We start from the raw sequence: 55,470 nt of genomic DNA, 5'->3' as shown, positions 1-55,470 counted from the left end.
TGCTCCTCAATCCCCATGAGCTATATGCACAAAAGATAGGACTCCATTGCTAGTTCCTCTAAGCTGAGAACTCTCTCTCTCTCTCTCTCTCTCTCTCTCTCTCTCTCTCTCTCTCTCTCTCTCTCTCTCTCTCTCTCTCTCTCTCTCTCTCTCTCTCTCTCTCTCTCTCTCTCTCTCTCTCTCTCTCTCTCTCTCTCTCCATACACATGAATTATACAATAGAAGAAGGCAAAGATGAAGAAGCAAACAACCAAGAAGAGAAAAAGTTATCCCTCTTATCTCAATAAGCTTAGGAGACAAATGTCATCACTTCTCACATATTATAGAAGCATAGAGATACAAAAACAAGATAGGAGGGGAGAATTTGCAACCATTGGAATAGTTTCTTTGACTGATTTTCCACCTTAAATATAGATTGGATTTTTCTTTCCAAACATGTGGGCAAGGCCAATTACTCTTGGGTATCTCAACTATATAGACATTCTACTATATACAATCCTATGATAATTGGCATGTTTAACATGTCTAGATTTAATTAAATTGACATGCACATCATGGTGCCTTAACTTGGGAACAAATTTAATTTAGAACTTATGTAGGAGTGAGGTCCCACTCTAAAATGATATTACAATGAATGTCTGAGGGCCCATGATATTCAATTTAATCATATTGAATTAACTTGGAGCACCTAATGCCTTCATGCTATTTTTAGCCTGATGTGCTTTGAAGTGCCTTATCAATTTTGGCTTCAATTTTTATCACTTGGATGTAGTCAATGTATTTCCAAGCACCTCCTTATCACGTTTTGAGCTTTGCTTTTTTGTTGCTTTTTACTAGTGGTTGCTTTTTAGCCCTAATAGTTGCTTTTAGTTACTTTTTTACTGTCCCTAGGCACATTTGGACTTTGTTTGTATGCACCTTGCTTTTTCAACCTTTCAATTCTTTTCAAGTAACTCCAATATGCCAATTCGATCATGTATTGCCCCTCCTCAAAAAATTCTGCACTAAATGTCCCCCTCTTTCTCAAACTATGTTTACTTGACATTGAATGTAACATGAGTAGATCTCTTCCATGAAATGATTTAGTACACCCCACTAATTAAGGTTGACTAGATTAACACTTGAAAATTATGGGAGTATCTAGACTTGGCTCTCCAAGGTATGTTAGGGACTTGACCTCGTTTAGGCATGCTTGGGCATGCCTAAGTGGCCTTGGGCTACCAATCAATATTAGTACCTAGTAACATTTGGGTTAGCGACTACACTGAGAGTTCAACTGATGGACATGTTCATGTGGGGTGAGTGCTAAGGGGGTGTAGCCTTCCATGGTAGGGTTGCCCCTTTTGGAGTTTATGTGAGCTCAAATTTGCCCTGTGAAACAAGGTTTGACCTCCTTACCATTTGAGAGGAGACTAAAGAGTATTGTTTCATTCAAATTGTACCAAAGTCCCTAATCTATGTGCCCTGAGTTTTGTATGCTTACAGCCTTTGCCTCACCCACCTGGTCTTTTACCCTACTTGTGACTTGTGACTTCATCAATGTACAAGATTTGCACATAGCTAGGTAGAGAGAGAGAGAGAGAGAGAGAGAGAGAGAGAGAGAGAGAGAGAGAGAGAGAGAGAGAGAGAGAGAGAGAGAGAGAGAGAGAGAGAGAGAGAAGGTTTACCTTGTGCATGTGGCCATTACAAGAGCTCTTGTAGAAGGTGGAACAAGGCATCAAAGACAATGCTTAATTGGGTCTCCCTTCTTCACAGTGTAGCCATGGCCTTCTCACTCATGCAAACAACTTGTGGTACTATGAGAATTTCCTGGGATACATTTCTTGGAAAGCATGATCTACAAGGGATTCTTAACAGAAGACAATTGATGGAGCAAATTGCTCAAATGTGATATAGCTTGGCACAAGTTAAAATCGGAGTTGTTTTGTTGTGGATGGTCAATCTTGCAATAGCAACTTAAGCTCAATTGATGGATTTGGAAATTATCACCTTGAAATTGATGGTGTTGTTGGATCACAAATGGAGAACAAAAGTCTACTAAACTTGTACTTTTTGGATAGTGGAGATTATTCCACTATTCCTATCATAGGTGGATATGGTTGGATCAAGCACTCTATACAAGTGTGGTTCTCTCAAACATCAACAAGATTGGAGGTAGTACCAATTGTTTGTGACTATCCATGCATGCTTTTATGTGCTAGAGAGAGAGAGAGAGAGAGAGAGAGAGAGAGAGAGAGAGAGAGAGAGAGAGAGAGAGAGAGAGAGAGAGAGAGAGAGAGAGAGAGATATCATATACAGGTTGATGAAAAGATTGTTCACATGTTGCATATAAGAGTTCACTAGTACCTCAGAATAACTCAGCTCCAAGATTGGTATACCTCTGCATTCCACTCTGAGAATTCGGTTTGTTTGATGCATCCAACACGACTGGTGTCAAACAGGAGGGCATAAGCTCACCCTCTATCAAATATGGTTTCTTCACAACCATGGTGGAAGCTACAAATGACAAAGCTGCATTTGTTGGCCATGATCACATCAATGATTTCTATGGGGATTTGATGGGAGTGAAGTTGTGTTATGTAGGCGGTTTTGGGTACCATGCATATGGGTTACATATGGGTTGGAAGGCTGGCCAAGGTGAGCTAGAGTGGTGGTAGCATATTTGGAGAAGGATGGAAATGGAGGTTGGGTTGGTGTGAGCAAGATATGCATTTAGAAGTGGTTGGATGATAGCCTTATTTCATATATCTACACCTTAAAGTAAAGAGGGGTTTTGAAATACATGATTGGTAGATTTGTATATGAAATGTGGCTATCTTGGTGAAGCACACAAGATATTCGACCAACTATCATTTTGAGATGCAATTACATGGAATGCTCTTATTGCAAGACATGTTGAACAAAACCTGGATGATGACATGCATAACTATTTAAAGGAGATGCAGCTTGAAGGGGTGTCTGCAAATACTGTCACTTTTGTAGTCTACTTGAAAGCTTATAGCATGATAAGAGCATTGGAATTAGGCCACGTGATACATGCTGAGATCAAGAAATTTGGTTTGGAAAGAGATTGTTATGTGGGTAGCATTTTGGCAGTATGTATGGGAAGTGTGGCTCGATTGCTGAAGGATGCATAGTTTTTGACAACTTGTGTGTTCAAGAAGTGGTATCTTGGAATGAAATGATTAATGCATATGGGAAGAACCATGAGGTTAACATGGCTATGGAATGCTTTGAGAAGATGCAATAACAAGATGTGAAGCCAAATTCTATTACATTCACTTGCCTCCTTATTGCATGCAGTCATGCCAATTTGGTCTATTAGGGCCATGAGTATTTCAAGGCAATGACATAACAATATTGAATCAAACCAAATGCAAATGATGTTGCTTGCATGTTTGAAAGCTTGCACAATCAGAGAAGCTTTAGAAATAAGCAAAAGATTACATGTTTAGATCAGAGAACTAGGGTTAGAAATAGACCTTCATGTGGTCTATGTACTATTAGATGTATATTGTAAATGTGGTTTGGTTGCAGCAAGTGAGAAAGTGTTTAACATGCTTCTAGATTTGGTGCACAGATCGGACGTTGTATGCGCGCGTAGTGAGCACCGGAAGGTCCCCAAGAACAAAAGAACTCTACTTTTGCACAAAGAACAAGGAAGAAGGCTTGCACAACATGAAGCAAGAGACTAATTGGATACAATTTCCCCCCATGCCTTGTGTGAGCGCTCCACAAAGAATGTATTTTATATATTATTGATCTCCAAGCTCAAAAAATAGCCCAATTCACAATTAGCACTCTTTAGCTTTTGTGTTTGCTTTGTCCCACTAAAGAATTAAAGCTATTGGGTGCCCAAGGAGTCGGGTGGTACCCAAATACAATGTCCAATACAAATATTTAAATCTTGCATCCATACGCATACAAAAATAATAAATAAATATCAAGTGCTTCAATAAATAAGCACGTCAAAATATTGGTGCCATGCCTAAGATGCGCGCCCATCAAAATGATAATGGTTTGAATACACGCTATCCTCTAGTACTTCCCAATGCCACCGCTGCCTGCTCTACACATCAACTGAAGCATTTACAATTGTTAGAAAATAATAAAATTAAATCGACAAAAGTGAATACCTAGCAGTCTTCAACTACAAAATAAATAAATTGGTTAGAACTCAATCCTAACCTTAATTTATTACGAGTGCGCACTCTAAACTCATAAACGTCTATTAATTTGAATATGTATTTTACGGAATCACCTGCTACGGAATCACCCACTTGAACATTAAATTAACAAGATGCCCAAAAAGGACATGCGTCCCCATTGACTTTTTGCACAAGGAATCCACCTTGTGTATGAGCCCCAATAATAAAATTTTACGGAATCCACCGCAAAACCTCACGGAATCCACCGTGGAATATGCCTCTTGGCATCAAGATTGACATGTACATGTGTGAACACATTGCTTGCACATTATGCTAAATGTGGGCTTGTTAAGAAAACATAAATTTGTTTGCAACAAATGTAGTCTAAAGGTTTGACCCTAGATCAAGTCTCATATTCTTGCAATTTCAAAGTTTGTGGAAACTTAGAAACCTTGGGTATAGGAAGGACAATGCATCATCCAACAAGTGTTTGATAAGTTGCCAATCCAAAATGCCATATCTTAGACTACACTCCTTGCTTGCTATGCTCAACATGGAAGTGATGAAAATATACTCCAGTGCTTTAAAGAAATGCAACTAGAAGGTGTGCATATGGACGAGTTATATTTGTCACATGCTTGAAAGTCTATGGCAATATAGGGAATCTAGAAGTAGGTGTGAAAATAACTGCAGAAATAACCAAAATGGGACTCGAAAGAGAACAATATATAGGAATTGCACTGATGGATATGTTTTAAAAATGCTCTTCACTTGTAAAAGCTCTTTGCATATTTGATAAGCTGCCTACTAGAAAATCCAATCTCATGGATTACACTGATTTTAGGATATGCTCATCAAGATAAACATGGCCTTGATCAGAAAGTGCTCAACTGCTTTGAAAAGATGAGTTTTGAAGGTGTATCTGTAGATATTGTCACATTCATTCTCTGTTTAAAAGCTTGTGGAAACATTGGAGCATTAAAAAAAGGGTGTGAGTTACATACTTATGCTAAAAAATCAGGTTTAGAAAAAGACCCTTGTGTGGGGAACATGTTGATAGACATGGTAGATGTGGGTTTGTTGTGCTGAAGGATAGGAAGTCTTTGATGAGCTGGATGGACCAGACATTATAGCTTAGAACACAATGTGTTATAATCCATACAACCCAAAAAGGAAGACAAAGGAAGCCCAAGTTGGAAATGGACCCCAGGCGAGAAAAGTGAAGAAGAAGGCAAGCTCAAAAAAAATATAAGAAGTGCACAATAATGAGTGCACCAAATATTCTAACAAAGAAAGCATAGGGCACAATGTAATTCATTTTGTGAAAGAGTGCCAAGCTCCCTCGTGTGTAAATTGTAAATGTAGAAGGGCACGGGCAAAAGAATTGTGAGAAGAGGAAAGAAGACCTTGGCTAAAATGGTTGGTCATGTAAAAAAGGGTATGGGTGCTCGAAGGGATGAGAGCATGTATAAAAGTCAAAAATTGAATAGAGAATCTCATTCTTGGTTGTGGCTAAAGTGGCTCTTTTCTTATCTTATTCTCTTCTCCTTGCTTGTGTTTGTGCTTGTCTTTGAGAGAGGGAGTGTGAGAGTGTGAGGGAGTCAGTGTGTGAGTGTGTGAGGGTGAGGGACTATGGTGGAGAAGCTTTCCAACTTCTCCTCTCTTATTCTCTTCTCTTCTCTTCTCTTAACTCGCGTGTGCGGCTATGGAGGATGGAGCTTGGAGGTAGAGGATTGAGCTTGCATCTCAGATCGTGGAGCTACTGGAGTGCTTGAGTGAGGAAGCTACTCAATTGGGCATCAAGGTAAGCTCACTACACTCGTAGGATTGAGGGCATGTATGACTATGTGAGAGGTAGCCATAGCATTCGGCCTAAAGCGCTTGTTGAAGCAATAAGTGGTCTGTAGGTCTTGGTAGTTGAGCGAAAGCTCCCACATTTTGGTTTCATTGTGCTGGGACCAACGGAATCGCTTGGGTGCTTGCGTGCTTCAAATTGGATGACGAAATAGAAGTTCAACTCTCAAACGACGATTGGTTTTAGGTACAAAGTAAGGGAGTCGGAGATCGTTTGATCTCTTTTGTGAATTAGTTTAGGTAGAAAAAGAAATCTGTGAATTGGTTAGAATAGGAGTTGTGTGTTTTGTATCAATTTTGAGGCACAAAGGTTGAGAAATAAGGAAAAATAGGTAAAAGATAACTCTTTGGATAACCAGGGAACATGGAAATAGGGAAAGAAAGAAATCAGATTTTTGCATATCTAGGGAGAAAAATAGAGGTAAGGGGAGAAGGGGAAACCACAAAAGCAGGCACAAGAGAGACAGAGAGCTCATTTGCATTCAAAGAGTCTGAGAGAGAGAGAGAGAGAGAGAGAGAGAGAGAGAGAGAGAGAGAGCTTGTGAGACAGAGGCAGAGAGTTGTAGGTTGTCGGTTACATTGCCTACGATTCGTGGTTTGATGCATTTGGCCTTACAAGGTACATTCAGGATCCATATTGCAATCTACTGTAATGTTCTAAAATCATTGTAGCATTAACTAGCATGCATTGAACACAATAGAATCTTTTTTTGTACCATTTGGTGTTTTTCACGCGCTACTCAAACAACCTCGGACGATCGAGTCAGGCTTGGACATCCGAGTCACTAGGTGTCCACTTGGACAATTCGGCCTCAGATGCAACGGCCATATTCAAACAAGACAACTCAGCCTCGGATGGCCGAGTTGACCTCGGATGGCGAACTACTTGAACTCCGCCTCAGATGGCCACCCCTCGGACGCTCAGACGGGTACCCCTCGTCTGAGTCCGAGCCTAATGAATGCTCGGACATCTGAGTCTGGGACTCAGACCAGATAACCAGAACTTCCAGTCTTTTTGAGATTTTCAACCTTTCAAGGGGTTGGCTAGGGCCTGCTCCAACTAACTAGTGATCCAGTTAAGAACCTAGACCCGTAAATGAGCCCTTAGAAGTGTTTGCACCTAGGAAAAGGAAGGAACCATGGCCTACCAGTCCGTAGGGAACCAAAAGACCCGACCTTTGGACCTGTAGCTAAGCTGACTAAAGACCCAAGCTAAGTCTTAGAGTTGGACTCCCAACAAACCACCTATAGTAGCCCTTAAAGAACTCAAACTCAATCGGTTAGGAGAAGTATTCAAAACCCCTTCTTCTATAACTGACTCAAGAGCATGACAAATCGAAGCAATTGACTCCATCAAAAGTCACACTTGATAGAGTAGCCACATAAGCATGTATGGAAACTGGAAAACCTAATTTTGCACAACACACATCATGATGCATTGCTAGAAGAAGAGCGCCAAAGGAGGCAAGAGGAGGACGAGGAAAGGCTAAGGAAATAAGAAGAAGAGAAGATTGCTCTTGCTATTCGAAGATCCATGGAGCAACCCTCTCGATCTCAAGAATTGGCGGTGATGATGCCAGTGGGGGACCATTGTGCCAAGTACAAGCACAACAATAGCAGAGAAAGTGGGACTAAGATTGGTGGTGGAAGGCAAGGGAGAAAATCCCAATGCACCCCATCCAACCAGTCTTGGCCCATGTGCCATAACAAAGATCAAGATGAATTGTTGGAAAGTTTTCAGAACCAACTCCACAAAGCAATTGAGGACAAAAAGGCCACCATTGCTAAGCTAAAAAAAAAAGGCTGCATTTGTTGACTACAGGATGGAGCAAGCAAGGGCGATGACAATCATTAATAGGGAAATTATTTCATTAAAAGAGGCCCTGAAGGCAAGAGGAGAGGAGAGTCTCAAGGAGCTATACGAGGAAGAGAGGGAAAATCGCATCTCCTTGGAAAAAATGTGGACCTTCAACTCCCGCAAAAATAAGCGCCTACTAGTTCTAGAAATAAAGGAGTTGAAGAGGCAAAAAGAACAAGCTACAAAGGAGCTGCAGGATGTACGGAACCAACGGGATGAGGAGAACAAGAGGAAACTAGTCAAGCTGCACAACTAGCTGCATTCAATTCTTCATGAGCAAGGCATACTTAAAGAGCAAGTGACAAGAAAAACCCATGAGCTTTAGCAAATGAATACATTGTGGCAAGAGCAAGAGTAAGTCATTTCCACTCTGGCCCAAAATCAAAACTAAGGGTTAGAGAAAATGAAGAAAAGAGCAGAAGAATGGACATCAACAAATGAAGATCGAGTCAGAAACTTGGCCTACAAGCTTGCCCATGCTGAGAGTGAGCATCTCCTAGTAGCAGAAATCAAAGCCCGGCCATATATATATATATATATATATATATATATATAGAGAGAGAGAGAGAGAGATTGACAAACATAGTGTTGGGGGTAAAGGTGTCTGTGCCTAGCCACCCATGTATTAGTTAGACTAACTATACCCACATACTCATACACCTGTACACTATAGGTGCCAGGCGCCCATCACTATCACTTCATTCTTTATTCTTTTAGTGACATTTGAATAAAGGGAAGGGCGATCACACATTGTGACTGTTGGAGTTTCCACATCTCTCTCTCTCTCTCTCTCTCTCTCTCTCTCTCTCTCTCTCTCTCTCTCTCTCTCTCTCTCTCTCTCTTTCTCTCTCCTTCCACCATAGCTCTTGCTTCCACTTCAAGGCTCACTTCTTTCAATTGGTATTAGAGCCATTACATCAATATTGAGGAGCTCTTCCCCTTCAATTTACTTCAACCCAAGAAAAGCTTCAGCTTGAAGGTCCCATGGTAGTTGAGCCCTCTTCTTCCTGAGGTACGAATATTGCTTCTACTTCTCTCCGGGTTCCTCCCTCCACTTGAGGCTTGTTCTTTCTGAAGCTTCAAGACCATTACCTGAGCGCCATTAAGCACTCACTAGCAATCATTAGTACCAGCATGACCAACAACAACATCAGTGTGATTTGAGCCTATTTTTAGGTTGATTAGGACAATAGCACTTCTCCAACATCTCCCCCTCAAAAGCTACTCACTAAGCACTTGAAACTCCTCTCTTGGATGCTCAACATTGAGCCTTACTATTACTTCAATACTTGGAATTAAGATTGAGCTCATAACTCAGCTTCATTGATGACTGTGCATAATAGTCCACAGATTGCGAGAAACAGGGAAACCCCTATCTTCATGCTTTATGCTCATTGTGGATGGTCATGTGACGTCTATTCATTTCTATTTGATGTTGAATCATTTGGGGATGTTATACCATTATATTGGAATGCTATGGGACTGATTTGAGCACTCTTTTACTCAAATTTTTAGAGGTTTTTTACTACTCTAATAAGCAAGGCTACATGTTATTTTATCGATAAAGGCATATGCCTATTGGTCCTGGGTGATTACCAACTACTTGGGTTGATATACCAATGCTTATGGTTCATGTTACATGCTTGGTCATGCTTTCAGATTGCTTTTGAGCTAAGATTAGAGCTTTGAATCTTGACATTGAATGTATAAATGCCTTCCACATGATGTTTTGAACTTTATTTGCTCATTTAGCATTCGACTTTTGTTCCATGGGAGCCCCTACATAATACTTGGATGTTACATTGAGCATTTAGTTGTGCAGTTGAGCTTGAGGGTCTTACAGTGAGATCGTGGGACTTGGTGACATGAAAATGCTATTGTCATGCTTTATGTGTGCAATTGATGATTAGTGGGCTGATCTAGCATTACTTTTGGGCCTGCACCTACCATTGTCATACAACATTGTTAATGATGTATGCATCTTGGTTGGCTATGTATTGAGCTTTTGTTACATTGCTCACTCTATTATGTTGGTCTCTTTTGTTACCAGTTGTTAACCCTCAGACGAACAAGGTGGAAAACCTGGAAAATCTAAAGCAGAAGGCAAAGGCCAAGGCAAAAGTGAAACGAAAAACAAAGGCACGCCAAGAAAAATATGGAAACACAAGAAGTGCAGAAAAGTCCTAAATAAAGAAAAAAGGCGCACGAGAAAAAGTGCAAGTCAATGCCTTTGTAAAAAAGAGCGCAAGCGCATCATGATTTAATTTAAAGAGTGCCAGGCTCTCACCTGTGCAATTTGTAAAGGTAGATGGGCTGTGGGAAGGAAGCTAGGAAGATAGGAGGACAATGGGAAAAAGGGCCTAGGCTACGGCCGGCCATGTAAAAAAGTGGATAAGGGGATGACCGCCCAAAAGAGATTTAGGGGTTTGTATATAAAGTTGAAAAGTGAATGAGAAGCTCATTCTTGTGTGTGGCCAAAAGTGGTTCTCTTCTTCTTCTTGTTCTTTCTAGCTTGAGCTTGTGCTTGAGAGAGGGAGTGTGAGAGTGTGAGGGAGTGAGTGTGTGAGGGCGAGGGAGCGGGGAGGAGAAGCTCTCCATATTCTCCTCTCTTCTTCTCTTCTCTTGTCTTGCTTGCGGTAATGGATCTTGGAGCACGGAGCTTGAGGATGGAGCTTGTTTGAAGCTTGCACTTGGATCTTGGAGCTACTGGAGTGCTCAGGAGAGGAGATAACTCAATCGGGCATGGAGGTAAGCTCACTACACTCATGGATAGGTAGCCCGTCGGCTATGTGAGAGGTAGCCATTAGCGCTCGACTTGGAACACTTGAAGCAATAAGCGGTCTGTGGGTCTTGGCAGTTGAGCGAGATCTCCCACATTTTGGTTCCGTTGCCGAGACCAACGGATTCAACCCTTGAGCCCTTGCGCGCTTTGAATCGAGCATTGAAGTAGGGTTTTCCCCAAACCGGTGCTTGAGGTAGGTAGGTAGGAAGTGAGGGAGTTTGAAGAGGTATTCGATCTCCTTAGCAAGTAGGGTTTTGGTTTTTGGACTTGGGAAAGCATGATGGAGTAGTGTAGGTATTTCCCTTATGATTTTTTCTTGCATTTAGGAAGGATAGGAACAAAACATTGGACCACACAATAGGGTTTTCTGTTGCTGTATAACAGGATGAAACAAGAAAAAGAAGGGCAAAAAAATGAAAATTTGGGTTAAATATTAGTAAAAGAAGCAAGACTAAGGTGAGTATAGATCTGGGCAGGGTGATAAGGGGCCAGGAGTGGCAAGAAAGGCCACATTTTGCATTGGAGGGTTTCAGGAGAGCTAGAGAGAGGGAGAGAGCTTCATTGTGTGGACATGCTTCGATCTTGCCATCTAGCACAGGTAATTCCACACCTTCCCCTATATAAGTAGCTTGGATCAGGAGGTGCTCAACAGGTAGAAAGGCCTCGATCACTTGACGTGACGAATTCTTGGAAGTTTGGCGAAAAAATGCATTGCGCTTGGCTCGTCCAAGTGACGGTGATTCTGGACCAAGTTCGAGAATCGACCCTCGAACCACTCAGCCATTCAACCCTTTAGTATTTGGCCCTTGGCCAACTACACTCGGATGCCTTTCACTCAGCCCGTCCGAGTGAAGCATTCCGACCGCTTGATACTCGGTCCACTTGACGCAACCATTCGACCCTCAGTCCACTCGGCCAACCCCATTCGGAGAAGTTATCAATCGGCCCTTGACCGAATCAATTATTCGGCCCATCTTACACGGACGCCCTTCGCTCGGCCCGTTTGAATCAAGCATTCGAACCAACTTGATATTTGGCCCTCAGCCCAGTCGACTTGGTCCAACCCCACCCGACTTGATATTTGGCCATCAGCCCGGTCGACTTGGTTCAACCCCACCCGACTTGATATTCGACTTGGTCCAACCCTACCCCATTCGGACCAACTTGATATTTGGCCATCGGCCCCCCGGCTAACTCGGTCCAACCCCACCCGACTTAAACGCCTACCACTCGACCCAATCGAATCGCACATTCAGCCCCTGCAATTCGAACGTGTTGGGTCCATCTTACTCGGACGCCCTTCGCTCCGCCCGTCCGAATCAAACATTTGGACCAACTTGATATTCGACCCTCGGCTCAGTCGACTCAGTCGAACCCCATTCAGACCAACTTGATATTCAGCCCTCAGCCCGCCGGCCGACTCGGCCCAACCCCACTCAACTCGGACGCCTACCACTCAGCCCGGTCGAATCCGGCATTTGGCCCCTGCAATTTGGACCTGTTGGGCCGGATTTGGATTTTTTCAAATTTTAACCTGTAGATCCTGAAACTGACCGAGAGACCATATAGAGCAGAGACCACATCATAGTTCTATCACTGGTCTGAAATCTAGAGCAAGTAGTTCAAAACTTGGCTATAAACGGTCCTTCAAATCGTGCATGACATTTACCATAACGGCCTTGCGGGCCAGGAGGGACTGCCTCCCCCCCCTCTGCGTACCCCTGTAGAGGGGGCTCTGCTCCCTCCGCACCTCCCCCAAGTAGGTTGGAGAGAAAATGGGTGTTGTGACAGGTCCTCCAAATTAGATCCTAGTGTGGTAATGGCTCTACACAAGCATAGACTCTCACTTGCAAAACAACAACTAAAAGCCCATACCCGAACAAAGACAAACAAAGACCCTAGAACCTCAATGGGCCAATCTAGCCAACAAGGGCAAAAAGGCCATAACACAAAAACATGTCTAGATTGCATCCGGACTACATCTAGTTAAAGAGGAATGCAACAACCTCAAGTTACAACTACGAGGATGACTAGACATGACAGTCCTAAAGATAGATGCACCTTGAATGGCACTGCACAAACGACCCAAGATATCAGTAGAGAAACCAAATCTAGATATGTAGTTGGGGACTCAAGGGCGTGCAATACGAGGCTTAAATTTACAAGCCAAGACTCGGAAGATGAAGACATAGTGCCGCATGCTTATCTTAGGGTCAAGCTCACTGCAAAAAGAGAGCATAGTGTCGATGCTCTCATCGATGAAGGGGCAGATTTTAATATCTTGACCTACGAAGCATGGACTCTGCTAGGCCAATCAGAGCTCACACTGACTAATGCAACTATTAGTCCATACGGGGAACACCCACAAGCACTCATAGGAAAGTGCAAAATCCTTGTAACTATTGAAACTGAAAGCTTGCCTGTCCTATTCCATGTTCCTCCAAATAATGCTAGTTGTGGAAAGGAAACCCTCCTTGGACGACCTTTCAAAAGGGCAACCAAGTGTGAGGCCGACTATGTCGCACAGAGGATACACTTGACGCTACCGAGTGTGAGGATAATCACAGCCTTTAGTAAGGGTGACCTCATCAAACCTCGAGGGAAAGACAAGGAACATTTCAACATGCCAAGCAAGCCTAGTGATGAGAGCAAGGACTTGTTGAAAGAGTTGCTACAAGCGCATGTTGAACAAAGAGAACTAGTGAGTGAGTTCATGCTTGAAATAAGAAGGTTAGGAGACAATGCCAAGGGTAGACTTTGGACTTACAAACATTGTAGAAGACCACGAAAGAAGTCCAAGTCTCATAGACGAAGGCACTGATGGAGAGCTAGCACAATGCTGTGATGGATATCCAAAGCATTGCTATGTGCTCAAGGGTATTATGTAGGTAATTGATGGATTTGGGTACCAAAACCCCTTGCTAAACCACCTCGTTCAGCAGAGCTGAAGGTCAGATTGCATCAAAAGCAAAGAAGCACAAGAAGAAATCTAAGAGAAAATCTAGGTCTCAGGGCAAGAAACCAAACATGAGTATTGGAAAGGAAGAGCCTAGCATGCTTAATAAGCAGATGTCAAATGTAACCATTGAGTGTGCACAAAGACCACTAGTGCTCAAGGAGCTTTTGACTTCCCAAGAGGATCATGAGCACCACAGGCACAACGCTACTCATAAGAAGGTTGATTGCTCAGAAAGCAAATGGCACAATCATCTAATAGCCGCGAGCAAATCTTTCAACCAATGCCAAGTCTACCTAAGAGTCCCAGATCTCCTACACCCTCTTTTCCCAAACAGACACAGGAAGCACAACAACAACCGTCAAGTGCAGCTGCTCACTCCCAACCTCTATCTCCATCTAAGCTTCCAAATGTCCAAGAGGTGGGACATGACACCACCCATAGCTCTCGATCCAAGGATATGCCTATGCAACCTAATGTGACTAGATCAGCTGATGCTCGATCTACACAAGTGAATGCTCAAAGGGAAACAAAAGACACGATCACTTCCGATCAGCCTAAGGACTTGACACCACAATCCACCAATAGTAGCCAGTCCACTGAACTAGCTACTACTACTTCCAATTAGGGATCAGAGCAGTCATAGCCCTTGGCCGTGACAATCCCCTTACAGAACATGTCCTTAGCCATTCACCTGTGGAGGAGGTGCCGCAACCAACATCCTTGACAACTCCAACATTTCCAAAGCACCTAAAGCCTAGGCTTGAGGAGCTAAACAGAGGGGAATTAGCTAAAGAGCTAGATTCTCTAAACAGAGAGGTAGTTGTACCCTCACAACATAGTAGGGCTATTCAACAGGCCGCAACTATGTCCCATGAGGACACACTAGAGAAAGAGAGTGCTGAGGCCCACCAACCAAGCACATCAACGACTGACCTAGTTCAAGGTCCCGGGTCTTCCAGGGATACATCTCGATTGCCTAAGAAAGAGAAGAGAAGACAATGAAAATAATAATGGCAGTTGCAAGCGGTTGTAAACCCCAAGAAATTTAAGACTAAGAGTACGGAAGAGCTGAGGAATAAAGCATCGAGTCCACCCACTAAGGAACCCATTGCCATCTCCCCTAACAACGGTGAAACCTCAGAAACATCCGTGTGTTCTGATAAGTCAAAGCAACCATTACCATCAACGGTTGCTTGTAACACTCAATCCATCGATAAAGGAACTCGCATTGACTAATCAAGAGTGGATACAACACTGTCACAATAAGGTGAGAAGACTATACCGGTCACATCCAAGGAGAACCATGATGCAATAACAACAAAGTCTCAGGAGACACATGGAACCCTTAAGAACATAAGCAATCCTAGAGTTGACCAATCTTGCTCATCTAGGCCTGAGCCCCTTGCTATGCTAAAGCCTAGGGAAACTCCTAGAACCTTGTATGAGATAGCTGCTGAGCAAGCCCTCATTGAACATAGAAGTGTCACAAAATTCTTAACTGAGTTGGATGCTAAACTCAAAGTATTTACACGTGTCTATATCCTTGCAGGCACGGGTGCATTCCCCAAGAAGCAGCTTGGGGAATACTTGCAATTTCCCCTATCCTGGGAAGAGCAAGAATATCTTGATGAGCACTATGACAGGCTCATGCATGAACGCATGCGACTCACCTCTAATGAGGAAGCCGATGAACTACGCTTAACTATAACATTCAATGATGTGCTCTGCCAACCAAATCTCTTAGAGATAGAGCAACTAAAGCAACAATCAGAGGGTCGAAGTCAATTTGAAAAACGTTGGTTTGAAAACCGCATTGCAATGGCCAAACTAGGAGCCCAGACTATGACAGTTTCAGAGGAGCGATTAGCTAATTGGCGTTCTCAAAGAGACCCAACCTATCTGGCGCCGACTTCCTTTTGAGTACGAACTGCCATTCGGGGTATGGACTTAGCCGGAACTAGCCAAGAGAACTCTCTGACTGATAAGGTTCTCACTGAGGAGGAGTTACATGTTGCCAGTAGACTCGGACAAGGTACCATGCTACTCGATGTTGCAAAATATCTATTGTTATTGAGTAAGTTGCCATGAATACTGGGTGCGTGTGCCACGCTCCAGTACAATCCTGAGTTCTACAATTGGTTTTTATCCTCATGAAGTGACAACAATTTGTAAATATGTACATAAATAAACAATGAGTTTTGTGACCCTGTATAGATAATATCAACACACACAAGCAATGATAGTCAAGCGCAGGGAGAAGAGTTGGGTTTGACAAGCTAAGCTCCTCAAGTTCTCCTCTCACCACACATCTAGAAGTCGTGTGACCATTCCCACCTCTAGGTGGAGGGCATGCAACCCTCATTACCGCCATAGGAATCCCTAACCAACATCTCTGACGACGTAGATGGGGTGTCATCCCCGTCTATACACCTTTCTCCTTTTCGGTCTATCCTTTCGGGGACGAGCCCTGCTCCACTCCATCACAACCAGTCCACACAACTTAGCTTAAGCCAAGATCTGCTAATGGCTGGAATACACTCCGCAGCCGAAGCACGACGAATATCATCATCGGGGTCGTCCCTCTACAACAAACACTGCATGCCTCACCTCACCCCTCCTCCTCATATGCGCTTGATAATCCACTGTTTAATCCCTTTCGTGCAAATAATTCTATCCTGCCTCAAAGCCTAACCGTGGTTCACATTTTACAGATTTTCCCATAGTAGCTATCATGGAGTACACAATGCAGCTGGCATGCAAGGAATCTCTCCTTCGTAGAAGGGAGCATAAGGCACAAGCGCATCCACCAGCGCGATATGTGCCTACCCTTAAGAGGCACGCACCAAAAAGAGGACCTAAGCAACATTGCCCTAGATGCAGGCCAAAAACTTCCCAGGCTAGGAAAACAAAGGCTCAAGGGAGTGCACAGGATGTAGCAACACCTGCCGTGTAGGCCCTCATCGGCAAGACCACCAACCTCACAAAGAGCCATGATGCAAGCCTCACTGCCGAAAGCAAAAGTCACCCTTGTTGATCGCCCACATAGCATGGCCCAAAGTATGATCAGTGGCCACTCTCTCTTTCTAGGTCAAACTCTACACATGGCACTCACGGCAATTATTACCTCAATTGTACCACCATCGCACTGACAAAGAGGTTTTGCAAAATCTCCAGTGTATCTCCCCATCTCAATAACTATTCCTTTAGCAACGAGGCTAGGACACAATCATCACTGTAATATCCAAATTTGCAGCCTTTGAATCTCGGCATTTTTCGATCCAATTGAAACGGGGATAGCCTCAATGTATTGCAAAGGTTGTACTCATGTTATTCTTTTTTAAAAAAAGTGGGAAAGAAAAGGAAAGAAGAAAAATAAAAAGAAAAAGAAAAAAAGAAAAGAAAAGCAAAGAAAATAAAATAAAAAAACACTCTCAATCATAGCACGACACCTAGGGGTCCTCAAATTAGGTACGCCCAGTGACCTTGGTCAGTTGGCTCCATCCCTAGTCCCCTAGCCCCCTACACATCCCCCACAATTGTTCAGGGCACATCAAGGGTAGGACATACCTAGGGAGCTTGTCTTGCCTATGGTTAGACCTATTATCTTGACCCATTTGCACGATTTCTTTTTGCACTCCGCCTTAATACCATTGCAATCGATCGTGGTACGCACCACTCGAATGGCCATGAAAAGTACACCGTACTTATTGAGCAAGCTCGGTAGCTACTAGCTACCGAAAGTTCAGTGTCAATGTGTTCAATTATGCTACATCGCGCTGTCACAATGCAAAGGATATCTCATATGCCTTTATGTGTACTTCTCCTCAATATGGATAACTTTGCTTCATCCACACATTGTTATGAGAAACTAGACCCACCGCCTTCTAACTACATAATATCTAAGTATGCACGAGCACTCACATCATATCTGCACCAAAAAATATACACAATTTGGGTCCTCAAGTGTAGGACAATGCTCTCAGCTTGCTTCGAGTTCGACCTGTCTTCCAAACTAATCAAACTACATCTTGTGCACGATAAGAAGACTAGCACTACCCCCACGGAGAGACCACATATGAGAGGTTTTCAATCACAGGTACTGAAAACTACATCAAATGCATCATGAGCTCTTTATCATCACTCAATTTTGACCTCTTGACCATTCCTATCATGCAAGCCCACCAAACAATCATCCTGTGCAAAATCCCCACAAATCACCACCTGTACCAGCCCCCAGCGCAATTCCCAACAACGAACAGATCTACCCCCAACTCCAACCATCCTACCACCAGCCACCCACGCCAACACTGTGGCCCCAACAACCTTCATCTTCCCACCACCAGAAATCCTCCAAGGCAACCACAATAGTCCCTTCCACCCACATCTTCGGTGCATGCCAAAGCCTACTACCTACGACAGTGAGTGCCATGGGACTGGCACTCGTCTAGGAGGGGGGTAATGTTAACCCTCAGACACAAGGTGGAAAATCTAAAAAATCTAAAGCAGAAGACAAAGGCCAATGCAAAAGTGAAACGAAAAACGAAGGAGTGGCAAGAAAAGTATGGAAATACAAAAAGCGCAGAAAAGTCCTAAATAAAGGAAAAAGGCACGAAGAAAAAGTGCAAGTCAATACTTTTGTAAAAAAGAGCGCAAGCGCATCATGATTTAATTTAAAGAGCGTCGGGCTCTCACTTGTGCAATTTGTAAAGGTAGATGGGCGGTGGGAAGGAAGCTAGGAAGATAGGAGGACAATGGGAAAAAGGGCCTAGGCCACGGCCGGCCATGTAAAAAATGGGGATAAGGGGATGACCGCCCAAAAGGGATTTAGGGTTTTGTATATAAAGTTGAAAAGTGAATGAGAAGCTCATTCTTGTGTGTGGCCAAAAGTGGTTCTCTTCTTCTTCTTCTTCTTTTTCTTGCTTGCTTGAGCTTGTGCTTGAGAGAGGGAGTGTGAGAGTGTGAGGGAGTGAGTGTGTGAGGGTGACGGACCAGGGGAGGAGAAGCTCTCCATCTTCTCCTCTCTTCTTCTCTTCTCTTCTCTTGTCTTGTCTTGCTCGCGGCAATGGAGCTTGGAGCGCGGAGCTTAAGGATGGAGCTTGCTTGAAGCTTACACTTGGATCATGGAGCTACCGGAGTGCTCAGGAGAGGAGGTAACTCGATTGAGCATGGAGGTAAGCTCACTACACTCATGGATAGGTAGCACATCGACTATGTGAGAGGTAGCCATTAGTGCTCGGCTTGGAACGCTTGAAGCAATAAGCAGTCCGTGGGTCTTGGCGGTTGAGCGAGAGCTCCCACACCAGTGAGACCCACTCTATGCATGATGGTTATGCCTATGGGATGTATCTCAGTCTGACATACTAATTATTTGACAATTCTTGATGCCAATGGCATATTCACCCACTGCTAGTTGGAGCTATTCCCTAGCAATTGCAGTTTTATCTTATATCAATGATTTCCCCTCTTTGGCATTGATTTCTTACTATTGTACTTTATTCTCCACATATTATAATTGCAATTTACTGCACTATTTCTACGAGTAGTCACCTCCATTTGACATTTCTTTGCATTGAGTTTGTGGATAGCTCATTACTTAGTCAGTACCCCTTGTTTTCAATTTGATTCGGTAGTGGTTTTGGGGATATTGACAAGTTGGATGGCACCAACTATAGCTACTGGAAGGCCCAAATCTTGCAAGTTTTAGTGCAGAAAATGCAAGGTAGGCCTTTGAAATGTAAGGGTAACAAGCTTGAACTTATTGATGCAGAGGATTGGGCTGAATTATATGAGCTATGTAAGTCCACCATCATATTATCCCTATCTAAGTAGGTGTTCTATAATGATGTCTCTGATGGGCAGCTCACATGGGAATTATGGGAAAAGATTCTCAATGTCTATGACAAGCACATCCCGGCTTCTCAGATGATATACTGGCTACATCAACTCATGGATCTTCGCATGAATGAGGGCACTTCTATGTTAGCTCACTTGAATAAGTTTCATTCCATTATAGCTAGGGATCGATTAATCAAGTGTGTGTCAATAGTAATTGCCTAAACCCAAAAATACAGTGATAAGCTTGCCTAGTTAAGCATACTGCGAACTCACCCCTGAATTGTTCTATTGATGCACTTAGCCATACCATTCTAGGGTGGGGTGTATGGGGTAGTCAAGTGACGCTTAATACGTCTCTTATTACAAAATTGCTCAAGGGCTTTAGAGACATACTCACTTCCATTATCTGACCTTAGGTATTTCAATCAATACCTAGATTGGCTCTTCTCAACCAAGGCAAGCCAACGCTAAAATGTAGCCAAGACATCCAATTTTTGCTTTATGAGAAATGCCCAGACCTTATGCGTATAGTCATAAATGAAATTAACAAAATACTTCACACCACCTAATGACTTGCAAGGCATGGGACCACATACATCCGAATGAACAAGAGCCAAAGGCTCACCCATATGTGTCATATCAGACTTTTTATGCATATCTGCTCTTGAATATCAAGTTGCAAAAGAGGTATGGTTTGGAAAACCTCCCTTATATACTCATTTGTATGTCTTTAGTTGTGAGGTTTGTTGCTGTGATATTTCCGAGGACAAGTGCAATAAGCTGGATCTTAAGTTTAGGAAACACATCTTTCTTGGTTATGGAGATGTAGGAGAGATGGGCTATCGCCTATGGGATTTGCAAGCTTGAAAGGTTATTCGCAGCCATAATGTTATTTTCCATGAGGAGAAAATCCATAAGCAGCCTAAGATGCTCCAGTTGCCCAAGTCTCTGATGCTCCATAAGATATCCACGCCCCCCAACCTATTTTGAGGCGATCTACAAGAAATAGACAATTGCATGGTTTGAGGTGGTCTACTAGAGATAGACAATAGCCTATGCAGTTTGAGCCATCTATGGATTATATTATGGTGACAAATGCTAGTGAGTCTCTTACTTATGAGATGAGGCCATGCGGAGAGGTGATGGTCACTCTTAGGAGAGGGCCATGCAATCAAAGTATGACTCACTACTGTAGAAAAATCATACATGGGATTTGGTTCTTTTGCCTAGTGAAAAGCGTGCTTTGCTATACAAGTGGGTATACAAGTTGAAAAGTACCCCTAGATAACTCAAGCTAGCATACAAGGCTAGATTGGTTGCTAAGGGTTTCAAGCAGGAGTATGGTGTGGACTTTGATGAAGTTTTTTATCATGTTGTGAAGATGACTATTCTACACTTATCAAATGGATGTCATGATGACAGCTTTTCTTCATGGGGACTTGCATGATGAGATTTACATGGAGCAACCTAAGGGCTTTGCAAAATTTAGCAAGAGGGAACACCTAGTGTGCAATTTGAGAAAGAGCCTTTATGGCCTTAAACAGGCATCTAGGGAAAGGTACCACAAGTTTGACGCCTTTATGCATTCACAGAGATATTCTCGCAATGATATGAATCCCGTGTTTATACACGAAGAAGGCTCCTGATGGCAACCTTATGATTTTGACCCTCTATGTGGATGATATGTTGATTGTTGGGAGTGCTCATGATGAGCTGGATGCCTTGAAAGGTTTTCTCAAGAAGAACTTTGAGATGGACATGGGACAAGCCTCACATGGGGATGCGCATTACATGCAATCGTTCTAAGGGGCTCCTTTACTTTGTCATAGAAGGAGTACATTCAAAAGGACCTTGGGCAGTTTCATCTACAGGATGTTAAGCTATTGGATGTCCTTTACCTTCTTATGTGAAGGTTAATTAAGCCGATTGTTTGCAGTCTAATTGGCAAAAGGCCAAGATGGCCCTTATGCATCCGCGATGGGCAATTTGATGTATGCCATGATAGTCACTCGTCTAGACATAGCATTTGCAGTGGGAGTTGTGGCACATTATATGGCTACACTTGGCAAATGGCATTGGGATGTCATCAAGGGTACCATGAGGTACCTGAAGGGCACATCATCTATGTGCATATGTTATGGCTGCCAGGATACATGAGTCGTAGGATACACTGACTCTGATTATGCAGAACATGCTGACCCATTTTTGGCTATATCTTCACCTTTGCTGGAGATGATGTTTCTTGAATGTCCAAGGTGCAAAAATGCACAGCCCTATCTACTACATAGATAGAGTGTGTTGTAGCAACTTAGGCTTGCAAGGAGGCTCTCTGGTTAGGCCACTAGACCTTGGCATTACTTATGTGGTCCTACACTACATTCAGATTCTATGAGTGCTATTTAGTTGGCTCTCAATCTTCCATGCGAAGACCAAGTACATTGAGGTGTGTTACCACTTTATTTGAGAGATCATTGAGGACAAGTCCATTGGGCTTTATCAAGATCTCAAAAACTAATCAAAATCCTATAGATATGCTCACTAAAAGTCTCTCGGTGGAGCATTTTGCCTTCCTTAGGAAGTCGATGGGCATTGAATGAGATGCGTCTTTCCTCATCCTATTTATTAGTTTTTCTTCTTCTTCTCTCCTCATTAGGGGCATGTTTGCCTCTAAGCGAGAGGTTGTTGGGGGTAAAGGCCCCTGTGCCTAGTCGCTCGAGTATTAGTTACATTAACAATACTGGCATACCCGCACATCTATACATTGCAAGTGACGAGTGCCCATCAGTGTCACTTCATACTTAATTCTTTTAGTTACATTTGACTAAAGGGGTGCCCAATCACACATTGTGACTGTTAGAGTTCCCAATGCTTCCCATATCCTCTCTCTCTCTCTCTCTCTCTCTCTCTCTCTCTCTCTCTCTCTCTCTCTCTCTCTCTCTCTCTCTCTTACTCCTCTCACTATAGCTCTTACTTCTACACTATGCTTCTACTTCTGGGCTCACTTCATTCACATAGGAGGGCCAAGGTAGCATGGTGACCTAGTGGAGGGCAAGGGCAATGTGGCAAGGCAAGGGTGGTGTGACAAGTCAAGGTGGATGTGATAGGAGGATGGTTTGATAACAGTGACACTCCATGAGAGAGAGAGAGAGAGAGAGAGAGAGAGGCTCGTAGCTATAGGAGGGTCAGGGTGGCATGACGAGCTAATGGAGGGGACGACAATGAGATAAGGCAAGGAGGGCACAACAAGAGGATGGTTTAATAGTGGCGACACTCCATGTGAGAGAGAGACAAAGAGAGAGAGAGAGAGAGCGGGGGGAAGGGGGATTATCAACTATAGGAGGGCCATGGCAGCATGACAGACTAGTCGAGGGCAAGGGTAATGAGACAAGGTGACAAGGGTGCGATGAGGGGATGATTTGACAATGGTGACACTCTAGGTGTGAGAGAGAGAGAGAGAGAGAGATGGTGGTGTGACAAGTCAAGGGTGATGTGATAGGAGGATGGCTTGGCAATGGCAACACTCCAGATGAGAGAGAGAGAGAGAGAGAGAGAGAGAGAGAGAGAGAGAGAGAGAGAGAAGCTGGTAGTAGCCATAGGAGGGCCAAGGCAGCATGACGGACTAGTGGAGGGTGAGGGCAATGAGACAAGGAAAGGAAGGTGCAATAAGAGGATGGTTTGATAGTGGCAACACTCCATGTGTGTGTGTGTGTGTGAGGGGGGGGGGGAGGGAGGATTGTCGACTATAGGAGGGCCAAGGTGGCATGATGGACTAGTCAAGGGCAAGGGTAACGAGACAAGGTTAGGGCATGTGATGGGAGGATGATTTGACAGTGGTGACACTCTAGGAGAGAGAGAGAGAGAAAGAGATTTGCATGAATGATTAAGTTGAGGAGGTGAGAGATTCTATTCGAATATAGGTAGTCCACAACTTGGGGGTATCTCATAGGAGAGGTGTGGCCTTATATAACCACTTGAAGATAATGGGGCATTTAATGCATCTTAGAGAGAGAGAGAGAGAGAGAGAGAGAGAGAGAGAGATGTGAGGTATAAAAAGAGAGTAGAGGGGTGTTGGACATAATATTTTCACCAAATATAGGGGCCCCAACAGCCCCTTCCTTGGCAACAAAATAATCCTAGAACACACACAAAATCTCCTTCCTCTCCCTTCTATAAAATGTCCAAATATCTCTGCATCACATTCTCTCTATATCTCTCACCCCCTCTGGCCTACCACCTCAATCAGTTGCCTTCTCTATATCTCTTTGATTGTTGGCTACCCCCTTTTGGACATATAATTTGGACACGCGTCCCCTAGAGCTCCTCTCTCTCTCTCTCTCTCTCTCTCTCTCTCTCTCTCTCTCTCTGTGCGCTATTATATTAACTCACCATTATATATTCGAACCAAACTTCCATTGCCCTAGTCTAGGTTAGGATCGAGCACTAGTTTATAATATTAACATGAATAAGACCATTTAACACTATTATCAATAACATTAAAGCTATTACTAATTTAAAATAAAAATGATTAAATTTACCACTATTAATTATTATTATTAATACTACTAATACTTAATAATAATTTTTATTATTATATTCCAACTAATTCATACTAAAAACTAATTAATTAATTCTAATTAACTACTACTAGTGAACTAAGTAAATAAAAACTAACATGTAAAAGTTAATTAATAGTAATATGAATTAAGACTAATAATAATTGCTTTCCATATTATTTTTATTAATGAATTAAATAATAAAATAATATTAATACAACTATTAGTTAATTAACTAAATAAATTTAATGGCTAAAAATTAATTAATAATTTTTAATATGATTTCTTTTAATAATTAATAATTAATTTTACTAATATTAGTGAATATTATTAATACTACTGTAATACTATTAAAAATTAATAATATGATTTATTTTTAATTTATCAATATTAAAATTTAGTTTATTAATACTAATAAACTACTAATAGTGAACTAACTAATTGATAATATTAGTTAGTATTAATAGTAATACTATTAATAATCAATTTCAATATTATTATTATTATTAATTAACTACTATTAGTTAATGCTAATTTATTACTTTTAACTAATTAAATAAATACTAACTAAATAAATATTGAGTAACTGAGACAAGGCAAGTGCAACACGACAGGAGGATAGTTTGATAATGGTGACACTTCAGGCATGAGAGAGAGAGAGAGAGAGAGAGAGAGAGAGAGAGAGAGAGAGAGAGAGAGAGAGAGAGAGAGAGAGAGAGAGAGAGAGAGAGAGACAGAGAGAGAGAGACAGAGAGAGAGACAGAGAGACAGAGAGACAGAGAGAGAGAGACAAAGAGACAAAGAGACAAAGAGAGAGAAGGGGGGAGGGATTGTCGACCATATGAAGGCGAGGTCAATGAGACAAGGTGAGGGTGGTGCAAAAGGAGGATGGTTTGAGAATGGCGACACGAGAGAGAGAGAGAGAGAGAGAGAGAGAGAGAGAGAGAGAGAGAGAGAGAGAGAGAGAGAGAGAGAGAGAGAGAGAGAGAGAGAGAGAGAGGCACATACTTGCGAGAATGATTAAGATGAGGGAGTGAGAGATATTCTGTTCCAATATAGGTAATCCACAACTTGGGGGTGATATAAGAGGGGTGTGGCATTATATAACAACTTGAAAATAGTGGAGCATTAAATGCATATCGAAGAGAGAGAGAGAGATGTGAGGTATGAAAACGGAGTGAGGGTGTTGGACATAATATTTTCATCAAATATGGGGGCACAGTGTCGCACAGAATATGCACAGGAGTTCGTTAAAGTCGCTAGTTGCAACAACACTACTTTTTGAGATCAGAGTACTCAATGCAAAATAAATATCCAAAAGAAGAATTTTAAATACAAGACGAATAAGAAAACATGCTCTTTGATTAAAGATATAGACAAGATACAAGATCAAAAGACTCTTGGTCAAAGGGAGTTAAAGGATATGATCAAAAGACATATGAAGAGCTCGAGATGGAACTTGTGATGACAAATTGTTTATTGATATGAAGCCGGGTAGCAAAGACAATGAGGTCGTTGTAGAGAAATTCGTCATGTCTCTTTTAAGCAAGCAAAGGATTAATGGCCAATTGGAAGACAAGGTCACAATCCCGAACAAAGAGAGAAGAGAAGAAGGTGGATTGTGACTGATGGAGAGAACTTTGAGAAGGGTGAGGAGCTCAATGCTCAAACTCTATAGCCTCGGCGAGGAGCTCAACACTTTAAGTCAGACCACTCTCATAGAATTTTGATGGCAAATACTTTGAAGAGGCGCGGAGCTTAAAGCTTGAACTCAAGAGCCTCTCTCCTAGAACTTGTTGCAAGATCTTCGAAGAGGGGGAGGAGCACAAAGCTCGAACTCAAGACACCCTCATATGAGACTTGATGGCGAAAACTTCAAAGTAGGTGAGGGGCTCAATGCTCAACCTCAAGCCACTCTCTTCGAATTTGATGGCAAGGCAAGGCTCTCATAGTGTCTCCCTTTTATAGTTTTCTCTCCTACATCCCCACGTTTTTGCTTTTATTTTCCCAAAAAAGCATAAGGCTTTTTAATCATTTGGCTTTAAAACCATTAAAGCTATGCTTTTAAAGCTATGAATAACCTTAAAAGCTTAAACGCTTGAACTATTGCCCATTTGCTTTCAATCATTACCCATGATTAAGCCATCGTCATGAGTGGGAGCCAATCAGGCTGCCATCTTCTGCAATGCCTTCGTTCATTTATGTATTGTCGATGCCATGAGATCTAGCACAATAAGATCGAGCTACGCCTCCATGACCAGCACCAGCAATGGCTCGCAGAATACGCCATTATCCCCTTGATTATGCTGCCATGTCAAAACATCATCTACTTTGACAACGAAATTGTGTTTATTAAAATGCCATGTTGCCTGCACAATACCATCAAGTCACCATAATTGCTCGTCTACCTATGCTTCTGCCACTATCATTATTGCGCAAAATTTTGATTGCCGCCTTGTGATGACCTTCAATGATATCGTTATCATTGCCATTATGCTTCATCAATCAGTAGCCATATTGCGTGATTAACCTATCATCATGATCCGTAGTCCCCATCCTATGTGCCAGAATATACATCGCCATTATTACTGTGTAATTCAATAGTCCAACTACATTTGATGCTTGCCATCTACGTTAATTGCCATCATCAACTTGATTCTAATTGCATGGCTTGGACCATGAAGGGTTTTTACGATGTGTTTTCAAGCAGAAGTTAGAAACAGCATCTGGATATCTGTTTATGTGCTTCGATAACAAACTCAGATCTTTGATTCTATCAAGAGTCTCTTGGGCTTTTACAAACACACCAAAAAAATCCAAGATAGCCCCCTTGCCATTCGATTTGGAATTCTTGATAGCATCATCACAACCTCTTACAAGATCTTCCTAGAGTTGTGCTTGTGCTCGTATAGATGAATTCTCAAAAACCCCTCCTAATTCTATGACAATCATATCAATTTGACTTTTGTCTCCAAACATTTTAACCATAAGAACAAATGCATTTGCATCTTTCTTTGAAAGACATCCACCTTGCCACTCGAATACACGGGCAGCCGCACCCTCTATTTTTGAACCAAGTACATGAGTTATATCTGAATTTCTAGCAACACGTTTTGTGGGGCGTTCTTTCCGTTTAGTTGCTTGTCTCCTCTTGGAGGAATTTTCATAGTGCCCCTCCTCAGCATAGCTTTTGAGATTCCTTACTGCCTTAGGGGCAAGAGCTTCCTCGGCTGAATCAGACGGCTCCAAAATGTAACATCATCCTCAATAGTGTTAAAGTTGGCTACCTTGAAATCATTAAGCAATTCATTTCCTTCTCCATGTTCATCACCACTTTTTGACTCATTTTTATTATCCTTGAAAACACTATAAGATATAGGCCTTATACCGATGTTAAAAGTGATGAAAATGTAAATAACAAAATTTGCCCCCGTCATCGCAAAAAGCATCGTTATTGGCGACGCCATAGAACAGTCAGTATCAACTGATAACGATGCTCATACGACGGTCTGCGACAATAATAACGATGGAAGCAGTAAATTTGTGACGCTAATAGCGAAGGTAACAAAGGGAAAAAAATTGTGGCAGGGCAGTGTAGCACTGTGTGCTTTATTTGGGCCATACAAAATAGTTTCTGCATTGTATACAATGCTCGTGCAAACAAAAACAAAGTATACTGAAATCATAACACTGATACATGAAATAAATACATGATCGCATAATGAAAGCGATTGGTACAATCATGACAAGATATCACTAATACATAGAAAATGTCTACACAGATCAGGCGACCAAAAAAGAAAAGTGTGTGAGCTCCAGGGATCCAAGGGCGAGCTACATATCCTCGCCATCCGAAAGCTCGTCCCATTGCAAAGGAGCATCAAACGGACTCTGCAAAAAAAGAAACAACAATGCATCAGTCCACCATACAATAATGCATTCTAATTAAACATGGTAACTACGGACAAGAAATATGAGTGACTTACAGGGCCGCCGCGTCTATACAATCGGTCGATCAATGCAGTGAGACTGTGCCTCTTTGCATATCGAGTCTCAAGGCCAGTCGGATCGCGATTTGTAATGGAGTGCTGCAAAGAAAATAAAATACTTACTGTTAGAAATATGATTGTCAATACAAAGGATATTGCAAAAAAATAGACAAGCAAAACAAAAGAAAAACTTACAAAGTCCTCCAAATATGTCTTGTGGCTGCCACTTCCAAGATGATGGACCACTCCGGCCTCGAGTCGTGCCCTCGCCGCCTCACGCTACTGACTCCAACGTCCTGGAGAATCTGTAGCATCCTCCCTCAGTCGTCGGCGCCAGTCGTCTGCGTCTAAGCACTCGAGCTTTGCAGCCCCACTCTTGAGTGCCTTGTGTGCGTCCGATCGTTTGTGTGACATATATGCATGCATGCAATCCATTATCCAGCTCGTAGAAAACCTATCTACTGAGGCTGGAACCGAAAACTCCTCATGCAAGGATGCTACTATGTAGTCCTTGCTCCCCTCTAGTATGTTCTTCCAATGATCTAAGACATTGTGCCGAAAAACTTGTTGGTACAACTCTCTCATGTGAGCCATCACCCTCCTCCCCTCATCATTCATGATGATGGCTCCTGACCTATCATCGACTAGATATGCATATCCCCCTAAGGTATACCTAAGATGGGTCCTCTTATCCTGTGTCTATGCTCTTGGGCATATCCAGGAGACCCCTGTGCATCCGATGTATATCTGTCGGAGTGGCACCCATAGAGGTGCCACTTGCAGACGACTGAGTAAAAGCCGAAGTAACTGGAGTAGACGTCCCCACAGGTGTGACAAATCTTGGAGGTGCTGAATGACGAGACGGAGACATGGCGTCCGTGCCTCCACAGCATCCACTTGAGCCTGAGCCACGCTCCCTAGAACCGCCACGCCCCGTGCCGACTGTGAGCTCACTGCCTCCGTATCTCTGCAGCATCCGATCGCGCTGAAGTAGATCTAGCAGAGCGGCTTGACGATGTCCAAGACAACTCCTGGTCTGTCATGTCTCTGAATCTCACGATCTGGTCTGGAGACATGTGAGTGAAGATATCCTGCAACTCCTCATCACTCATTCCTCGACTCATCCTGAAAATGTCACCTACACAGACAAAAAATGATGTTAGAATAATCAATTTAAATCATACAAAGCACAGTAATATAAATCCTAAAAAAATGATCTCACTTAAAATGCATATCTTATGTATCCTTATAAGCGATTGGTCAACGAATTGAGTAAGTGGATGCTCCAAGTACGAAGTATCCTATGGTCCCATGTCAATCTCCTGACACAACTCCGCATACACTGGAAGATCGATAGACATGTCACCATAAAAGGATAAATCCACCTCGTTCTCAAAGAATTCTTGAACTCCTGTATTTCCATCATTGTTAGCCGATGCTGGCTCCAAGCTTTCGGTGGCCTCCATCCCTTGCATATATCGACCCCTCTATTTACATATTGTCTTCATCTATGCTCAGAACATCGCTTTGATCATATACTCTCACACTTCGGGGAGCTGAAGGTATAACATACCACCATCCAGGTTGTCGGGGGTTTGGATAGAAGATTACATGTTCACAAACACGTACAATAGAGTTTAAACTATTGGGACATGTACCATGTCATAATACAATTAACAAACAAATGAGCCCATGCACCTGTTCACAATGGGCCGGCAACACAAAGGTGTCGCACAAATCCATCCATTTTTTTTCGGAATCTATTTCGAGAAATCCAGATGGACCTCGTCGAACTGTTGCTCCAGCTCCTTCAAGTACCACTTTGGACCACTGCATATCGAATAGTATCATGGAGAATCTACGGTAATCCACCGTAATAATACTTTGCAAGTTTCCAAAATACTCCATCTCATCAATAACCATGTTTGGATCCATTGCTCGTCGTCGGCTCTCTTGCTCGAACCTTGCCATGATACCACAGTCCATTGTGGAGTGCATTTTATCAATACACTCCATGCGAAAATGCCGTCCGCACGACCACACTGCACTATATATTTTGTATTATACATTGAAACACTCAAATTAGATGTCGCATATAAAATATAGATACGAAAATCCTAAACACCTCATCACCTTTGGACTACATCCCCTCGAGAATTCCCACTCCTCCATTGAGACATCCGTCCCTTAGCGAGACACTGTGGTCAAAGCTCCATGCAACCATCGCGTTGACATGAACCACGGCATCTCCTCCATGCCCTCAGGATGCGTACTACGTCGAAATTCAAATCGCACTTCCTCTCAATCTTGCCTAGCGATTTGGTACTTGGCGAGCCACGTCTCCATAGAAACATGGTGCAACATACAAAAGTAATTCACCTTCTCCTCCATTGTAGCATCCATTCTTTTTTCTACCCCATTTCCAACCACCACATCTCCAGTCAGTCTATCATCGTCCTTTAGCGACCATAGCATTTTGTTGTCTGGATCCACCGTTGGTAGCCATTGTGAAATATGCACTAGCGCCTTAGATACCAACCAACCTTCAGCCATGCTACCTTCGGGCCGAGCTTGTTGTCACACAAAGCCTTTTAAGATTTTCATAAAGTGCTCCAAGAAGAACATCCATCGCATATGGACAGGTCCAACAATCTCCACTTCATCTATAAGATGCACAAGAAGGTGGATTTGTATCGTGAGCATGCTGGTAGGCAGGTATTTCTCAAAGAGACAGACCTCCTCCACTACTCCCCGCCTCGTGAATTCAATAGAGGACCTCTTAATCTCCTTCTATGAGATCCATTGCACCAAAGTCGATAACCTGTAAATGGCCCCGTGTATTTCTAGAGTAAGACATCCTAAGATCGCGATCGGTAGTACAAACTGCCACAAATGAGAAAGCATTATGAATAATGGCTACACTCCAAATAGCAAAATGCGCACGCCAATTACAATCCATTCCTAGTACAAACCTGACATTTCTTATGCCATTCATGAGATTTTAGCCCTGATAATTGGTCGTCTTTAGAAAATACAGACCTAAGAGAACGCATCATACCCATCGGAGTGCGGATAGACTTGACTACTTGCTTCACAATGCGCTCTTCTTTAGTGGACAAAACCCAAGGAGCGTGAGGTAGCTGCACGCGACCATCAACACTCGACTGTGGCCAAAGTGCCTCCATCTTACCTACCTCCTTCAAATCCATTCGTGCCCCTATAATGTCTCTCTTTCTTGTGATGTGGTCCCATAGCAAGCTACCCACATTCTTGAAAATATACATGGGATCCAACAAGTGGTTGACATGTAAGTGGGTCCAATATGGCAACTCGTAGAAAACTGAGAACCGTCGCATTCCATTTGGATGTGACTCTGCGTGGACCATTTTCAGCTCATACCAGCTTGCGGCGTTCATACGTGTTGGAGGTCGTCCAAGAAAACCTTCCCCGAGTTCATGATCCTCTGGCAAGAAAGCGGCGTGTCCTTGATATACCATCTTCTTCATGGTTCGTGACCTTCGGGAGTCTAACTGTGGCCCACACAATGGACATGCATGATAACCTGAGGTAACCAGACCTGTTCCAACACCACGATCCAGTGAATACAAGCTTGAACGAGATAAAATATAGATATTACCAACAAGAATGGAAGTCTATTTACCTAAGCACTCTCCGAATCCCTGAAAGTCATGTATCGTCCACATGAGAATGGCTCGAATATTGGCAGACCGCCGGCCATCGCGCTTGCTCATATCTTGCACGGTGACCCCCTCCTCCCACAAAATCTTAAGCTCATTGACTAATGGACGAAGATACACGTCCATATTTTTTACTTTGTAGCGGCCGGGGACGAGTAAGCTAAGGATGAGATGTCATTTCTTCGTAGAAAGCCATGGAGGGATATTGTAGTTGACAAGGACTATAGGCCACACACTGTAAGAAGTTGAGCACAGACCGAATGGGTTCATGCCATCCATTGCAAGACTGAGCCGACTATTCCTTGGCTCTCGGGCAAAGCCTGGAAAGGTAGAGTCAATGTGGCTCCATGCATGTGAATCCGCTGATATTCGTTGAACTCCATCTGTGGACCTATTCTGCACATGCCACGTTGTTAAGCTCGCCATGCCAGACGTATGAAACATGTGGTTTATGCAGGGAATATTGGCTTATGCACTCCATCCATCACATGCCCACGAACTCTTCTAATTGGCCGCAAAGGGTGCACTCCTCCTTGGGACGAGACATCACCTCCCTGGATAGAAAAATTGCCAGTCAGACCCAATCTTATTGTATATGGTATTCAATTAGCTTGCGAGTACAATGCATGATTGATATTAACTTTTCTTACCGTTTGCTGAAAATCTACAATCGCCTGATCAATGATCTCAGATTAAAACTCGCCAAATCGTCGTACGTGTTCTATAGACAATCGACGTTTTCGTCTAATTGCCAGCTTGCATTGAGAGCAAGGACATGGGACATGCTGATTAAGATATGCCTCGTGATCTTGAACAACAGGACCTTCATCGTTTTCCATTTTGTCTATGTTACGACAAACAATTTGTTTTTGCTATCATTCTTTTTTTCTTTCTTAAATAGTTCTCCTCTCCTTCCATCTCTCTCTTTTTTTTTCTTTCTTAAATTGTTATCCTCTCCTTCCATCTCTCTCTCTTTTTCTACGTTACGACTATGACCACAACCACGACTATGATTACGACCATGACCACGACTACGACCGCAACCACGACCATGACGATGACCACCACGACCACAACGATGACTATGACCACGACCATGACCACGACTACGATGACTATGACCATGACCATGACCACGACTACGACTATGACCACGACCATGACCATGACTACGACTATGACCACGACCACAATCACTACGACTACAACTACGACCACGACCACAACCACGACCACGACCACGACCACGACCATGACTACGACTACGACTACGACCACGGCCATGACCATGACTACGACTACGACGACCACGACCACGACGACTACGATCACGACCACGACCACGACCATGACCATGACTATGACTACGACCTGACCACGACCACGACCACAACCATGACCACGACCACAACTACGATGACCACGACCACGACTACGACCATGACCACGACCATGACCGCGACTTCGACTATGACCACGACCACGACTACAACTACTTATATAGAGATGAAGAGAGAGACAATAGTTGAGAGAAGAGAGAGAGATCCGACTAGAGCATTTGATACCCATAGTCAACACATCATGGAAAACACAAGCACAAATTGACATTGAATTATGGCAAGAAAATCCACCACAAAACAATAGTTATAATACTCGAGGTAGGATTTCAAAGTCTTATTGATTTCAATCGGTCATGGATGCCATACTATGGATAGGTTGCACTCATTAAGAGTAGGATTGGCGATTCACCTCGTCTTCTCTCCATCATCAATAGAATTCTCCTTTACCATTTACAACTCACCCACCTTCTCTCCACACTATTGCACACTACAATCTCTATGAGGGCATGAGATTGGGATCTCCACAAAAACCAAAGCATGATCTCTAGCTTAATGGTTGCATATATACTACTACTACTCGTGGAATAAACCTTAAAATAGTTATTATGCTCAAATATATGCTTGTTAGAGTAGAAATTTGTTCCTAAGACTATTCTAAGGAAGAAAGAGGGTTAATGATAAAAGAGTGTCATTCCTTGCAAAGTGATTTTATATTATATTTATTAATTAAAATTGATAGTTGAAGATGAGTTTCCTAAGAGATCTTGTAGTGATGCTGTTTTAGTTTTGTGAAGCATATGAATGATGCTGTTTTAGTTTTGTGAAGCATATGAATGATGCTGTTTTAGTTTTTTTGTATTTATCTTTTTAAGAAGAGATTGATTTTTATGGAATATCCAAAGTTATTTTTGGATTTACGTTATGAAAAATGAATGTTTTTCATATTGATAGGCTGATTGCCTTCGTTGTATACTTGCGTGGTGGAGGCTAGAACAAGCCCCATGTATGAGAGGTCTCTTTGCAGGAAGAACATTATGCTAGGAAGCACAAGTATGCTAGGGCTCTCTAGCCATATATCCCTTAGGTTTGTTGAGGATCGGCCTAACCCCTATGAGCCTAGGATGAGCTTATTGTAAGGTCTTATTTACTTTTCTCTCTTTCTCTCCCTTTTTCATTTCCTCTCCCTCCCTCACTCTCACCCTCTCTTTCTCTTTTTCCCTATTAGGTTTAATGATTTTTCTCTCTCCTCTCCCTCTCTCATTTTTTCTCTCTCCTCTCCCTCTCTCATTTCCTTTTTTCTCTTTCTCTCCCTCTCTCATTTCCTCTCCCTCCCTCACCCTCACCCTCTTTTTCTCTCTTTCTCTATTAGGTTTAATGATTTTTTTCTCTTTTTCTCTCTCCTCTCCCTCTCTCATTTTTTCTCTCTCCTCTCCCTTTCTCATTTCCTCTCCCTCCCTCACCCTAACCCTCTCTTTCTCTCTTTCCCTATTAGGTTTAATGATTTTCTCTATTTTTCTCTCTCTTCTCTCTCTCTCTCTCTTCTCTCTCTCTCTCTCATTTCTTTTTCTCTCTCCTCTCCCTCTCTCATTTCATTTTCTCTCTTCCTCTCCCTCTCTCATTTCCTCTCCCTTCCTCACCCTCACCCTCACCTACACCCTCTCTTTCTCTCTTTTCCTATTATGTTTAACATCTTTTCTCTCTTTTTCTCTCTCCTCTCCCTCTCTCATTTCCTTTTGCTCTCTTCCTCTCCTTCTCTCATTTCTTCTCCCTCCCTCTCCCTCTCTCATTTCCCTATTATGTTTAATATCTCCCTCCCTCTCTCTCTCTCTCTCTCTCCCTCTCTCATTTCCCTATTATGTTTAATGTCTCCCTCTCCCTCTCTCATTTCCTCTCTCTCCCTCTCCCTCCCCCTCTTTTTCTCTCTCCCTCCCTCTTCCTTTCCCATTTTCTCCCCCTCTCCCTCTCTCATTTCCTCTCTCTCCCTCCCTCTCCCTCTCTCATTTCCTCCCCTTCCCTCTCCCATTTTCTCCCTCTCCCTCTCCCTCTCTTTCTCTCTCATTTTCTCTCCCTCTCTCAATATACATAAATTATACAAAAAAAAGTAAAAGAGAGAGAATGCACTCTCCCTCCCTTTCCTCTCATTTCATCCCCCTCACTCTTCCATTTCCTCCCTCTCCCTCTCCCTCTCCCTCTCTTTCTCTCTCATTTCCTCTCCCTCTCTCAATATACACAAATTATATAAAAAAAAGTAAAAGAGAGAGAGAATGCACTCTCCCTCCCTCTCCCTCTCTCATTTCCTCCCCCTCCCTCTCTCATTTCCTCCCTCTCCCTCTCCCTCTCTTTCTCTCTCATTTCCTCTCCCTCTCTCAATATACACAAATTAAACCCTAAACAAGTAAAAGAGAGAGAGAATGGACTTACCATAAAGATTCGAAGGAGGGTTTGGTGGCTCCTCTTCACGACGGCAGCTCCTCTTCTTCGCGAACAATGGCGGCGGCAGCGATGGCGGCGGCGGCGGCGGCGAGAAGCCTTCTTTCTCTCTTTCTCTCCCTCTAAGCAAAACGGTCACTCTCTCTCTTGCTCTCCCTCTCGAAAACTTTCACGAATGCGCGAAATGAAATGCGCTCGGGTTTCGGCCCGCGTTTTTTTCTCTGTCGAGCATCGCTATTTGTGTCGCTATCAGTGTCGCATAATAGCGACGCCGCTATTTATCGTCACTAATCGGCGTCGCTATGGCCTGATATCCTTATAGTGAAAGCTTTCCACACCACACCTTAATATTGTAGCAAGCCCGTTCTTGCTATTGTTGCTACCTTCTCTACGGTAGGTGCCATCACTTGAAACTTGATATAGACAGCCACATAAAGCGCATGCTACTTTTTTATTTCACTTACTTGATAACATTGTGCATTTACTCGAGCATTGCCTTCGAAAATACGGCTCCATTATTGTCGGCTGCCAGATGCACTTTCATCGCCTTTTCTTTTACTTCCTTCCACAAATAATATCTTCTCCACACAAGTTTATGCTTGGTAAGCAACCTTGGAGAATAAACTCCCATAGGCATTGACCAATAGCCACACAACGGAAAACAAATTCCTAATGACGCTGACTAATGAGTTCAAATTCTTGGCAAAAAACTCCACCCTCAAGTTTGCAGTGGTGGACATGTACCATCACAACAATGGGCAATCCCTTCTTCGGCAACAAAATGATCCCACCACACACACATGCACATTCTCTTTCCCCTCCCCTCTATAACAAGTCCAAATATCCCTCCATCACATTCTCTCTATATCTCTACCCCTCTCTTGCCTACCACTTCAATCAATTCCCTTCTCTATATCTCTTTCATCATCCTGGCTACCCTCTTTTCGACATATAATTTAGACACACATGTCCTCTAGAGTTGTTCTCTCTCTCTCTCTCTCTCTCTCTCTCTCTCTCTCTCTCTCTCTCTCTCTCTCTCTCTCTCTCTCTCTCTCTCTCTCTCTTTGTGGGCATCATCTATTTGAACCAAACTTTCATCGTCCTAGCCCAAGTTAGGATCGAGTGCACTAGTTAAAAATATTAACCTAAAACGCTACTTAATAAGACTATTTAACATTATTGTTATTATAAATATGTAGTGATTATTTTTAAATATTAATACTATTAATACTAAATAATAGAAAATCTATTCCAATTAATTTATATTAAGAACTAATTAATTAATTCTAATTAACTAGTACTAGTTTGCTAAGTAAATAAAAAGTAATATTTAAAAGTTAATTAATACTAATATTAATTAATATTAATAATACTTTATTTTGGTATTATTACTATTAATGAGTTAAATAACTAAATAAGATCAATACTATTATTAGTAAAGTAACTAAATAAATTGAAATATCTAAAAGTTAATTAATTATAGTTAATATTATTTTCTTTAATAAATTATAATTAATTTTACTTGTATTAATTAACACTACTCTAATATTATTGATAATCAAAAATATAATTTATTTTTGAATTAACCAATATTAAAAACTAATCGATAAATACCAGTAAACTAGTCCCAGTTAATTAGCTAATTAATAGTATTAGTTGTTAATAATAATAATAATAATAGCATTATTATTATTATTTTTATTAAATTTTAATATTACTACTATAAATTAACCACTATTAGTTAACTCTAATTTTGTATTAGTTAAATAAGTAAATAAATATCTATTCATAATCATTAAGTAACTAACTAAATAAATATTGAGTAACTAATTATTTACTTAGTAACTAATTTAATAAATATTGATATTAATTATTAGTACTAATAATTATAGTATTATTACTATTAAGTAATACTAATTTACTATTTTATTAATTGAGTAAGTAAATATTAGTATTAATGATTAATTATTAACTAATTAACCAAATAAATACTAACTAATCATTCACTAAGTAACTAATTCGATAAACATTAATATCAATCATTAACTAGCTAAATAAATATTGAGTAACTCATCATTAACTAAATAAATGCTAACTAACTAATCATGAGCTAAGTAAATATAAATTACTAATTAGGTATTAGGTAGCTAAATATTAATATTAATCATTTACTAAGTATTAATTTTAAGAAGGTAAAAAAAGTAAAATGCACCAAAGTTCGAATTTATTTTGATTGATTGATTGATTGATTGAGAGAGAGAGAGAGAGAGAGAGAGAGAGAGAGAGAGGTTGGTGACCTTAGGAGGGCCAGGGCGGCATGACAAACCAATGGAGGATGAGGGCAATGCGGCAAGGAGAGGGTGGTGTGATGAGGCAAGAGTGGCACGATAAGAGGATGGTTTCACAATGGTGACACTCTAAGTGTGTGTGTGTGTGTGTGTGTGTGTGTGTGTGTGTGTGTGTGTGTGTGTGTGAGAGACAGGGGGGGGCGGCTAACAACCATAGGAGGGCCAAGGCGGCATGACGAGGGCATGACAGACCAATGGAGGGCGAGGGCCATGTGACAAGGTAAGGGTGGCACGATAGGAGGATTGTGTCATAGCAGCAACACTCCAAGTGAGAGAGAGAGAGAGAGAGAGAGAGAGAGAGAGAGGCTGGCGACCATAATAGGGCCAAGGCGGCATGACCATGGAGGGTGAGGGCAATGATGTTGGGGTAAAAGGCCTATGGGCCTGCCCGTGTACATTGTGACCGCCCATTCTTTATTCATATATAATATGATAATGCAATAAGGCTGTTAGTTCAGTTGGACAACACCTACATTGTGTGTGCTCTTCTCTCCCACATCTTCCTCTTCTCCTTCTCCACTGCCATTGCATCCCCTTCAACTGGTATTAGAGCTTTGGATCAAAGCTTGATCGTGGAGCTTGGCCCGGCATTACTTCAGCCCAGATTGAAGACCTAGAGCTTGGAGCTTCAATGCCAGCCATGGCTTCTTTCCCCCAAGGTAAGATTTCATCTCCCGCCTCTCCCCGGCCCTCATAGGCTCTTTGAAGGTGTTCCTTGGCTTCATTGGGCACCTTGTATGCCCCCATTCGCCCCCTTATCCTAACCAGCATACTCCACAATAGCAACTCACGTTTTTTGCGTCTGTTTCAAAAAAACTGGCTCAAAAATCCCATTTTTTCTCATATCTGGGGCATTCGAAACCCGATTTAGGCAAGGTAAGAGTCTAACTTGGGGTTTTGGCATGCTCCGGACGCAATGGTGATGTCAAATCTACCAAATTCTGATCACAAATTTTTTTGTAACAGATCTAAGTTCATTTACATCAAGAAAATATCATGCTCTTAGCTTATGTGATGCTCCCGAGGCTTGGTATTTGATGCCCAAATGCTTTGGGGATGTTTGCCCAATGTTTTGAGATGCTTTGGGACTTGGTTTGAGCTTCCATATCTCGATTTATGCAGGGATTTACTACTGTACATTGTTTGGGTAGCAAGGTTTTACCAAGGACGGCTTATGCATAATGCTCTCTGTTGACATTCAGGTGTCCTGTTGGATGTATTGATGCTTGGTCATCATGGTTTATGCCCGGATATGCTATTTGAGAACTATTGAGCCTTGATTTGGATGTGGAAACTTTGTTATTGGTTGGGATTTATGCTATCTTGGTTGATAGGTTATTTTACCTCCAGTTTGGTTATACCTATGGTCTACAGGTGCTCCCGACTACTCGGGATGATATGCTCATGTATTTGGAGTAAGAGTAAAGCTCAATTCTTGGTTCACTGTCATTTTCTTTGCACCTAGCATTTCACTTGACAAGGTTTATGCCCCGTGCTACCCATTATGGAACTGATGTTTGATGTGGATGCTTTTGGGTTCGGCTATAGTATGGCAGATGTTTGGGCTTGAATCGACTTGCATTTGAGAATTTTGTGGAGCAGTTGCATTTGGTTGGCTTATAACTTATGCAGCTTGGATGCTATTTGGCCCTTTATGTTCATATTATGAATCTTGGATTACTTGGATGCAGATACATGTTTGAGCAGTTCTTGCTCCATTGTCTTGGCAATTGGTTATTAAGCTTTCATTGATCATTGATGCTTGGTTCTTTGCAGGTTACTCCTTGATCATTGGACTTCTTGATAGTGCTTGGGTTTAACAGTTATGGCTTTGTTACTTCTATGTTGCGTAGCTTCTATGCTAGTTGGGTTGCTTTTGCCCATACATGTCAGAGAGCAGTTGCTCTTGATGCTTATGCAGTTATGCACTTTGTCTACTATCATGTACTTTACAAAGCCACTTCTTTGGATGTTGTTATATAGATACTTGGGCTTCTCCTGGAGCTTGACCATTGCAGGATCTTATGCCACTTACCGGTTTTGCATTGACTTGGATGCTACTATGTGGTCTGATATACTACAGAGTCATGTTTGCCATTATGGTTATGGGCTAATTTCATGGTTGAATACCGTATGCTCTTTTGACAGATGTCTTAGCTTTTACACTGTTGTGGTTGGTTATGTCATGCACTTAGCTACGAGTCTTTTTCATGTGGGAGCCTCTGCATCCCTAGTTGATGCTTCTATGCTTCCCTCTTCAGTGCAGATGGAAGAGTACTTGCAGCAGCATGCTTCTACCACTTGTGCTTCTACTAACAGTTGTCTTGATGAGCAAGTTTCCTATGTTGGGACAGCCCTAGACTCTGAGTTCCTTGGATGTGGATAGCCCTATTCATTATGACTTGGATTCCTTGTCGTCTTCTACAGACTCTTCTTCTACAGATGTATGCTTCCATTGTGGAAAGCTTGGGCATGTTAAAAGAAAATGTTTCAGATGGATTGGAGAGCAGCTAAGACATAGAAAGACTCGACATGAGCAGAGAGTTAGAGATACGAGAGATGCAACGGGTGTTACCACTGTTACTAGTGGTGAGGTACATGTTGTTACCCATGATGATGCAATTGAGCATATACTCATGTCATCTAGTTTCCCTTCAACTTCTTGATGCTTGCCCTAATTGTACTCTTGGTCCTTGCAGAGCCCCCTTGGCTTATGGCAATCGTACGAGGCATGCTCCTCTAGATCTTGGCCATTGTGCAGTATATGGACCTATGCCTTCCCAATCACTTGCTGGAGTGTCGTACTTTGTGACCTTTGTCGATCATGCTACCCATCGTGTTTGGGCTTTTCCCTTGGGCAGATTGAGGATGCTGTAGTTATGCTTTACAAGTTTATGGATTCTGCTAGTAGCAGGCCCAGGTGCTTGCAAATGGATTATGAGAGTCATGCTCTCTCTCCCAGCTTTCGGACCTCCTGTCAGCAGTATGGCATTGATTTCTTGTGCCCACGGTATTATGGGATTGCTCATGGCATGTGCTTGACCTTACAGGCAAAGGTTGCTTCTATGCTTACCACACTTGGGTTGTCTTATGGCTTTTGGGTTGAGGCCCTTATGACGGCAGTCTATTTGGTTAACAGGACGCAGTGCTTGACCTTGGATGGTATTACATCCCATGAGGCATGGATTGGCATGCAGCCCTCCTATGATTACTTGAGGATGTTTGGCTGCCATGCATCTGTATGTATCCCACATGAGCCTATGTGACGTAGATGTATCCTCCTTGGTTATGGAGATGGTGACTTTAAGGCCTACAGATTATGGGATTTGGATGCCTAGCAAGTCATATGCAGCCATCATGCTGTCTTCTATGAGACGCAGACACCTCTCAGGCCTCTTGATGAGCGTTCAGTATGCTTTATGGCTGATTTTACAACAACTATAGTGCCATTACAGCCAGCTGTTTATGCTGAAAATGAGGCACTTATTGGCCCAGATGACATAGTTATGCATAGCATTCAGAGTCAGGATATTGGTGGTCAGTTGCTAAACCCCTTGCAGGTTCATGAGAGCCATTTTCTTGTAGTTTTGCAGGCTAAACAGCCAACCATATGTCAGTCTTCTACTTTGCTAAGGCCACATGTAGTCTTGAGACCCCGTTGGACGAGTGTCCGGGATATTGGCTCTCTTTTAGTAATTGACTCTGGAGAGTTTAATTGCTCTCTGTTGTCTTGTATGTGCTGTGCTGATGTTACTTGCGACTCTGATGCTTTACAGTCGTGCACTGATGAGTTTGCTTGCTTCATGAGAAGCATTCTTGGATTGCTCCATTGTATGGAGCTGCGGGATCGCTTATCTCCTGGATGTCATGGACTCGGGGATGCTTGACTCTTCTTCTACAGAGGTTCCCGACACTTCTTGCACAGCTTGCTTTCTAATTGGGCGTTGGGTGAGATGTCATGATTCCTCACCTTGTCTTTTTTTTTCTTTTCTTTGTTTTCACTCACTAGCCACATTGGCCTTTTAGTGGGAGGTTTTTGGGTAAAAGGCCTCTGGGCCTACCCGTGTACACTGTGACTGCTCATTCTTTATTCATATATAATATGATAGTGCAATAAGGCTATCAGTTTGGTCGGACGGCACCTACATTGTGTGCACTCTTCTCTCCCGCATCTTCCTCACTGCCATTGCATCCCCTTCAAATGAGACAATGCGAGGGAAGTGTGACAAGAGGATTGTTTGACAGTGGCGACACTCCATGTGAGAGAGTGAGTGAGAGAGAGAGGCTCACATACTTGCATGAATGATTAAGACAAGGGGGCGAGAGATATTCTGTCCCGATGTAGGTAGTCCACAACTTGGGGGATATCTCATAGGAGGGGTCTGGCCTTATATAACCACTTGAAGATAATGGAGCATTAAATGCATGTCAGAGAAAAGAGAGAGAGATGTGAGGTATGACGATAGGGTAGGGGGTGTTGGACATAGTATTTTCACCAAATATGGGGGCACCGACAAACCCTTATTCGGCAACAAAATAATCCTGACACGCAAACACATTCTCTTTCCCTCAAGGAGAGGGCGGTGTGATGAGGCAAGGGTGGCACCATAAGAGGATGGTTTCACAATGGCGACACTCCAAGTGAGAGGGGGGTGCTAGTAACCATAGGAGGGCCAAGGCAACATGACAGACCAATGGAGGGTGAGGGCAATGCTATAAGGTGAGAGGCATGTGATGAGGCAAGGGTGGCATGATAGGAAGATGGTTTCACAGCAATGACACTTGAGGTGAGAGAGAGAGAGAGAGAGGGAGAGGCGCACATACTTTCATGAATGATTAAGATGAAGGGGTGAGAGATATTCTATCCCGATGTAGATAGTCCACAACTGGGGGGGTATGTCATAGGAGGGGTGTGGCCTTATATAGCCACTTGAAGATAGTGGAGCATTAAATGCATGTCAGAGAGAGAGAGAGAGAGAGAGAGAGAGAGATGTGAGGTATGAAGATAGGGTAGGGGGTGTTGGACATAGCATTTTCACCAAATACGGTGGCACCAACAAACCCTTCTTCGACAACAAAATAATCCCAACACACAAACACATTTTCTTTCCCCTCCCCTCTATAAGAAGTTCAAATATCTCTACATCCTCTCTATACCTCTCATCCCCTCTCGCGTACCACCTCAATTAGTTGCCTTCTCTATATCTCGCTCATCGTTGGCTAACCCCTTTTCAGCATATAAATTGAACACACATGTCCTCTAGACCTCCCCTCTCTCCCTCCCCCCTGCTCTCTCTCTCTCTCTCTCTCTCTCTCTCTCTCTCTCTCTCTCTCTCTCTCTCTCTCTCTCTCTCTCTCTCTCTCTCCTATTGCAATTTTTCCCTCCCTTTCTTGCCCTCTCCCTATCCCTCTTGCTTCTATCCCAATTTGTCCCCCTCTCTCTCTATTCTCTCTCTCTCTCTCTCTCTCTCTCTCTCTCTCTCTCTCTCTCTCTCTCTCTCTCTCTCTCTCTCTCTCTCTCTCTCTCCCCCCCCTATTGAAGTTTGTCCCTCCCTTTCTCTCTCCCCCTCTCCCTCTCCCTCTCCCTCTCTTGCTTCTATCCTGTGCTCACATGGCTTGCTCCCTAAACAAGTGGGAGATCTCATCATTGTTATGCATCGGAGTGGTGTGAAGGCTTGTGCTATAGGTAATACTGAGATTGACTTGAGAAAAACATAGTGTGTAATGGTTGATCGAATTAATGATAAGTTGCTCCTCTCTTGATCTTTGCTATTATGATTTACCTCTCCCTCTTACCTTTTTTTGAATCATTGTAGAAAAGAGAGTGATGATCTAATGAGTCTTTAGAGAACGACTCCAACTTGGCCCCCCGACCTAGAGTAGGACACCATGTAGTCACAAGCAACTTACAATCGCAAAGGGGGAGATGCCCTCTAAAAGCAAGGGGGAAAGCAATACAAGCATCATCGTTGGCATTCACAAAGGTGGAGGCGATCGTTGTGGTTGCATGCAGGGGAGGAGTGATATCAGGAGAGGGTGGACATGCTTTGATATCGTAAATGAGGAAGGGTAAGAGAAAAATAGTAATATCAAAGAGTAAAATCGACAAGGCCAAAGTTGAGGAGAGCAATGAACAAGCAAAATCTTGAGTTGTTTAGTGCACAGTAGGGGTGTGGACACACACAAAGAAAAAAGAAGCCAATGTAAAAAATAGGAAAGGAGTGCATAACACAAGCTAGGGATACAAGTGGTGAGATTGCTCTCATGGTTACATGTGATAAACATATTGTGCAAGAAGCTTGGATTAAGGACTAGCTAGAAACGTTGATGGTAAGTATATGTAAGAGATGGTGACATGTTATTAAATATAGTATTTTCTTTAAACATTAACATCAATATTACTACATCTTTTCATGTAGATGCGGACATCCATTCCTTTACCTCCCATCCCATTATGTCATTTGGTTACTATGCCTACGATAACACAAGTTACAACGAGATACAAGCAACTCTTTGAGACTTTTTTTAGCAATGGGTATGTTAGAGGGATGGGTATATTCATAGTATCATTGGAGACTCCAAGGCATCAAGACAAGGTGGTCAATGATTCAATTACAAATGAGCGAGACCTCCATTAGCTAAAGAAGCATGAGGAGTTTGAGGTAGAAACTAGCAACACACTGATTGGACCTTTGTGTCAAGTTGTATATTTATGTTAGGGATGGAAACCATCAGTTTACAACATGGATGAATGAGATAAAGACATGTGAGTGGCCCTAAACCATAAATTCCTAGTATATTTGTTGTTTCTATCACACTAACATCTATAATTGTTTGTAATAGCCTTTCCAGATATAACATGAGGCAACATGTGCATGTGGATTGTTGCCTTGTGAAAGTGACAAGCATAATCGAGGGGGAGATTTTGTCAACTATATCATACAAATAGGTATAGGGAGAACCATTTTTTCATATGATTGGATTGCTTTTATGGGATAAATAACACCTCTTGAATAAATGTGCTTTAGATCATAATCCAGAATGTATACCTACTAGTAGAAAAGGGGGTTGCCCATACCTCGTATCTAGACCTTGTGTACAAAGCAAGAATGTTGGGGCATGCTAACCATGCATCTATATTTAACAAGTTAATTGAGGATACACAAACATGGCTATGAGCACACAAAAATCCATCACCCATTCCTGCATTATACAAGGCACTATCAATCGCACTTGCCCATGTCATGTGGAAGATAGTTCTTCAAGCTTATTTTATAATTCATTTAATTGTAATGCCTTTGTCCTCAATGCAATAACGTTGTCATGAATTACCAAGTGCATGATGAATATGATATGATTGTGTGGCTAATTGAACAGAAACATATGCAACTCTCTAACTTTGAATTTAAAACCAAGTGGGGTGAGGTGTACTACAATATAATGAAATGTTTGTTAAGAAAACTTAATACTTGCTAAGAGTTATAGACCCTAGCCTTGGAGAGAGGGTATTGGCAATAAGTTGCTACCTCTCAATACTTGCTAGTCATATATATTCAAACTGCGTTGATTCGAAGTAATAGTATTTTTTACCATTGTAGAGAATGGTTGCATGCTTGGAGCAGGCCTCTAGGACGTGGGGTGTTTTAAAAGAAGAGAGAGTATACACATCGATATCCTTGAAGCTAAATTAGTAAGACCATGTATGGATATTGAAGGTCAAGGAGAGTTGTGACAAGAAAATTTGATCATTGATGGGCATGCTTGTATGTAATTTATTCTTTGTTATATATATTAATTACATTGTAAGCTAGACACATTATTATTAAACTGTATAATTTTGATTTGAGCATATGGAAATGCACCTTTTTAAAATTCAGTGAGATAATAGACCTTCTGAGCCATGTTATAGAACAATGAAAAGAGATTACTCTCAAGTTGGGAGGACTATTATAATGAGTGGATACTGATTTATTCTTCTAGTATACGCAAGAGATAAAGAGAAAACATAGAGAATAGATGCTTCGCAATGTCTTCTATGATTTCAAACTAGATAAATATATAGAGTTGCAAAAGTCATCCAACTTGGTAGCACAAAGGCTTCTATATAGGCATATTATATTATCCTTCTTTAATAGCATGTTTGTGATGATATATTGCCAATGCATTCCATAAATGTAATATTGATTTTTTCTTTCTAGTTCATGTATGGGCAATTGGAGAGGGGGGGCTATACAAACTTTGCGAGGAGATTGCTAGGACTAGGTGGACCTAGAGGATGAGCAATGTATGTATGAGGATTATCAAATTCAGTGAGATGAGGAGGTGTACCTTCCCACAACCTAAAAATCGAGTTTGATGTGAACGGGGTACTTGTATGTAGGTGACCAAACTAGAAGACATCATTAAAAGTGAATCCCTTGAAAATGGGTAAATATTAGGTGATTTTGTAGTGGCTAGGCCTCGCTAAGTTTTTGAAGGAAACATCTACCTTATTTAACATTGTCATTTGGAGCTCAATGAAGGAGGACAACTTGAGTGAGCTACTCAAACTGGTTACAAGTGATCGTGTAAAGCTGACAAAGCAAGCATCAGCATTTATATTTCAATGTAGACAAGGCTGGTGTAAAATAGCTCCTGCAACCACTTCTTCTAGAAGGAGTCACACAAAGCCCCTTTTTTTGAAATGTTTTGATGATATTTATTGCCTACACTTCAACCCAATAACAACACTATTTGTGGATGACAACATGGAGAAGTAGGGATCACTCTTTCCTCCCTCTAATTACGAAACTTGATTGATATTTGATATGCACAATGAATATGTACATTTGCTTTACAGACAAGGGTTCATAATCTTGCAAATGTAGTTATGGACTTAGTGCACTTTTTCATAATTATTTGAGTATTGAAATTTTCAAGTGTTGAATGGTATAAAATTAGAAGCAATAGCTAGAACATGTAATGAGTAATACACTATTGCACTTTACAAAGACTATTTAGCAATTGCAAGGGCTATTGTAATTGTAATCAAATGAGGATGAGAGAGAATAGGAAAAAGAGAGAGGAATGTGCAAGTGAAGCAATTTGTGTAAGTAGTTTTGCTCATGTGTGCACAATTACAGAACTGATACAATAATATATGTAAATAAAACACATGCAAAGAATCGAGAGAGGAGTGAAATGTGAATGTATACATGCATGTGAATGTATATGTGCACAATCGATCGAGTAATTGTGAGATAATATTAGTATCCTAATCCTAATATTAACTATTTGAATAGTTTGAAAAACAATAGATATCACATATTTTTGTAGTAAGTTCATGCAATAATGAAAAATCTATTAATCGCACCTTTCTTGTAGTAAGTTCATGCCAATAATCTATAATTGAACCTAGTGAAAATATTTGTGTCGTGGTTTCACTCATGTGTGCACAATTGAAGTACTAATATATCATGATGTAATTGCATAGCACATGCATATGAGCATAGAGGAATGCGAATGTATATGTACATGTGAGAATACATGTGCACAATTAAACAAGTAATAACATGATATTATTATTATCCAAATTTTGACTACTAAAAGTGTTTGACACAATGGATCTCATACTAAGCCTTAACCCTTGCAAAATTAAAAGGGTCTTTGTAAAGGATGCATAACTTGAATATATTTATGAGTCTAAACAAATGAGGATGAGAGAGAGAGAGAGAGAGAGAGAGAGAGAGAGAGAGAGAGAGAGAGAGAGAGAGAGAGAGAGAGAGAGAGAGAGAGAGGGTGTGGATTGGTATTGATGTTGTTAACATGGGTGGAGAAAGAGACCAAGCATTGGTGTCATTGTTGGTAGTGGTGCTGATGTGAGGAGGGGGCGAGTAAGATGTGGTGGTGGCAGTAGTGGTGCTAATAAAGGTACTCGTGGCGATGGAGAACCATCAATGGAGGTGATGGTGGTGGAAGTAATGGAGGTGGTGCTGGCAATGGTGGTGGAGGTGCTGGTGGTAGTAGTGGTGGAGGGGGTGATGGAGGAGGTAGTGGTGGAGGTGACAATGGTAGTGGTGGAGATGGTGCTGGGAGTGGTGGAACAGTAGTGGTGCTTGATGTATGCCTAAGAGAAAAGGAGGAATAAGTGGACTATGGGAAACAAAAATTGGAGGTTGCCCAAAAAAGATATCTCAAAAAGCTCGCTTCTTCCACATACTCCCTACTCATGACCTTTACAATTTGTAGTGCATCTCACTTCCTTTGATCTTATCTGGTCTTGAAACCTTGAACTCTCACTTCCTCGTGCTAGATCCTCTCCTTGAATGTGGAGATAAGTCTTCAATTGGTGGCAAGGTTGAGAGCTCGAAAGATGGAGAACCCCTTAGGCCTTTAATGTCTCGTGCAAAGCTTATGTCCTTTCTCTTTCTTTCGATCACCCCACACACACACACACACACACACACTCTCTCTCTCTCTCTCTCTCTCTCTCTCTCTCTCTCTCTCTCTCTCTCTCTCTCTCTCTCTCTCTCTCTCTCTCTCTCTCTCTCTCTCTCTCTCTCTCTACACACACACACACAACACACACAGACCCTTTCTCTTTGCTATCTCTTTTCATCTCCCTCTATCTCTTATAATCTTGTAATCTCTCTTCCCTTTTCAATCTCTTGTATTTTACAACACCCTTGAGAGGAGAAAAAGAATAAGGGTTAAAGAAGAGAGCCTAAAGCTTTATCATGAGGCTTACATAGATTTAGGCTTACCCTTTATTATTGTCATACATGCTCCTTTCTTACAATCAATAATTAGTTTCATTGTGTTTGAAGGGATCGATGTGGTTGTCTTTAAGTTGCATGGTAGCGGCGAGCTACAGTCTCATCCTCATTGCACTTCTCTCCTTTACATATGCCACTAATGATTAGTCAAATTATCATTGATCTATTGGATTGTTAGTTTAAAGTTGATAGCTCATAAATGATTATTGGTTAGTTTGAATTTAATGATGTATTTTGATAACTTTTAGATGTCATCTCATGGCAAAGATGACAATGGGGATGTGGAGTTGGAAGTAATCATTAATTTTTATCATTCAGATTGATGAGGCAAAAGACGCTGATGAAGGCAAAAGTAAGAGATGACAATGACAATGATTTAAAGAAAGAAGCATAATCTATGAGCTTTAAATAGCCAACTCATTATTTCTTCCCTAACCCCTCTCAAGTCCCCATTCACATACAAGAACATTATGGACATTATATCAACAATACATCAATGCTAAAGCGAATAACATTTGACATAGCAATCTATGAGCATATGCCAAGGATCGTTTCTTGATCCATTCAAGAACAAGCTCATAATACTATTTGGCAACATTACACAACTTCCCTCAATATGCAACCATCAAAGTTCAATCTACCAACAATGTCACATTACATCATCCACATATTGGGAACATGGAAAGCATCACACCTTGCATATATCAGTCAAGCATGCACATGATCCACCCTTTCTACAATTCTTGCAAATAATTCCTATTATCAACCAATGAAAGAAGGGATCAAAGGTCATTGGTATGGAGTCCTAGGACTATTGCAAGTGATGGAGGTTTTGCCACTCTCACAAGGGATGTGCAAGTATAGTTCTTGTAGTGGAAATGCTCAAGCATTAGACTTGGTTGGCAATCTCTTGGGTCACTAGTTCTAATAGTAGTCTTGGGCCTCTTAGGGAGTGATTCAAGGTGAGATGTTTGATTAGACTATATGCAAGTAGACCTAAGTAGAATCAAGTCAAGTCATGAGGTAGTTCTGACCCCCAATTTTGTTGGAAATGTTAATTCAATCTCTTTTGCATCCATGCAATGTTCTCAACACCCCCAACAATGCCCTTATGGATTAGTTCTCTAGTTTCCCACTAGGAAATCCTTGGTTATTGCTTCATAGTTGTTGCAATGGTGCTTATCTTGTCAAGACTCAACTCTTTGCTGGGTTTGGCTCTATGTAGTCTATTCAATAGGGTATCCTACTAGCACACAAGTCCAAAGGATAGTGATTTGAATGTGTAGATCATTAGTGTGGTAATGCCTTGTTGAGTGTCCCTACTAGTCTTGAGGGGTTTTTGCCTTGTGTTTAGTTTTGATAACATCAATTCTCGAGATAGAATGATAGTGGGATATTACATTACTTATGAAAGGGTGGCATAAAGTGCACACATCCTTAAGGCATTGTTCATGTGTTAATAGCCCTAGGAATTCCTTGCCAGTATATGATGAGCTTGTTGTTGAGCATAGATCAATATCTTGAGGTGGGTCTATCATGCAATTGTTGAAAGTGTCATGGATATAGCCTAATCTCATAAGGATTACGAAGACAACCACCTTTTGCCCTTGTAATTGCAATATCTACTTCAATGAGTCAAGGACTAGAGCATTCTAATCCCAAGTAGGGGATACTCATGCCAATGGTCATTTGTGTATTCAGTGGAAGTGACATCCCATTCATGTAGCTAGAATAGGCTAGTTTACAAGGGTTCTCAAGCACATCTCCTTCTCAAGGTGATTTTGTTGGGCATCCAATTGCAAGGCCTTTTGACCAACAAAAAAATAACAAATATTCCTCTCTTTTTTTTTAGTCTATCAACCATCATGCATTGCTTTATCAAGGCTTTTAGCCTTATGTATGGTCTAATTGTGGGCTAAATATTCCTAACCAACTTGTCTTTTCCTTCTCTTGGAGAATCTCCATGTCTTCATGGCAAGTGACTTGTGCCCATGTGTCAAGCCTTGGCAAATATGTTATTTGTTCTATTTAGCAGGCCTAATTGGCCTAGTGTGGCTACAACATCAAGAATCTACCAATTTCTTCTTAGCGTATGCCTTATGGCCTATATGTATTTCAAGTGGCCTAACAATGGCTGCGATTCACCTCCTTTGGCTTTTTGGGGTGATTGTTGGCCCCTTGGAGGTCCTTATCAAAATGTTGAAGGTTGAGCCCTCGAGTCTTCAGGTGAATTGACAACAATCCCAACTCCAACCATAGATCTTCAAGATCTCTCTTAATGGTCAAATCACACAAATCTCAATTAGTAGGAAGAGCAACCGCAAGATGAAATACATGAATCAAGCCCTTCCAGGTTGGATTGTCAAGATGAGATCTCTAAACAAGTGAAATGGAGGATGAAAGGGAAGAGAATGAGAGTGGGCATTTAAGGTGCTTCACCAATCATTTGCTTTAGCCCATGGTGAAGAAGCTTTAGCTTAAGGTTTCATGGTAGTCAATGTTTCTTCCTCCCAAGGTATGCATCGAGCCTTTATCGAGGAGCTTTCTAGGCTTTAGCTAAACCTCACTAAGTGCTTTTTGAGTTGCGAAGCTTGCACAAGTGATCTCCTATGACTGACACTAGTAGGTGAATTGTTAAGTGACCTTAAAACTATTTTAGACACCTTAAATTCAAGTCAATCCTCAAGGGAATCGAGCAAACCTTGCCCTCCAAGCTAGACTCAATTGATCTTAAGTAGCAAAGTTTGTGACATTCCAAGGGAGCTCCAAATGACATTGTCTAGAACAATCTCTTGATGGACTACTAAACCGTGCTCTCAAGGGGACACTTAACAAAAACGTTACAGCTAATTATGACTGCATCTACCTCTCTTATGGCAATGAACCTTCATCTATTTGTTGTAATGAGAGTGGAATTGTCATGCGCAAACTTATCATAGAAAGGCTGCATAATCTCCTATTCTTGCTATTAGCAATATGCTCTTGCTGGTAGAAATCTAATTATAAGTGTAATACTATATAAGAAAACTTTTCCCACTACCTAGGATCCCATTGACAATGTGCAAGCCATATCTCGCATTTATCATGCAATTATAGAGTGTTTATTAGTTTTTCATTAGAGCATTATCAACTATTGTCATGAACTCTTTTCTAAGTTGCAACATCTTTACTTTTGAGGAGGCCATACTATTGCTTTGCTATTTTATTTGTGGATTAGCATTGTATACTAATGGGTTATCTTTAGGTTTAATAGCCCATCATGTTACAGGTTGACATGATGCACAATGATGTCTCATGTCTGGTTAACTTATGTTGATGTATGTCTATAGTGGACACGTCGATGTACTCAACAATTATGTTCCTTATCACAATTGAAAGTTGCATGCAATTTAAGGCTACTTTAGTACATGAGACTTCCTTTGCGAGTATTGCGATGGAGACTAGCTTTACCTTTTTCAAGTCCAAATGTTGCAATCGCCGCCTTTTCACATCTTCAATATTGATATTTAGATTTTGTATTCACTCTATTTTCATTGCATACTTGAGCAAGTAAAATGATACATATGAGGTTGTGATTCAATGAATGTTCATGTGGGCACCCCAAAGAAGAAGTAGTGTTAAATGGTATAAGATGGCATTTTTATGCTTGCTCTCAAGGCAATAATAGATGTGCTTTTGTGTTTTGAGATCTATTGTGGGTCCTAAGTATGGTACAATAGGAATGAAAACCCACACTTACATTTTTCCGGCTTGCTATTACTTGAAACGTAGTAGGCACAATGACATGTATGTAACTATTTATAAGGAATGGCATTCTTAATCTTTGTGCACTACTCATTATCAGCTAGAATGTATGCATAGACCTCATTCATCATGTTATAAATGTGTGCCTTGTGTATCCAAAGAATGACATGTACATGCAACAAATCTATATGTTGCACGTCATACTTAATGCATAGTGTTGGACACGACCAAGCCAAGAACCCTTTGCAAGGATATGTCGATTGAAGAAAATGTAAAATCTGGTATGGAACAATATTGCACACTTTATAGGGCAATCTTTCCATGAGAATTCTGGATTAAACTCACATGGGGCTCACATGTTACTGATTCCAATGTATTTGACCAACATGTACTGGTGACTTCATCAATAGTAGTGAATGTGAGAAATAAGTATAGCATACCCCAAACATCAGTCATTGTAGTTAGGTTCTTCGAGTTTTGCATGTGCCATGATGGAGAATCTAGTATTGATGTAAGGATGTTGTAGCGAAGAATATGACATAATCTTTCTTGGTTTGAATAATTTTTGTTTACATGCTTGTAGTTGTCGATGTCTCTTTGCAAGCATATTGTTATTGTATTATTTGCAATCATGATAACTTTTTTAATTGGGCGTAAAATCAAAATTTAAGGATTCATGCATAATATACATAGAAAATAAGGTTGATGTGCACATCTTAATGTATTCACAAAGGTACATTGTGCCATTGAATGAGCCATGTCCAAAATGAAAATAATGAAACAAGAAGCTGAAGTAGAAGCATGAGCAGAAGTAAGAGAGAAGCAAGAGCCATGGAGGTTCAAGCGAGAGAGAGAGAGAGAGTGTGTGTGTGTGTGTGTGTGTGGGTAAGGAAACCCCAATAATCACAATGTGTGACCTACTCTTCCTTATTTTATTGTCATGTAAAGAATGAAGAATCAAGTGACAATGATGGATAGTCGCCATATGCAATCTATAGGTGTGTAGGCACTAAGTATACAATAAATATAGGTGACTAAGCACAATTAGCCTTTAACCCCCAACAACCTCCCACTTAAAGAGGAATGTGCTTGAGTATAAAGAAAACAAGAAAAAAGTGGCAATGTACAATGTGTACATATAAGTACAATAGGATGAGGAATAGCATACCCATCATCTTCCTAAGGAAGGCTACCATCATGGTCCTTCTTCATGTAAAAGCATGGATCCATATCACTATGGGAGTAACCCTGTGATCCATATCACTATGGGAGTAACCCTGTGAATGCATAAAGGCATCAAACTCATGATACCATTCCCTAGGTGCCTGCTTAAAGCCATAAAGACTCTTCCTCAACTTGCACAATGGGTGTTCCTACCCTTTTCCTCAAAGCCCTTAGTGGTTGCTGCATATAAATATCTTCATGCAAGTGCGTGTGAAGGAAAATCATTTTCACATCAATTTGGTACGACTCCAGATCCATGTGTGTAACCAAGGCCAATACCAAGCATAAGGTAGTCATCTTGACCACAAGAGAGAATATCTCAACAAAATCAACTCCCTTATATTACTTAAAATGCTTAGCAACCAATCTAGCCTCATATGTTGGCTTAGGATGACCAAGGGCACTCTTTAACTTTTATACCTACTTGGAATGCATATTTTCCATTGGGCAAAGAAACCAAATGGTTTTTTTGTGATGAATTATACTCAAAATATATGGCCCTCTTTCAAGAGTGACTATCACCTCTATGCATAGCCTGCTTGTTATAAATGAGAGGCTTACCAACATCTATCACAATGACATAATGCTTTGAGGGCTCAAAACAACTAGGAGGACACAAGGCTCTAGTGGAGCATCTCAAGGTTGACTTTGGGGCATATATGGCCTATCCTCTCTATTCAACATCATGATCTTGCACAATAGATTGATCTTGGGCCACTACATCATCAAGCTATAGTAGACTATCTAACTAGAACCAACTATATTGTAACATGAGTCTCCTTTTGAAATATCATCTTATATATCTCAACTACCTGCTTTGGTCTCATATGCATCTTTCCTCATAGAATACAATATCATGGCTATAAATAAAACTTGGAGCTTACCAATCCCAAAGGTGATAGTTCATCTCACCCACATGCCGTATCCAAGAAATATGTATTTGACAAAGTTTGGATCCAACTTATTGCATTTTTCTTTGGGAAAATGGTAGAGAGCCTCACATCTAAAGACATGTGTGTGCATATGAGGGAGGTTTACCAAACCATAGCTCCTCCTCTACAACTCTACTACCAAGAGTAGTGCATGGTGATCTATTAATCAAATGAACAACAACAACTACCTCAACCCAAAATTATTATGGTAAGCATGCTTAACGAAGCATACTATTGACTCTTTCATAAATAATCCTATCTATATTCTCTATAAAACTATTCTAGGGTGGGGTATATGGGGCAATCAACTAATACTTTAATACCTGTCTCATCATAAAACTACTCAAATGCCTGAGAGACATATTCATCACCATTGTTAGATCATAAGCATTTTAGCCTATGCCAATACTAGTTCTTAAAACCATAGCTAGAAAGTGCTAAAATATAGCCAAGGAATCCAACTTATGCTTCATGGGATAGGCCCAAATCTTATGTGAATATTCATCAATAGATGTGATAAAATACTTGGCACTACCGAATGATTAACAAGGCATAGGACCACAAACGTTCAAATGCACAAGAGCCAATGGCTCACTATGCGCATAGAGCCAAACTTTTTATGAGACGTACTACGTGGTTGCGTATGAGACTTAGAGTTGCCCTTGTTGGGATGTCTCTACCATGATTATTATTCCCATTACCACCCTACCTCTCATTGTAAGTGCACGAGAAGCACAAGTTGAATCAATGTTCTTCCTATTCACTTTTTTTTAAGCAAAGCACCCTCTACATCCTTAATCTTAAGGCCAACATTAGGCAGGTTTGCACTCATAGCAATGCAAAATATATCCCAAGACTTAGGTAATGTAATGAGCAAGACATCCACAACTAACAACATATTAAAATAAGCGGCACAAGGTGTCCAATTAAGGGCAAATCAACCCATAGTGATAAACCTCAGCAATGACAATAAATGCATAAACATAAGAAAGTATAAGGGAGTCTCCCACACTGACTCAAAT

The 55,470-nt window shown here is 41.5% G+C and overlaps 1 pseudogene; it reads left to right on the top strand.

Moving 5' to 3' along the window:
* Nucleotides 1-1,762: 1,762 nt before the first annotated feature.
* Nucleotides 1,763-47,882, top strand: LOC148039844 (putative inactive purple acid phosphatase 29; annotated as a pseudogene).
* The last annotated feature ends 7,588 nt before the right edge of the window (nucleotides 47,883-55,470 follow it).

This window comes from Lygodium microphyllum, chromosome 2, assembly GCF_053477565.2.
Source record: "Lygodium microphyllum isolate KBCC chromosome 2, Lygodium_microphyllum_v1.1.10, whole genome shotgun sequence".
NCBI lineage: Eukaryota > Viridiplantae > Streptophyta > Polypodiopsida > Schizaeales > Lygodiaceae > Lygodium > Lygodium microphyllum.
Note: the sequence above shows the minus strand (reverse complement) of the source record. Positions and strands in the feature narration are given on the sequence as shown.